Source organism: Akebia trifoliata, chromosome 11 (assembly GCF_017979445.1).
Source record: "Akebia trifoliata isolate Shusen 1 chromosome 11, ASM1797944v1, whole genome shotgun sequence".
NCBI lineage: Eukaryota > Viridiplantae > Streptophyta > Magnoliopsida > Ranunculales > Lardizabalaceae > Akebia > Akebia trifoliata.
Window position 1 is genome coordinate 12,641,393 of NC_141385.1, and position 68,743 is coordinate 12,710,135.

A 68,743-nucleotide genomic window follows, 5' to 3' on the forward strand; every position below is an offset into this window, starting at 1 on the left:
AAAATTTCCTCTTCTTTCTTACCAAATCCATGGGGATTGCTCAACGAAGAATCTTCATTTAACCTCTTGAATTTTGATAATTCTAATCAACCCCTTATTTTATGAAAATCGATTGTACATGCGGATCAAAATAGGGAGGTTTTCTAAATTATAGAAGTAGTGGGTTATCCCACGTTTGCTGTCAAAATTGAAAGAATGTGGGTTGTCCCACAATTCTTGAAAAATATAAAGTTCCTCAACACAACTCATTTCTCCTCTCTCTTCCTAGGATGGTTTGGATTCACCAACAAACTCATCTCTCTTAGCTGAGAAAAGATTTTGAATTAGTCAAAAGAGAGTGTTTTGGTTTTTTTTTCCTTCGAAGATTGCTGAATTACGAGCCAACTAGATTTACCATGCATAAAATAATGCACAGGCAGTTAGCAGATCATAATTGTGCCATTTGGGACTTTCTTTTACAGTTACAATGTTTCTTGATGACCAAATCAGTGGATGGCCTCTAATTTCCTTCCCTAAGATTGACATCAAAACTGAAGTTGAACTTCTACTATATATAACCATTTCATTATATTGGAGTTGATTTCCCTTATTTTTTGAATCTCCTCGTAACTTACTTATACCCTGCCTACCTTCATCTATTAGTTTTGTGATTTTCCCCATCCCACTAAATGGGTTTTCTACCAAATTCTCTTCTCCTCAATGGAATCTTGCAAACTATTTTTTCAATCTTGTCAATGATTTATTCAGGGACCTCAAATCTCTGTTTAGATAATATCTAGAAAGAAAGGGACTCCAAAAATAATTTGTTGCTTGTCATAACAAGCCATTAACTTTTTGGATGTAAAGCGCTCAATGGATGATCCAAAATAAGGAACGAGATTCATTCCAAAATTATCATATTTCATTCATATGTATCAGATGTTGTTTATGAATGAAATATGATAACTTCTATAACTAAAGTTATTAACAAAACGAAACATTCATAAAATAACAAAATTGCCTTAAATAGGGAGTAAACAAAGGAAACGAGCCTAAAAGTAAAAAGTCCATTACAAAATGTTTCAATTCAAGAATGGTCTTCTTAGATGATTTCGACTTTGTCACCTATCTAGGTCTATGGCCCTAGGCCTTATGCGATCGACTCAACTTGGCACAACTCTAGGTTTAGACTTCTGTTGCGTTTAACAGGTACACTCCCTAAAAAATCTAACATTAGTATCAGAGCTGACAACGCCACCCATTGTTAATTTATTATTTAGTTTTCCTTGGTATGAATATTAAGGTAGACCATTCAATGTTTTTAAATCCAATCCTTTTATGTAATACATAGTTACATCTGTTTTGAGAATATATTTTTTCTTATGATGGATTACATTTTAAATAGCTAATTTTTTATTGGCATATCAATGGATGGGCCTAATAATTAAGTCTATAATTAGGTGGCTTTATAAATGAATTAAGCAACAAATCATTTGTCTTTTAAGACACAACGTGACACAAACTTTGGGCTAAATTTTTCTATCATGACATGTCACTGTTATGCAACAATGTGTGGGGGTCCTTTAATGTATAAAAGGATATTATATTTTTTCGTTTAATATAAAGTAACAACTCACTATCCCATGTAAAAAGATAAGTGTTGACCAAAGGTTATTCTTTGCTTTATCTTTATGTTAATGGCTTTTTTTAATAAATCTTAACATCAGTGCTGACAACACCACCCATTGTTAATTTATTATTTAGTTTTCCTTTTTGGTATGGATATTGAGGTAGATCATTCAATGTTTTTAAATCCAAGCCTATTATGTAATACATAGTTACGTATGTTTTGTGAATATATTTTTTTCTTATGATGAATTACATTTTAAATAGCCAATTTTTTTATTGGCATATCAATGAATGAGCCTAGTAATTAAGTCTATAATTTGGTGGCTCTGCTATATTTATAAATGTTTCATATTTTATGTTATTTGTCGATGATTAATTGATTGATTAAAGTTGTTGGACTGACATGATATCGACAATCAATTTTTGTGACCAAATAAAAATATTTATTTACTTATTATCTCGATTTATGATAAATTAATTTAATTATTTATTAATTTATTACTAATAAGAGTAGTAACCTTTTGAGATGATTGTTAACTTTGACAATTGTCAATGTTTAGTTTTTCGATTTGATGTCATAACATTGATTTTGATTGGCTAATCTTATATATAGAGTAAATTTTTGTGTGTATGGCATAATTGATATATATATAACAAAAATATATAATTTTTTTTAATTTGTGCATATTTGTACATTTAATAGTCAATTGCAATGTGAAAGCGCCTTCGATCCGTGGGGTGAGCGGATCCGCTTTTGATTTTTGGGGTTTGGGAGTCGCCACCTAGTTATTACGGTTTAGGAACTGAACATTGACTCTAAAAGGCAAATAACATTAATCTACGAAAGAAAATACGGGTCTGGGGATCACGTTATGGGGTTGGAAGGTGTTAGGCACCAACCCCGCCCAACAAACGCCGGTCTCTACTTTTTTCCCAGTAAAACTACATTGCTAAAAAGGCCTAAATAATAAATAAAAATAAAAATATTTACCTATACGAACACAACGATTTTGATTCCCTTAGATCTGGCGGAGAGATCCCTTGATTAATATTTCTTACTTTGTCATATCACTGGATTCGCTTCAGATCTCCGAGAAAAAGTATATCTTTCTTAAATATGAATTTTTCTAATTTGTTATCGATTTCTAGGTGTTTTTGAAGAGTTTATAGGTATTTTTTTGAGTTAAAGTTGGGGTATGGATGTTAGGTAAGGAGTTAGGGTTTCAAAATTAGGGTTTTGGGAAGGTTGGGAAGGCTTCTTGACCTACTTTTTCTAGAATTTTTTTTATACGAAAATAGGTTGTAGAGACCCCTATTTATAGATTTTTTAAGGTGCTCTTTAGATAGAGTTAATATTTAATTAGAATTATTTTAGATAGAGTTAGTGTTTAATCAAAATTATTTTAAATAGAATTAGTGTTTAATCAGAATTACATTAAATAGAATTAGAGTTTGATTAGAATTCTATTAGATAGTTTTAGAATTTAATTAGAATTCTATTAGGTTTAGGGTTTGACTTTGATCTTATTAGATTGACTAGAATTTAGGGTTTTGACTTAAGTCTTACTTAATTAACTTGATTTTAGGGTTTTGACTTAAGTCTCACTTGATTAACTTTAATTTTAATTAGGATTTCACTTTACATTAATTAATGTTTTAATTATTAATTTCAGAATTTTTAATTATTAAAATTGTAAAATTACTGTTTTGCCCTCGGATATGACTTTTTGCGTTTCAAGTCGTTTTTCAATGTTCCAGGATGTTTTGAAATCGATTTTTTGTAATAAATTCAATTGGAATATTTGTTTGTGTCATTTATAAAAAATTTTGTACGAAATGGTCGTGAACTTTATGAGGGGTATTTTCATAATTTTGTCGAATTTTATGAAAATTGCCAAAATGATTTATTTAGTTTCAATTTGTTGTTTTATGTGTTTGAAAGGATTTTCCTAAGCATAATGTAAGCTCTAGGGATGTTTTGAGATTAGGGGTATTTTGATAATTTTGTCATTTTTTAGTAATTTTTATCGTGAAGCTTCTTTTTATCTGAAAAATGATGATTTCTATGTTTTTGGGATACATTTTCTTGGCCTAGCGTGGTTTCTGCAGTTTTGTTAGTTTGAGATACCTCATTCAGATTTCTGAATATATATCTAGTAACAAAATAGAGCACTGGAATAACCATCCATCATTGGGAACCGTTGCAATCGGGTTGACGAATTGATTAATCAGGCAAGTGTGAAAACGGGGTATCTACAGATACCCCTATTTGGCAGAGGGTTGAAGCAAACTATATAGCAAATCTATTTTAGTAGATAGTGTGATATTCGAATGCCAAAGCTAGTGACAATTCATTTTGCAACCTAATTTAGCAATTCGTTGGGACGTTCGGATCCTTGAGCGTAAAACTCTCCTCGAACTAAAAAATTGCCAGGTCCTCGAGCTCTCACTGGCAGTGTCAGATCCTTGAATTTTAGAAAATTCTCCTTGACTAATGAAACAAAGGTGCAAGTGTGCACTTAAAATCTAAGATAAATTTTAAAGAGTTTAAGTGAGAATTGAGTAAAATCTGAGCATAATCTAAACATAAATTGAGCATAAACTAGGCATAAACTGATCATAATTTTGAGAAAACAGTATCTAAGCATAATTCCGAGAAAGCCCTCGGCGGCATCTGAGCATTGTTCTGAGAAAGCCTTCGGCAGCATCTATGCATAATTCCGAGAAAGCCCTCGGTGACACCTGAGCATAATTCCGAGAAAGCCCTCGACGGTATCTGAGCATAATTCTGAGAAATCCTCGACGGTATCTGAGCATAATTTCGAGAAAACCTTCGACGGCATCTGAGCATAATTCCGAGAAAGCCCTCGGCGACATCTGAGCATAATTTCGAGAAAGCCCTCGACAGCATCTGAGCATAATTCTAAGAAAACACTCGGCGGCATCTGATCACAATTTCGAGAAACCCTCGACGGTATCTGAGCATAATTTCGAGAAAGTACTCGACGGCATCTAGCATAATTTCGAGAAAGTCCTTGGCGGTATCTGAGCATAATTTCGATAAAATCCTCGGCGGCATCTGAGCATAATTATGAGAAAACCCTCGGTGGCATCTGGCTGAGTAAAACTAGGAAGGAAGAAATGAATCTAGGAAAGAATGATTGAAAATGAATATGAAAAAGAGTGATTGAATCTGGGAATGAATAACTCTGAAAATGAATCTAGAAAAGAATGATTGAATCTGAGAATGAATAGATCTGAGAAAGAATGTTTGAAAATGAATTTGGAAAAGAATGATTGAATCTGGGAGTGTATAAGTTGAATAATCTCTTCTAAATTTAAGATTCATAATTGCTATTTTTCTAGTTACCTTCAAGTGATTAATCAATTTATCTTCCAATCCACGAACAACGATTTGTTACGTGAATTGAGTTAAAAATGAGAATTATTTAGCATTAGGATGACTTGCAAAGGTAAATTTGATCTCTTTAAATCCCTTTTACATTATTTTCAATCTCTATTCTTACTCTCATTTCAATTTTATTTCATTTCTTAGTTATAATTTTCTAATCTATTTTAAAAATCTATTTTGCAAAATTCTGTTTTGGTTTCAATTCGAATGAACATTTGAATCACGATTGTCCCTATAGAAGGAATCCTACTTACCCAAGTTTTATTATAATATTTGTTCAATCTACATAGCATCGATCAAGAAGCCTTATTATGGTTCTAAATCTCTCCTAGTGTCTCTATTTAAGTCCTAGGTCCCATTTCAGGTTTTTGTTTCCCCACTGTCAACAAGGTCTTTATTCCACAATTTTTTTCCTCCCCATCATCTTCCTATTTTTAACTCAACCATCCTGAGCATTTATTTCATCACACCCTACCCACCATTACAACCTAATCCTACTATCCAAGCCAAAACAAACTGTGATCAAATCACACTTGAGAAATAGAAAAGATTAGGAAACTTTGATTGTTTGGATGCAAGAAAAATCCTTGGATGCTCGAAAAGATATTGGAACGTCTGAGTTTGCTTAAGAGTACAAGAAAAGAAACACTTGGGAAGTTTTGAAATGGTAAAGGACTCAATCAGGCTTTTCCCCCCTTTTAAAGGCTTTTAAACATCCTCGGGATACACACTGAATAGTAAAGTGAATGCCCATTCACTTAACATAGCAAACGTTCAATCGCTTCCAAAGTAATACCAATTCCCCCCAATTTTAGTTATGTTGCCTAAATCTTCCCTTGCTTAGGGGACACTCTGCTCTGAATACTAGATTTGATGGTTGTGATGCTCACCCTTAAGCTCTTCTTTGGCGGGTAAGCATCAATGGGACTTTGTGTGTTGTAGGGTACTTTGGTCCCACTCCATTTAGTGTTTGAAATAGACACAAACTTGGCCAAACTTTGGAACAAAAGCAATAAAAGAAGGAAGAATATAGGACTAATTACCAAGAAGAAGGAAAAAAGCAAGAAAACATAACAATGTTGGCTTTCTACTGATAGCGAATGGGAATGGTTTTGGCCAACAACTTTTTTTAAGGGATAATTTGGTATTTTCCTAAGGATTCTTTTGTAACAGAATCTCCTTGTAATTTGGTAAATAAGGAGGCCCTGAGCAATATTGAGACTTTTTTGCCTCTTTGAGATTTTTTAATTTTCTTTGGTTTATTTCTCTTTGAGAGGGAAAATGTAGAAACTCTGTCAAAATCTATAAAAGTTCAAGAAGCTTTATTGGATCTTTCTTACTGATTTTCTAACATTCTTACTATGAGCTTTCTTAATTTATTTAATTTTACAGTCTTGAATTAGACTATAAAATAATGGAACTCAAGCCATGAGACCCCTTTTTCTATTTCTATTCCTTTTATTTTCATGAAAAACTCCATGGGAGTGAGACCACCTTGCCACTTGAGCGGGTAGATTTTGATCTACCACCCTTGTGGTAGGAATAAGGGAAAAACAACTAAAGTAATTTCTCATTATTTTGATTCTTTCTTTTCTTTTCTCTCTGAAATTTTATGTATGGTGGTGATGATGGTGTTGTTTTTGGGTTAGTTGGATGAGATGAAATGATACCCCACAATTGAGAGTTGTGACTCAAATAAAATCTAGCTCAAGAACAAGCCCCATTATCACCACTATTTTTGGACAATCCAAAGAGAATTTTGCAAAGAAGGAAAGAAGGTCGGGATCAAGGGAGGGAGAACAAGGAGCTATATCAATAGTTGTTCCATGCACATATGATCTATCACAAGTTACATTGTAGTCCCGACAATCAAGGCTTCCACCGCACTTGGATCATCACAAGGCAAGATTGGTAAATATTCTTCAATATCATTTGTAGAACAATCACCATGCATTTCAAAAAAATCTCTTGGTTTTGTTTGCATGCCAATTTGAATCCATGGAGTTTTTAATGTAGAAAACTTGCATGGATTGAGATGCTAGCACAAACTATTAGCTCTAGTATTGGACAACCGCATCAAATTCACGAGTGAACCCTAAGTACTCATTTTTTATTCTTTTTGTGTCATCAACCCATTAACACTAAAACTATACAACATGCTTCCACCCATAATAGTTCAACTCTATTATATCATTCAATATTCCATAATAACTTAGGTCTCCTTCTAGTGGATTTCTATCATTAACATTTGCTAAGCTAGCTCTCACAACTACCACAATAACTCAATTGTTTTGAGTTTTTATTTTCTATTCACGGGTCTTAGTATGAAATCTACATTCATTGATATTATAACCATTATATTTTCTAGCAATACGATCAAGACCCCTTGTCAACTTTCTAACTTCTTCAAAAAATAAATGGTTTTCCCATATTGGGACTTGTTGAAGGTCCATTCATTAAACTGTTTATAGTGCAACTTATAGAGTTCATAATGCCTAATCCATTGATTTTGTGGCATAAGTTTTCTTCTGTGTTTTGTGCATATATTTGAGATCGATAAATATGATTAATGTCATTTTGAAAATTATTAAGTTTATGAAATGAACTTATAAAATAGGTCTTATTATTTACTCAATGTATGGGACAAGTGCCTCAGAGTTGAACAACATATATCAATGTGATTGTTTCCATTCCATATGATCAAGGGTTAAAGGATTGGATTTTTTCCCCAACAGTCGACCTACCTTAGAGTCCCCAAAGTCATCATTTCATATCGAATGATCGACTCTCATCTCCACGCCATCAAAGTACCTCGAGCAAAATATTAGGCATTCTTCTACAATGTACCCTTCTGCTATGGATCTCTCTGGTCGACTTCGATTACACACGTGTGACTTAAGTGTAAGGACGTACCCATGGTTTAGATATATGATTGAAAAATATCATGCATTCAATGCAATCAAAATAAAAAGGAAAGGATACAAACACTAACACATACCTCTCAATGGGATACATCCAACAGTATTGTACTAGTCCAATGATCTTTGTCTCTATAGCTAAATAAACGAGTAAATGTTCCCTAACATCAAAGAATGTTAGAGGAAAAATTGCTTCTAGATGACAAAGTGTTAGTGCAATTCAAGTCTGCATCCGTTCAAAATCACCCACTCGTGCAACCTTGGAACATATCTCCCTAAAGAAAGTATAAAACTCAATCAAGATAGCACTCACAAGCTTAGACACTATTCCCTGAATAGCTATGGGGAGTAGTTGTTGCATCAAAATATGACAATCGTTTCTCTTGAGTCCTGAAATTTTACACTTTTTGAAATGTACCGTGAAATATTTACTGTATAACCTTTTAGAACTTTCACCATTTTCAAAATATTGTAGAAATTATTTTTCTCTGCCAAACTCATTGTAAAACATGCAGGAGGCGAATATGTCTTGCTTCCTAAACTTGTTGGATGATGCTTGCTTCTAATGACATTGTCATATACATTCTTCTTAATGTACATGGCATCAAAACTATGACGCAACATGTTGTGCTTCTAGTAAGGCAAATCAAAGAAAATAATCTTCTCCCTCCAATTGTAAAAATCCCCTGCATCAATATCTCGACTTCTCTTGCAATTTGATTTAACATTGGATTTTTGCTTGCTGAACATAATGTTAATGCCCTCTAACTGTTCCAAAATCTAAACACCGGATAATGGGATTAATATAGCTAAAAATTCTTGCTTTCTGTCGAAAGATCTCTTATATGGTTTAAGCCTATGATTTGGATTGAGGAATCGACAATGGCCCATATAGCAAAACTTTTTATCGTATTTCAATCGTCAAGAACAAGTATCATTAGTACAATAAGGACAAGTGAGATGCCATTTGGAGTTCCATCTGGACAACATAGCATAACCTAGGAAGTCACTAATTGTCCATAACAAAGTTGTTTTGATTTGAAAGTTTGAATTCTTATGTGCAGCATAGGTCTTTACACCGAACTCCCACAATTATTTCAACTCATCTATCAATGGTTGCAAATAGACATCAATGTTATTACCTGGTCTAGAAGGGCCAAGAATCAACAAATACATAAGGAGATAAGGTTATTTCATGCACATCCATAGTGGCAAGTTGTATATTGTTAGTAGGATAGGCCATGTGTTATGAGAAATACTTATCATCATGTATGGATTATACCCATCGATTGTCAACCCAAATCTAACATTACGATTGTCTAAAGAAAAAGATTGGTTTTTAGTATCAAAATCTTTCAAAACATGAGTCAGCAGGATGCCTCAAAAATCCGTCCTTGGTATGACTCTCATGATACCATATCATTAATGAGGCCATTTTAGATTACATGAACAACCTTTGAAGTCTCGAAACCAATGGAAAATGACACAACACCTTTTCATCAATCTTCTTATCTTTTGTATTTGACAAGATTTCTTCTTCATTCGAATTATGTCGTGTTTTCTTCCATTTAGAAACACCACAAGTCTTACAAACTTGATCATCGACGACCTCCTTCCAGTACAACATATAATCATTGGAGCACACATCAATCTTGATGTAGTCTTGTGTCTAGTCCTTAATGATTTTTTTAGTTTCATAAAAGGACTTTGGTAGTGTTTCACCTTCGAGAAGTGCTTCTTTCAAAAGAGTAAGCAACATGTCAAAAGATTTATTTTTTCATCCAGACAAATACTTTATGTGATAAAGTCGAATTATAAAAGCAAACTTGGTGAACTTGGTGCATCCAAGATATAACTCTTGATTTGTATCTTCAAGTAACTTGAAAAAGCTATCAACATCAACATTACGATCCTGTGTAGGTCTAACGATCGCATCTGGCGCCTCACTAACTATATTGGACATACTAAATGCATCGTGTAACATTTCATGCATGCCAGCACAACTCAAAGGATCCTCACGTGCAATATTAGGAGTAGATAAAGAATAAGCTTCCCCATGAAATTTCCAAACGGTGTACAATTGTATAATTCCATTTATAACAAGATACTCATAGACCACATCTTGTTTCAAAAGGGCACTATTGACACATTTCCTACATGCATATGGAATGCAATCGGTTGATGTATTGGCAAATGTGGAGTTGAGAAATCTTCAACACCTTATAGGTATTCGAAACTCAGCCTCTATTATTCAAGAAAAGAAAGAAAATTAGATATAATCAATGGGGAAGGCGATTGGAGCATAACAATTTATTGTAGATCATAAACGGCTAAGTTTACCTTTACTTAGACATTCAACTCTTGTCCATTGTTTCAATCCACAACTACAGTTAAAAAATTGTTGTGAAGAAAACAACGGATCAGAGAGCTTGGACATATTGTTTAACTTGTAGAAATCTTTCTAGTTAAAATTCCTATAGATGCTCATTGTCATTGCATGTTCTTGGGGTGCTTTAAGAAATATTTTAGAGAACTTAACAAAATTTCTAAAACGTAGACAGACATAAATCTTCTAGTACTTGTTGTCACATGAGATCACTTGCGCTACGAAATCCATTAAGGAATCAATGTTGTAGATGATTAAGGAAAAAAGAAAAGGTTAATTTTGAGTTTATACTTTTCTTTATTTATATTTATATTTATGTACACATTAGTTTAATTTTGATGGCATACTGATCCAAATCCATTAGATAAAACTAAGTATGAGGAAGCTTGAGGTACCAAGTTACAAAAGAAGAATAGATAAAACTAATTAATATTGATTACTAGTTTATGATGATAAAAATATATATGGTTAGTCAAGATTATTAAAAAATAATAAAGATAATAGTTTTTTAGAAAGACAGCATATAGAAATCAATATGTCTATAATAGTTTTTTAGAAAGACAACATATAGAAATCAACATGTCTATTATGGTGAATGGTCTTAGTGGTGGAAATTACCCATGAAAGTTAAAGGGGATATATTATCCCTACCATGTGTAAGAGTTGTAAACTAAGGGGATTAGCCCCTTTTGTAAATTCTGCTCATCAATACAAAGTTTACCACTTAGCAAAAAAAAATAAAAAATTTGTTGTTGAATTTTCAACTAAACATTAAAATAATTTTCAGGAAAATACATTTTTAAAAACCATTTGGTTTTCGGTGAGTGTCCAAAATTACTATAGTAAGGAAAATACCTTTCCTTACGGCAACTCCAGCCCTTTCTATGAGTGTCCAAAATTATTGCTCTGGGATGAATCCACTCGGCTCACAACGGTTCCTAGGATTTAAAAGAGAAAACAAAAACTCCTTCATCTATTCTGTTTCAAATGAAACTATTTGCAAAGAAAAAGAAAAAATGAAAATTTGAAAAACTCATTTCCAAAAAGAAGTGGTTTCCAATCTTTATGCTACAATGAGACTATTTATGAAGGAAGCCAAAAAACCAAAACAAAAAGTACAAAATTAACAAAATAGGGTTCTTCTTACTTCTTCAAATTTCTGTAATGCTTAAATCGATGTATTTGTCAAGTATCATGAAATAGAAGAAGAAAGATTAAAAAAAAAAAAGAAACAGATAGTTGAAGGTTGAAGAGTGAGGGTGTAAAAAACCAGATGGTTGATCACTAAAGCCATTTTGTACTTCCTTTATTGAAGATTGAAGAGTGATGGTGTGAAAATCAAAGGGGTTTTCTGACATAGATTAAGGGGGTCATGTTAAAAAACAGATTACTCAATGGGTTTTCTTCAAATGCAACTCCTAAGGGTGAATCGATCCAATCAGATCCAGAGAGGGAAAAATAAGGTTTTATTTTCTTTTTCTTTTGGTTTTTTGGGTTGTTAATGGTATTTTAAGGGTTTGGGTTAAAGTGGATCTGAAGAGAGAGAGAGAGAAAAAAAGGGGCTTGCATTTGGGTCTTGTAGTGGTGGTGGTGGTGTTTGAATCAATCTCAATGCGATTAGAAGTTTCAGGATGAGCTGATTTTTGGGAAGGATGTTCTCCGTATCATAAAGATCATCCCATCAAAAATCAACTTGTCTCAAAAAAATTTAACTCACATAAGACAAAACTATTCGTCTAGGGTTGAGTTGTCATTATTAATTCATGGGGTGCTTTTAGAAGGTACCTATTGTTAAAGATAAAGAACTACTATTGGCACCCAATTTTTACTTATTACACCACAATTTCATAAATTATATATCACACCCCAATTAATGATTAAAACATCCTTACAAAGCTTTGGGTGAATTGATAATCTCAACATTACAAAAAATTATAACACATCAAATAATTTCAATAGTTGTTTATAATTATGATTAGGCTTATATAAAATCCTCAACCCAAAAATGGAAAGCTAGTGAAAATAATGAGAGAGCTTTATTGGCAACCCGACTTTTACTTATTCCTAAATCATTTGCTTATTAATTATCTTTATTTTTAATTGGAATGTAATAAGTAAAAGTTCAGGTGCCAATAGCAGCACTCTAAAGATATGCATTCATTTTCTTAAACTACCTTTTATTTATGGATAAAAGGATACAACTCGTACAAATGGTTCGATCATTGGCCAAAGTAATTTTATTAGAAAATTTGATCAAGCCTTGTCAGACCAACGGTTCTGCCCATTTTAATTTTTGGCCCCAACCATCTAATAAATCTAGGGGGATTTGAAGATGTTTCTTTCTCTCTAATAAAATTAAATTAACCACTATATCCGTAAGGGCCAAAGGATTTGGAAAGTTGGGAGATAAGATGCCATCCAGTTCTTCAATATCAGAACATTAGCTCTAGATCATCTGAACTGAAATATTCACCTTTGAACTTGGGATTTGGATCGATAATGCCACTCACTGAAAATATCTCCCAACAACAGCCTACGTAGACCTTGAAAAAATTGTAGAAATATACGCAAATAGGCACCGTACATTTACATGAAATTAGAATATAACTCACTGGTTCTTCTTCTTTACAACAGATCGAGCATCTAGAAACCATAGAAAATTTCCTCTTCTTTCTTACCAAATCCATGGGGATTGCTCAACGAAGAATCTTCATTTAACCTCTTGAATTTTGATAATTCTAATCAACCCCTTATTTTATGAAAATCGATTGTACATGCGGATCAAAATAGGGAGGTTTTCTAAATTATAGAAGTAGTGGGTTATCCCACGTTTGCTGGCAAAATTGAAAAAATGTGGGTTGTCCCACAATTCTTGAAAAATATAAAGTTTCTCAACACAACTCATTTCTCCTCTCTCATCCTAGGATGGTTGGATTCACCAACAAACTCATCTCTTTTAGCTGAGAAAAGATTTTGAATTAGTCAAAAGAGAAAGTGTTTCGGTTTTTTTTCCTTCGAAGATTGCTGAATTACGAGCCAACTAGATTTCCCATGCATAAAATAATGCATAGGTAGTGAGCAAATCATAATAGTGCCATTTGGGACTTTCTTTTAATTTCCTTCCCTAAGATTGACATTAAAACTGGAGTTGAACTTCCAAAATATATATATCTATATATATATGGGTCACGTTCAAGGGCCAACTTTTTGCAAACTTTTTGGCAAAACATTTTTCAAAACATGAGTTAGAAGTTTTGGAATGGGCTGATTTTTGGTGAGGATGATCTCTACGGTGAGGAGATCATCCTCACCAAAAATCAGCCCATTCCAAACTTCTAACCCATGTTTACAAGTTGAAAAATCGTGGACCGTCCATTTTTGTAAACTATTTTTGAAAAGTTTTGGGTTAAAAGTTTTGGAATGGGCTGATTTTTGGTGATGATGATCTCCTCACTGTAGTGATCATCCTCACCAAAAATCAACCCATTCCAAAATTTCTAACTCATGTTTTGAAAAATGTTTTGCCAAAAAGTTGGCCATTGAACGCCACCCTATATATATATGGGTCAGGTTCAAAGGACAACCATTTCTACACACATATAGACAACGTGTTTTGTCTTATATGGGCAAAAATGTTTGGAATGGACTGATTTTTTGTGAGGATGATCTCTGTGATGAGGGGATCATCCTGGCAAAAAAACATCCCATTCCAAAACTTGTAACCCCATCAAAATTGATTTACAAAAATAGGACGGTCTATATTTTTCAACAAAAATTGGACGGTCTAGAAGTTTCATAATGAGCTGATTTTTGGCAAGGATGATCTCCTCATCACAGAGATCATCCTCACAAAAAATCAGTCCATTCCAAACATTTTTGCCCATATAAGACAAAACACGTTGTCTATATGTGTGTAGAAATGGTTGTCCTTTGAACCTGACCCTATATATATATATATATATATAGGGAAATGTTCAGCAACAAACATTTTGACAAACATTTTGGCAAAACATTTTTCAAAATATGGGTTAGAGGTTTTGGAATGGACTGATTTTTGGTGAGGATGATCTCTACTATGAGGAGATCATCATCACCAAAAATCAGCCCATTCCAAAACTTCTAACCCATCAAAAATTGTTTACAAAAAATGGACGGTCCACGATTTTTCAACTTGTAAACGTGGGGCTAGAAGTTTTGGAATGAGCTGATTTTTGATGAGGATGATCTCCTCACCGTAGAGATCATCCTCACCAAAAATCAGCCCATTCCAAAACCTCTAACCCATGTTTTGAAAAATGTTTTGCCAAAATGTTTGTCAAAATGTTTGTTGCTGAAAGGGACCCATATATATATATATATATATATATATATATATATATATAGATAGATATATGGGGGGCGTTCAAGGGCCAACTTTTTAGCAAACTTTTTGGCAAAACATTTTTCAAAACATAGGTTAGAGGTTTTGGAATGGGCTGATTTTTGGTGAGGATGATCTCTACGGTGAGGAGATCATCATCACCAAAAATCAGCCCATTTCAAAACTTCTAACCCCATCAAAAACAGTTTATAAAAATGGACGGTCCACGATTTTTCAACTTGTAAACATGGGTTAGAAGTTTTGGAATGGGCTGATTTTTGGTGAAGATGATCTCCTTACCGTAGAAATCATCCTCACAAAAAATCAGCCCATTCCAAAACCTCTAACCTATGTTTTGAAAAATGTTTTGCCAAAAAGTTTGCTAAAAAGTTGGCCCTTGAACGCCACCCTATATATATATATATATATATATATATATATATATATTATATATATATATATATATATATATATATATGGGAGGCGTTCAGCGCCAACTCTTTTAACAGTCGTTTTAACAAATAAAACTCCATAGTTGGATATAGAGGAATTGTACGGTCGAGATTGAATTAAATAGCATCTGCGTCCAAGTATGAATTTATGAGTTTTTTACAGCGTCATCCCTCACTTTTTTAGTAATTAGTGCCACCTCCCTGCCACAATTAAAACCCTATTGCTGTTTAGAACAGAGAACAGAGAGATCTCGTTCTCTCTAACAGTTGAAACCCACCCTTCTTGCTCGCTCGAGCCCTCTCGTTGAAACCCTCGAGCCTGAAAACAATTGGAAGAACTAAACTCTTTCTTAATCCCTTCAAATAGGATATCAGTTATAATGTTTAAAAAAAAATATATTCAAGTTTTATTGGGGATTACTTCCAATTTTGTTTTCTTCCCATTTCCAATCAACCATTCCATCCCTTTCTGAGCAGAACATAAAATCAATTACCAAATTATATTCTTTTCATCTAAAATCATTCTAAGGTTACAATCAGAAAGAATAAAAAAAAGAAGAAAAAAACAATTATATGTATTTAAGCAGAATCACTTACAATCTCAAATCAAAGAAACCCAAATGGCCAAATTCGATTAACTAATATAGCTTTCTTATTGACTCCTTTACCTTGAATCAAGCTGAAGTGTTCTATCAAGGGTTATTAACCAATAATTTGCTCTGCAGTTTTTGTGTGCGGCTCAGAAAAAATAAAAGATAGCCAACGAAACTTAGCAGTAACTCAGCTGAAATTGCTGCAACTCGGCCGAGCCGGTGCTAAACTCATATGAAGTTTTTACTGACTTATCCATGGCGCCTTAGCCACCACATTTTAACAGCACCCTTGAGATGACTCGGTCAAGCCGCCACCAGTTCAGGTAAGACGGTAAACCTTGTTATGGATTTCTACTTCTTTTTACAATTGCAAGTTAAAATCAATCATAAACTTCGAAAGATTTGAAAAGCAAGCTAAATAAGATTGAATTAGAGATATATATATATATATATATATATATAGTGAGGTTCGAGGGAGGGTTTCAGCTGTTAGAGAGAACGAGAACTCTCTGTTCTCTGTTCTAAATAGTAATCGGGTTTTAATTGTGGCAGGGAGGTGGCACTAATTACTGGAAAAGTGAGGGATAGCGCTGTAAAAAGCCCATAAATTCATACTTAAACGCAGATACTATTTAATTCAATCTCGACCGTCCAATTCCTCTATATCCAACGATGGAGTTTTATTTGTTAAAACGACTGTTAAAAGAGATGGCGTTGAACGCCTCCCTATATATATATATATGTATATGGGTCCCGTTCGTCACCCTACGCTTTACCAAACGTGTTTTGTCCTACATGGATTAGAAGTTTTGGAATAGGCTGATTTTTGGTAAAGATGATCTCCTCATCATGGAGATCATCTTCACCAAAAATCAGCCTATTCCAAAACTTCTAATCCATGTAGGACAAAACACGTTTGGTAAAGCGTAGGGTGACGAACGGGACCCATATATATATATGGGTCCCGTTCAGCAATAAACATTTTGGCAACAAATGGGTTAGAGGTTTTGGAATGGGCTGATTTTTGGTGAGGAGGATCTCTACGGTGAGGAGATCATCCTCACCAAAAATCAGCCCATTCCAAAACTTCTAACCCATGTTTACAAGTTGAAAAATCGTGGACCGTCCATTTTTTGTAAACTATTTTTGATGGGGTTAGAAGTTTTGGAATGGGCTGATTTTTGGTGATGATAATCTCCTCACTGTAGTGATCATCCTCACCAAAAATCAACCCATTCCAAAATTTCTAACTCATGTTTTGAAAAATGTTTTGCCAAAAAGTTGGCCATTGAACGCCACCCTATATATATATAGGGTCACGTTCAAGGGCCATATGAGAAAACATATAAGAAAACTTTCGACGGTAAATAAAATTTTAAAATATGGGTTAGAAATTTTGGATTGAGCTGATTTTTTGTGAGGATGATCTCTATGATGGGAAGATCATCCAAAAAAAAAAAATCAGCCCAATCTAAAACTTCTAACTCCATTAAAAGTGATTTAGAATGTGGACCATCGATTTTTTACCAATTTTTATCACTAATTTGTAAATCACTTTTGATGGATTTAGAAGTTTTTGATTGAGCTGATTTTTTGTGAGGATGATCTTCTCATCATAGTGACCATCCTTGCAAAAAATCAGCTCAATCCAAAACCTCTAACCCTTATTTTGAAAAACAAAAGTTTTCTTATATGTTTTCTCATATGGCCCTTGAACCTGACCCATATATATATATATATAGGGAAATGTTCAGCAACAAACATTTTTCAAAATATGGGTTGCAGGTTTTGGAATGGGCTGATTTTTGGTGAGAATGATCTCTACGGTGAGGAGATCATCATCACCAAAAATCAGCCCATTCCAAAACTTCTAACCAATCAAAAATGGTTTATAAAAAATGGACGGTCCACCATTTTTCAACCTGTAAACATGGGGCTAGAAGTTTTGGAATGAGCTGATTTTTGGTGAGGATGATCTCCTCACCGTAGAGATCATCCTCACCAAAAATCAGCTCATTCCAAAACCTCTAACTCATGTTTTGAAAAATGTTTTGCCAAAATGTTTGTCAAAATGTTTGTTGCTGAAAGGGACCCATATATATATATATATATATATATATATATATGGTTCCCGTTCGCCACCCTTAGTTTTACCACACACTTTAACAAACGCGTTTTGTCTTACATGGGTTAGAAATTTCGGAATGAGCTGATTTTTGGTGAGGATGATCTCTATGGTGAGGAGATCATCCTCACCAAAAATCAGCTCATTCCAAAACTTCTAACCCCATCAAAATTGATTTACAAAAAATGGACGGTCCACGATTTTTCAACGTGTAAACATGGGGCTAAACATTTCGGAATGGGCTGATTTTTGGGGAGGATGATCTTCTAATCATAGAGATCATCCTCACCAAAAATCAGCTCATTCCAAAACTTCTAACCCATGTAGGACAAAAAACGTTTGTTAAAGTGTGTGGTAAAACTTAGGGTGCTGAACATTTCCCTATATATATATATATATATATATATATATATATATATATATATATATATGGGAAATGTTCAGCAACAAACATTTTGACAAACATTTTGGCAAAACATTTTTCAAAATATGGGTTGCAGGTTTTGGAATGGGCTGATTTTTGGTGAGGATGATCTCTACGGTGAGGAGATCATCATCACCAAAAATCAGCTCATTCCAAAACTTCTAACCCATCAAAAATGGTTTACAAAAAATGGACGGTCCACGATTTTTCAACCTGTAAAAATGGGGCTAGAAGTTTTGGAATGGGCTGATTTTTGGTGAGGATGATCTCCTCACCGTAGAGATCATCCTCACCAAAAATCAGCTCATTCCAAAACCTCTAACCCATGTTTTGAAAAATGTTTTGCCAAAATGTTTGTCAAAATGTTTGTTGCTGAAAGGGACCCTATATATATATATATATATGTATATGGGTCCCATTCGTCACCCTACGCTTTACCAAACGTGTTTTGTCCTACATGGATTAGAAGTTTTGGAATAGGCTGATTTTTGGTGAAGATGATATCCTCATCATGGAGATCATCTTCACCAAAATCAGCCTATTCCAAAACTTATAATCCATGTAGGACAAAACACGTTTGGTAAAGCGTAGGGTGACGAATGGGACCCATATATATATATATGGGTCCCGTTCAGCAACAAACATTTTGGCAAAACATTTTTCAAAACATGGGTTAGAGGTTTTGGAATGGGCTGATTTTTGGTGAGGATGATCTCTACGGTGAGGAGATCATCCTCACCAAAAATCAGCGCATTCTAAAACTTCTAGCCCCATGTTTACAAGTTGAAAAATCGTGAACCGTCTATTTTTTGTAAACCATTTTTGATGGGGTTAAAAGTTTTGGAATGGACTGATGTTTTGTGATGATGATCTCCTCATTGTAGAGATCATCCTCACCAAAAATCAGCCCATTCCAAAATCTCTAACTCATGTTTTGAAAAATGTTTTGCCAAAATGTTTGTTACTGAACATTTCCCTATATATATATATATATATATATGCCCAACTATTACCCAACAATTTGCCCAACATGTTTTGTCCTACATGGGTTAGAAGTTTTGGAATAGGCTGATTTTTGTTGAGAATGATCTCAATGATGAGGAGATCATCCTCACCAAAAATCAGCCCATTCCAAAACTTCTAACCCCATCATAAATGATTTATAAAAAATAGATGGTCCACGATTTTTCAACTTGTAAACATAGGGTTAGAAGTTTTTGAATGAGCTGATTTTTGGTGAGGATGATCTTCTAACCATAGAGATCATCCTCACCAAAAATCAGCCCATTCCAAAACTTCTAACCCCATCATAAATGATTTATAAAAAATAGATGGTCCACGATTTTTCAACTTGTAAACATAGGGTTAGAAGTTTTTGAATAGGCTGATTTTTGGTGAGGATGATCTTCTAACCATAGAGATCATCCTCACCAAAAATCAGCCCATTCCAAAACTTCTAACTCATGTAGCACAAAACATGTTGGGCAAATGGTTGGATGCTGAACATTTCCATATATAGAGGGTAGCGTTCAATGGCAAACACATTTTTCAAAACATGGGTTAGAAGTTTTAGAATGGACTGATTTTTAGTGAGGATGATCTCTACGGTGAGGAGATCATCATCACCAAAAATCAGCCCATTCCAAAACTTCTAACCCCATTAAAAATGGTTTACAAAAAATGGATGGTCCACGATTTTTCAACGTGTAAACTGGGGCTAGAAGTTTTGGAATGAGCTGATTTTTGGTGAGGATGATCTCCTCATCGTAGAGATCATCCTCACCAAAAATCAGCCCATTCCAAGACCTCTAACCCATGTTTTGAAAAAGTGTTTGCCAAAATGTTTGCCATTGAACAGGACCCATATATATGGGTCACGTTCTTACGACCCCTATTACGACTCACATTGCGACACACCGTTTTGTCTTATATGGGCAAAAATGTTTGGAATGGGCTGATTTTTTGTGAGGATGATCTCTATGGTGAGGAGATCATCCTTGCCAAAAATCAACTCATTATGAAACTTCTAGACCATCCAATTTTTGTTGAAAAGTTATAGACCGTCCAATTTTTGTAAATCAATTTTGATGGGGTTAGAAGTTTTGGAATGGGATGATTTTTTACCAGGATGATCCCCTCATCACAGAGATCATCCTCACAAAAAATCAGCTCATTCCAAATATTTTTGCCCATATAAGACAAAACGGTGTGTCGCAAGGTGAGTCGTAATAGGGGTCGTAATAACGCTGTTCTATATATATATATAGGGTCAGGTTCAAGGGCCATATGAGAAAACATATAAGAAAACTTTCGACGGTAAATAAAATTTTAAAATATGGGTTAGAAATTTTGGATTGAGCTGATTTTTTGTGAGGATGATCTCTATGATGGGAAGATCATCCAAAAAAAAAAAAAAATCAGCCCAATCTGAAACTTCTAACCCCATTAAAAGTGATTTAGAATGTGGACCGTCGATTTTTTACCAATTTTTATCACTAATTTGTAAATCACTTTTGATGGATTTAGAAGTTTCTGATTGAGCTGATTTTTTGTGAGGATGATCTTCTCATCATAGTGACCATCCTTGCAAAAAATCAGCTCAATCCAAAACCTCTAACCCTTATTTTGAAAAACGAAAGTTTTCTCATATGTTTTCTCATATGGCCCTTGATCCTGACCCACATATATATATATATATAGAGGGTAGCATTTAATGGAACCTGACCCACATATACATATATATATATAGAGGGTAGCATTCAATGGCCAATAGTTTGGCAAACATTTTGGCAAACACATTTTTCAAAACATGGGTTAGAGGTCTTGGAATGTGCTGATTTTTTGTGAGGATGATCTCTATGGTGAGGAGATCATCATCACCAAAAATCAGCCCATTCCAAAACTTCTAACCCCATCAAAAATGGTTTACAAAAAATGGACGGTTCACAATTTTTCAACTTGTAAACTGGGGCTAGAAGTTTTGGAATGAGCTGATTTTTGGTGAGGATGATCTCCTCACCAAAAATCAGCCCATTCCAAGACCTCTAACACTATGTGAAAAAAGCTCATATTTGACGGTCTTAGCCTCAAAATTTGACGGACCCTCCTGTCAAATATACCCGTCAAATATTCTCTTGTAGATTTTTTTTTTTGACGGCCCTGGACTATCACATTATTGGAGAATGGAATTAAAAAAAATAAAAAAAAAATCTATAGAGTATGACCGTCAAATTTGGAGGTTTAACAAACAAGAACACGATCCTCTAATTCACCAATCACAATGAACGAAATAATATATAAAAAAAAAAATCAGAAAAAGAAAAAACAAAAGAAAAATCATAAAACAAGCTCCAAACTAAACTAAATAACCCAAAATTAATATACATGTAAACCTCTTTATTAAGATCGAAAATTCTGTCGAAGCTACAAATAACTGACAATAAAGCAGTATATGATATATATACATCTATTTATGTCACACTCCTGATTTAATTTAGAACACAAAACACAAACAATTGAAGAAGCAATAATAGATTCTAAGAGATACCTAAGAGAAAGCCTAAGAAGTAACTTTATAGACAAACTGTAAGAGAACCAACTCTCCTCAATACTATTATATGTGGCCCTGCAATCTTGTTGTTGATCAAACTGTGAGTGGTAGTTGTTTGCCATTCCCATCATAAGGTTCGGTGGATGCCTCGGATTTCCTCTTCGAAACAACGATCCATGTCGTAACTTCCAACACTAATGCAATCCCACCCAATACACACAATACCACAATATAAGCTGTTTTCTACATTTTAGCTGGATCCAACATGTCTAGATTTTTAAACACGTTGACGATACCAAAAACAAAGATGGAGTATCCAACAATATGGTGGTAAAAATTCCAGTAAATCCTGTACTTGTGCTCCTTCTTTGCCCTTAGGAACAATGCGAAAATCTACACAACACAAAGAATGATAAACTCGTTATGATTGATTAAGAAAATGTGCTTAAAATAAGAAACAATGAACAAATTAGGAACAATTATAATTACCTGCAATGTTGCGAAACAAAAGAGAGTGATCCCAATATTCCGATGAGATTTGTAATACCAAACCCTTCGAATTGGCCCCGAGCTGAAGACCAGTAGCCCATCCGGCAACTCCAATAACATAGGAAGAACTCTGACAAAAGATATGAAGATAAAACCAAGCTGGATCTGCTGACTTGAATGTCCAGAAATACCTAGCAAATATGGCCCCAATTGGAAACAAAATTCCCCAACTCACTACATTCAGAATTCCATGAATCTGCCAAAAAAAAAAAAACAATACAAATTAGTTTTTTTTTTTTTTTTTAAGATCATATAACAAGGGAACCAATAAGTAACAAAAACCACAAATAAATAAAATTAAGCATAAAAAAACAACTTACATTCCTCTTTTTGAGATTTGAATTTCCTCCTCTACTTTGGGTACTATTGCTCTGCCCACTCATTAAATCAAGTGTTCCTTTCGAACACCTGCCACACTTGATTCACCGTTGCCCCCGCCATGTTCTTCGGCAACACCACCGTAGCATACAGCCTCATCACACCATCTACATACTCCGCTTCATAATTTACATCTTACATCCGCTTTTGTGGAAACGAACGACTGCATATCTTCTTCCATTTCTTTTAATTGTTGTTCATGCTGCATTATGGAGCTGCAACAGTCTTATGCAAGACCTCAAGTTGTTGAGTCAATTGAGACTGGAATTTCTGAACAAGAGTTCTGTTTCCATCTTCTATTTTATCCTTGCGTTCTACACACCAATCACATTGCAAAAGTTTATAAGCAATCTTCATGCCTTGTCTTTTAGTAAGATATACCCAACATTGTGTACTTCAAAACATGGACACAAACCAATTTTGGCAAATAATCCAGACACATCAGATGTTGCATTCTCTAGCTCTGATCGAAGCTCAAATGCCCGCTCCATGAGTGCTTTCTCTGAAAAATAAACAATAAATGTCACTGAGGGAGGAAAGGCAGAGTGAGGACCAATGCAAGATGGCAACTGTCCAACACCCCTAGCAAGATGGAAGCTATTTGAATTAAGAGTACTGGTTCAAACTATGTAAAGTAGATACAGATGTGATGAGTGTGAAAAACCAAGGAATGGTCAACATGTACTTAAAGCTAAACTAAGTTGTTAACTAAATGTTCCAATCGATTACAACCTTTTCACGCACCCTTCATCCAATCCAAATAATGAGTGACAGATAAAAATATCAATGCCAAAACATCTCAAAATATTTTTTTCCAAAATTCAAGCCTAACATGGAAGTTCTCGAAGGAAACAAAAAAGAAACACCATTTCATAAAACAATCAAGAAAGGGTGTTGAAGGAAAGTGATGGAACTTTACTCACCTGATCTGAGGAGATTAAAGATTAAGAATTCCTTTTCTTTAATCGTTGAGTTGGCCTGTCTATATCTATCCTCTAGATCGAACAACGCATGTTTAGTGTTCTCGAGTTTTTTCTATGGACACATACAGGCAACAGCAAAGACTTTAATTTCTTGCATTGAGGCAAAGCTTAAAAGAAAGTCAGGAGAATGACTATACAACAAGTCACCTGAGTCTTTTGAAGTTTTTCACTTAATTCTGCGGTCAACAGTTGCTAAGAGTTGTAAAGTTCTTGAAGTCCCATTACTTGCTGCTCACGATATACAATTAGCTGGTTAAATCTATACATATAGTAACCAAAAAGACAAATAAAAAAATCAAATACAGAGGTTGTGGATTGTACCTTGTCCTTGGACTCTGAATCAAGTTCCATGCGTTCTATTTTCTCAGACATAGCCTGGAGAACAAAGTTGAAATGTCCCTCTCATTAGGAACTTCGAGAGAGAATACATTAAAGATGAATTACATGGTAAGAATCAAACCTTCTTTTCAGCTTCTTCTTGTAGATAACGATCTCGTGGTATATAGATGCCATTCTTCTCTCTTGCAGCATACACCTCTGATTAGAAAACGTAAAGCATAATTGTATAAATGAGATCCTAGTTTTGATAAAACCTTACCTAAGCATTCAATTGCTTAAGAATAATTGTTAATTAAAGCACTTACATAATACTCTTTATAATTTGAGAGATAAACAAGAGAAAGGATCAAATGAAACTACAATCAATCACCCGAACAAGGAAGCACTCACCTTGCTTAAGGCGATCAATCTCAGTGTACAAATCCTTGATCATCGTAGATTTCATCATCTTCTGATTAACCTGGAAATAATGCGAATAGGTCAGAACAGTAGAGGTGGATCCAAGGAAAGACAGTTCAAGAGCAAAAAAGAAAGAATGGTACCACTACCAACCAATGCCAATCAAATAAACTGACCTCAGGCTTGTTCTTGATATTTTTAGCGCGGTATGCATAATCTAAGGTGCTGAGTGTCTCTTCCAAACAGTAAATAGAAGGGGATATAGTGGCAATTATGCACGTCTTTGTTTTCCCTCCCAAAGGATCCCTCAATAATCTTGTTAATTTGCTATCCCTGATGTCCAAGCAAAGTTCTTCTGTGACTCCTCATATTTTACTTTCGATAACATATCCGAGATGCCAATAGAAAAATGTGGAGGTGAAATCACAATCATACCTACATGGAACATGACCCGAATGCTCAACAAGTGCATTAATGACCCGGCCAAGTGTAAGTAAGCTTTTCAATCCCAAATCATGAAAAGAAGATAAAACAAAGTAAAAGGGTATAAGCAGGGGCAGAGCTAGTAAGGAGCTGGTGGAAAATTGTATAAGGAAAACTGTATTTATGGAAAAGAAGAACCATGCTTGAATAGAACAAACACATATATATTAATCTTTCCATTATTGTAATTTACAAGGTAGAGAGAAGGACAATTCAAGTAATAACAATCAAAGAAGCATTACAAATGGTGAGAAGCAAGTTGGTTTATTTAGCACAGTTTCATTTGAAGCAAATGATGCCAAATGGACTTGTTAAACCTGTGTCACTTTTTGTTGTTCAGATTCCGAGACACGAGTTTCATAGAATTTAGCAATGAAGGCCGATGCTTTCTTGTCTATATCTGGTTCAGCTACCCATCTCCCTCTATCTTCGTCACTAGGACGTACTTTTCGCACACTAATTGCTTCATCCAAACCCACATCACCCCTGTTTTGTGGCCTCCTAGACTTGAAGACCTTGAGAATAGAATTAAAGGTAGAAGATTTCCTCTGCCAATTGTTTCCTCCCATTGTTCTTCTTTGTTAAGATCAAAGGGTATGTGTTGTGTTTCTCTCTTCTTTGAATTCAAATGACAACAAGACTCACTTCAATGTATAGTAGGAGGAACCATTTGAGCTGAACACATAGAAGGGAATCTAGAAATATCTAGATTTTTTTATCAATGGTCAAGATTGATCCAAGTAAATATTGCTAGAGATGATACCATGGTAGTAAAACTTGGGAAAAAGCACAAGTGTTATGGTCCTCTGCTTTAGAAATTGAACCCAAAAGCCTTTGTTTGTTCAGTATCCAATTGTCTAGTCTTTTGTTTCACTTTTCTTCTCCCTTAGAAAAATTTCATCTCTTCACTTTTTCAAAATACTACCTACCAATTCAAGTCGTCAATTCTTGCAATTTATGCAAAATCTTTTTAGTGATTTTCACCTTCTTTTCTCTTTTGTTTCTGTTCTTATTCAATTTCTACACAGCTGTCTATAAAGTTCAGATTCTCAACCTAAGATGCCATCAAGAAAGGTAGATATTATAATTGGGAGGAACACTAGCTCTCAAGGTCTCAAGACCCAAAAGCTTTTCGGATTGGATGTATGATTCCTGTGGAGAGCTTTTTTGGGCTTCCACTCCTCAAGATCTAAACTATTTCCCTATGATGGTTTGATCTTGATCTAACGGTTTACTTTCTTCGAGAGCAATGAAGAGGAAAACCAGGTGTCGAATTTGTAGAAGCAGAAACTATGTCTACCAGTACACGTGCACCTGTTTGGTAGTTAATGGAGTACCAGCTCACTTGTGAAAACTAGACTCCATATAGTAGGGACAGTTGGCTGATTGATATATTCAATGAAACCTCTGGTCATAGGTTCAAGTCCAGTTTACCTACCTAAAAGAAAGAGTAGAAGGGACAGTTTTATACGATGCCTCAAATCTTTTATGCAAAACGTACCTATGACACTAAGCCACATTTGAACAAGAACTAGACTCCATAGTGCAAATGACACTGGAGTTGACATTTATAGAGAGAAAACACCTTTCCATAGAGGACCACATAACCAGAGAACTATAAGCTCAAACATCAGCCATGTTTCATCTTCTTCGTTGTATGCATGTGTATCTGTGCAGCCTACTCACTAAAATGTCATAGCCAATTTGCAGATTTGATATCCATAGGAACAACTTCCCTATACTTGGCAAGCATGAAACATAACAGAATTATAAGAAAGATAATTATGACTTTCTATTTTGTTTCAAAGCTAATATAGAATACCTCTTTCAGTGCAAGTATAATTTTAGTCAAGAAAATGTCAAATTTCCTTTGTTTTGATTGATCCTATAAACACAAACAAAAGTTCTTGCTTTTAGATGTAGGTGATTTTAGATGTAGGTGATTTTCTAATGAAATATTCAATGCATCCAAAACCAAGTTTATTCATTATAGATAACCATTACATTTCGAGGATTGCCAAATTCCAAGTAACCAAACAACAACAAAAAGAAACGAAGTGACTTACCTCGGACCAATCAAAAACATGGGTGATTAAGAAGTATAAGCAGTCAAGTCTATGATGTTTGGCAGAAAAATGACAGGAAAGAAGCACTTCAATCATCAGCTGAAGTAAGCCATCAAGCTTAGTTGAAAGAAACTCTTCATGGTCCTGGCCATATGAATTCAACAAAGAGATTGGTGGGAAGAACATTCCAAAGTGCAAAACATAGAAATTTAAAGCTTGGGTATTAGAAACTTCACATATATTTAATAATGCTTAGTTGTAGAAGTGAAAACTACAAGGGGCATCCCCAAGTATACTCACCTCCACCCTCTATCCCACACACACATATCCCTTTTCTCCATCTAATAGAGATTCACTAGGGAGATATTCTAATTTAATAAGCTAAAAAATAACCAGGCAGATGGTTATTACATGAAACCCAGTCCATCGATAGCCATCCATATCTTTATTGTTGTTGCAAAAAGGTGTATATGCAAGAGGTCTTCCCTTAATATCCATGTCATAGAGTTCTCCCATGTATGATCTAACAATCTGATCAGCATCAACAAATATAAACTGCAACGAGACAAAAAGTATTAGAAAATCGCATCTTAGATAATGCAAACTGATAGAGGAAAAGAGCAAATATCACATAATCAGTTTATGCATAACTAACTTTGGGCTGTTATTATATTTGGGGCTATTCATGAATTCCTTCAAATATACTAACTTTATTTAGTTTTTTTTTTTTTTTTAATTTAGTCTTTTCCTATACTTACCACTCACCAATCTAAAATTCTTTATCCTCATCTATTCTATGATCATTCTATGAACACATTTCTTAACTTCCCAATACTCAACTCCGTGCTGCACAGCTAGTCATACAGGTGTCTCGTATTATTATTCCTATAGTTTGGTCAGTACACTGAGATCACATAAGACTCTAGAAGTGCTTCTCACCTTGATTTACGTAGCACTAATTCTCATCAGTATCTCTATTTCCAAGTACAATAACCGAAATAGAAAAGTGGTCCCTTTAGGGTATTTTTTGTCATCAATTTTAACTAATGCCTAATCCCCAAGAGAGTTCTTACCAAAGTTGTGTTGCGTATATATTGTCTTAGACCTTGTTATCTTAGAACCGTTAGTTTATATGCTATCCCTCCACGATTCTTGTTTTAAATTTAACCCCCTCCAGTTTCATTGACCAACAATGCATCATCTACAAAGAAAACATAAGGGACCTCCCCATAAATATAAGTAGTTAATTGACTCATAACTAGTGCAAAATGGTATGAAATTGGGACTGAACTCTAATGCAAACCTACTGTAACCAAAAAGACCCCTGTCTTGTCACCAACTATTCCAACATCACTTACAAATTATATCATGTATGTCCTTAATAACGCTATATACACATCACCAACTATTTCAACATTAGTTACTATGTCATGAATATAAAATGAGACTGCATTCTGATGGACTGAGAATTGATAATTATGTTGCCTATGTATGGCAAATATATGCAGGTACATCGTGGGTGTAGAACACCACTTTGAAGTGTTAGGAAAACCAATTTGGCATCGAAAAGTGGAAATCAAACAAGGCCTAAAATTACATAATAGCCAATTCAAATTTTCAAAAAATAATTTAACTTAAGATTCAGATATGCCTAAATTAAACAGATTTCATTTGAACACCGATATATAAAAACCATAACAACAAAAAGTGAAATCGATCGAACAGAAATGCGAATAAGATTGGAAACTCACCGGCTGGCGACATAAATCACAGCCATTGTAGCGAACATAGAGAGCATGAGAAACTTGGGATCGGATAACCAAACTATTTAATCGGTTATTCAATCCCCGACTCAGCATATCGTTTGTCTTTTGTAGTCGATCTTCAGATGCCCCTCATTCACGCCTTGATTGATCAAAAATATTTCGATTTTCAGAACTAGATCTACTGATATCTAGGGTTGGAAAGAAGTTCTAGAAACAAATCTGATAACTAGTGTTCGAAAGAAGTTCTCGATCGAGATCGATCGATCAAATAGAGTGGGAGATGAGATCGATTGAGGGAGACAGATCGAAAGAAAGATCGATCGAGAGAGAGAGATGGAGAGGCCGATCGATCAAGAGAGCGACTGTGAGAAAGAGATGGGGAGGTTGATCGGGAGAGAGAGAGAGAGATAAAGAGCGATGTCGATCGAGAGAGAGAGAGAGAGATCGATGATTGTGAGAGAGACGCAGAGAGAAAGAGACAGTGAGAGAGAGACACAGATAATGAGAGAGAGATGAGATCGGGTGATTGAGATTTGGAAACGTGGTCCGTAGGCCGCGGAATTTGGGTATCAAAATTTGACGGGCCAGGCCCAACAAATTTTTTAGTTAAAATAGGAGATTTTCACGTAGTGTAACCCATGTTTTGAAAAAGTGTTGGCCAAAATGTTTGCCATTGAACGGGACCCATATATATATATGGGAAATGTTCAGCAACAAACATTTTGACAAATATTTTGGCAAAACATTTTTCAAAATATGGGTTAGAGGTTTTGGAATGGGCTGATTTTTGGTGAGGATGATCTCTACGGTGAGAAGATCATCATCACCAAAAATCAGCCCATTCCAAAACTTCTAACCCATCAAAAATGGTTTACAAAAAATGGACGGTCCACGAGTTTTCAACTTGTAAACATGGGGCTAGAAGTTTTGGAATAGGCTGATTTTTGGTGAGGATGATCTCCTCACCGTAGAGATCATCCTCACCAAAAATAAGCCCATTCCAAAACCTCTAACCCATGTTTTGAAAAATGTTTTGCCAAAATGTTTGCTAAAATGTTTGTTGCTGAAAGGGACCCTATATATATATATATATATAGGGAAATGTTCAGCACCCTAAGCTTTACCACACACTTTAACAAACGTTTTTTGTCCTACATAGGTTAGAAGTTTTGGAATGGGCTGATTTTTGGTGAAGATGATCTCTATGATTAGAAGATCATCCTCCCCAAAAATCAGCCCATTCCGAAATGTTTAGCCCCATGTTTACAAGTTGAAAAATCGTGGACCGTCCATTTTTTGTAAATCATTTTTGAGGGGGTTAGAAGTTTTGGAATGAGCTGATTTTTGGTGAGGATGATCTCCTCACCATAGAGATCATCCTCACCAAAAATCAGCCCATTCCAAAACTTCTAACCCATGTAAGACAAAAAACGTTTGTTAAAGTGTGTGGTAAAGCTTAGGGTGCTGAACGGGACCCATATATATATATGGGTCCCGTTCAGCACCCTAAGCTTTACCACACACTTTAACAAACGTTTTTTGTCTTACATGGGTTAGAAGTTTTGGAATGGGCTGATTTTTGGTGAGGATGATCTCTATGGTGAGGAGATCATCCTCCCCAAAAATCAGCCCATTCCGAAATGTTTAGCCTCATGTTTACAAGTTGAAAAATCGTGGACCGTCCATTTTTGTAAATCATTTTTGATGGGGTTAGAAGTTTTGGAATGAGCTGATTTTTGGTGAGGATGATCTCCTCACCATAGAGATCATCCTCACCAAAAATCAGCCCATTCCGAAACTTCTAGCCCATATAGGACAAAACGCGTTTGTTAAAGTGTGTGGTAAAACTTAAGGTGCTGAACGGGACCCTATATATATATAGAACAGCGTTCCTAAGACTCATATTGGGACTCACATTGCGACACACCGTTTTGTCTTATATGGGCAAAAATATTTGGAATGGGCTGATTTTTTGTGAGGATGATCTCTATGGTGAGGAGATCATCCTTGCCAAAAATCAGCTCATTATGAAACTTCTAGACCGTCTAATTTTTGTTGAAAAATTATAGACCGTCCAATTTTTGTAAATCAATTTTGATGGGGTTAGAAGTTTTGGAACGGGATGATTTTTTGCCAGGATGATCCCCTCATCACAGGGATCATCCTCACAAAAAATCAGCTCATTCCAAACATTTTTGCCCATGTAAGACAAAACGGTGTGTCGCAATGTGAGTCTCAATATGAGTCTTAGGAACGTGACCCATATATATATAACCATTTCACTCTGTTGGAGTTGATTCCCCTTATTTTTTGAATCTCCTCTTAACTTACTTATACCCAGAGCCTACCTTTATCTATTAGTTTTGTGATTTTCCCCATCCCACTAAATGGGTTTTCTACCAAATTCTCCTTCTCCTCAATGGAATCTTGCAGACTATTTTTCAATATTGTCCATGATTTATTCAGGCACCTCAAATCTCTGTTTAGATAATATCTAGAAAGAAAGTTACCAATCAAAAAAATATATCTAGAAAGAAAGGGACTCCAAAAATAATTTGTTGGTTGTATTAACAAGCCATTAACTTTCTGGATGTAAAGCACTCAATGGATGATCTAAAATAAGGAACGCGATTCATCCAAAATTATCATATTTCATTCATATGTATTAGATATTGTTTATGAATGAAATATGATAACTTCTATAACTAAAGTTATTAATAAAATAAAACATTCCTAAAATAACAAAATTTCCTTGAAAAAGGGGTAAACAAAGGAAACGAGCCTAAAAGTAAAATCTCCATTACAAAACATGGATCTCGACGATCTCAACATTTCAATTCAAGGATGGGTCTCCTTAGATGATTCTAACTCCGTCACTTGTCCAAGTCTGTGGGCCTAAGACTTACACTTTGACTTTTGACAATTCAAACGTTCCATGAATTCTTTTGCAACTTTTCCCACTCACATCTCTTTTTAGTTTCAATAATAAACAAGTTATCACCACAAAACACCTTTCATCTTGATGGAAAATACCAATACACCGTTGTGGAACCAAGAAGAAGACCCCTTTTAGTAATCTTCCTCTTAAGCATCAATGGAAGCCTAAAAAAAATACCCTAACCCTTTCTCTTTTTCTCCCCTTTTTTTTCTTTTATTTTGTCCTTTGTCTTGAGAACCTAAAAGAGTGACTTCTGTCCTAAAGAAGCTAATCCACTTTTTCCTTCTGGTAACATGGGTGGACTAAGAGAATGAACCTAACTATGGGACAAAGAAGATAATATACTCATGGGCTTGGACTAACCAACACATGCAATACAACAAATCTGATACTCAAATTACGTACATATTGAGATCACTACGACCTCTTCAAGGAGCCTCTGTTTCACCTAAAGCATGTAAGGAATCAATCCATTCTAAAATATTCTTTCTTACAAAGCAAAAAAACATAATTCAAGCTCTTTAAAAAGATCTTTCTTCCCAAAATGAACTTATATAGTGTCGTTTATATAGACTTTCTATCCAACCCCCAACCACTTATATTTATTTAACACCTAATTGCTTTAATCTAATACAACCCTCAAATACTCTATACTTAATTATAAACTTTTTTTTACTATCCATTGACACCAACTAATGCACTTAATTATAAACTAACTCTTAAGAAAGCTAATTGTTTTATTTAATACAACCCTCAACTACTCTATACTTAATTATAAACTTTTTTTATTCTCCCATTGACACCAATTAATGCACTTAATTATAAACTAACTCTTAAGAAAAGTCAAATAATAAAGACAACTTAATTTTCACAAAATGCACAATTTTCAAAGTTTTGAAAATACCCCAAAGAGCTACTGGCGATATCCCCCTTTTATGGTTTTCTTTTTATTTATTTTTTATTTTGAGTGCGATTTTGTTGACGGGCATATTGTTGACACATAGTGACCATGCAATCTTGTTGGAGGATTGCTAGGAAATTTTTTGCAATAGCCTCTTCATCTTAATTTTTTTTACAATCTCTATACTTTTTATTAATTAAATACAAATCCAAACACCGTCATTTTCAATTGAAATAGCAAAACGCTTGTCTTACTAATGTAGTAAGATTTTAATCCTTACTAAGAGTCATTTTATTCATATGGATAACCACATCACCAGTCCAACACTACCACAACCCTCTTAAGTTTCACCAAAAACTCATATCAAAAAAATAAAATTTAAGAAACAATTGATTCCTCAAGATTTACCCCTAACAATCGATTTTCATTTTTATTGATGCACATGAACGATCAAAATCACACAAAAAATCATAAAAGAAAAGAAAAAATGGAAGAAAAGACAAGAAGTAAGATTTGTTCATAGAGTTTGTCCCAAATCTGGATTATCTCCAGACTTTATAGAGTCATTCCACTACTTTTGAAGCAAATACAACATTTACAAAATCTAGCCTCCTTTTATATTTTTTTTCCTTTTTCCTCATCTCCAAAGCCCCCCTTTCTTCTACCTAATTGCTCTCCTTATATAGATAAAATGTCAAACCCTAAAAAGAAAGTAAAAGCATTTACAATTCTCTACAAAATCTAATATTATCTAGAAATAAATATTCTTTAGTCAATTAGAAGATTTCTATTTCTAAATATGATTACAATCTTAATAAAATAAAATCTAATCCAAGATATACCAATCAATGCCTCGAGCGCATTAAATCTATCATGTGACCAATATTAGTGTTATTTACATCATGTGTCTAATACCAGTTTTACCCTCTAAAATTTGTAAGTTACATGCTTAAATTACATGTATGCACAAGTAACCAAACTACTAAAATCTAAACACAGCAAGAAATTTTTTTTATAACAATCTATGAATATGAAGCGAGGTCACTATAAATTGGCGAACCGTAAATCCAAATTTGCACCAACTAAAAACTAGTATGACGACAAACTTGGCAAGAAACACACATAATTGGAAGCATTATATAGAAAATGTACAATTTGAAATTTTTTTATAAAACCCTAAAAATAGAAAATGACCTATGTATCCTCATCTTCATTTATATAAAAAAAAAAAAAAACCCTCTAATTTATTTATTTTTCCAAAGCCAATCATCTTCAACCTCAATATTCAATCTACTTCAACTTTCAAGTTAAAATGAGATGATGGATCAAAGCTAAGGATGAATATATAGAAAAAAAAAATTATATATATATAACAAATTATTAAAATGGAGTAAGAAAATTCAAAATAAAAAATCCCAAAAGGTGCACTATTCGATCAAGTAATTTATCATTTTGGGAAATAAATTTTTTTACTAAAAAGGTAAAAAAAAAAAAAATCAACTGTAATTTTTCAATTTTTTTCGTACCAAAAATGTCCATTTATCTTTCTGAGACCTTTTTACCCTTTACATTTTATCAAAACTCAACTCTTTTATATAATGTTAGCTAATAAAGCTAGGAAGGTATATATGTAATTGGAATATAAATTAAAAGAAGGGTAATTAAGTGATTTTAATATGAACTTGAAAAGGGTATTTTGGGTATGAAAATTGTAAAAAATACTATTCATTTTTTTTCTTAACATTTTGGTAAAAAAAAAAAAAAATTGCTTATGAAAACAATAAATTACTTTACTATTTTCGGAACTAATTTGAATAGTGCATCATTTTGGGAATTTTTCAATTTTCTGTGCATGTTTTGGTAAATTAGCCAAAAATTGATCAGTTAAAGAAATTGAGGATAATTGAATTTGAAAAGAAATCAAGGGTATTTTCCACCTTAACCTTACTTCTCCAAAAAGTTAATTACTGTTTGGAACGTTTGATTCTATTTATTTATTTATTTATCGTTCTCGATCTTACGAGAAAGGCACATGATTCGAGATAGAAAGAAAAAAAAAATGAGTGAAATAAATCTACGCTCGTTGAAGGTGAAGTTTGAAAATAGAACAATTCCTTCTATTGTGTATCCCCGATTGATAAATGCATATTGAACATTAAAAGTTGAAGATGACTGACTTTAATGATGAAAAATCAAGGATAAAGATGAAAGATTTTGAGATAAAAGAAAGAGTGTTTTTGATGAAGATGAGGATATATGTCATTTTCTATTAATTGGGGCATCTGAAATATTTCCTAATTCCCCGAGCAAAAGGTTTAAAATGCCCCTTAATGCATGATTTCAAACAATTCGGACTTGATTCTACTAATCTTCTTTAGTTTATTCAAATTAGGACTGTCAACAGATGCTTATCAGTTCGGATACAGAAATATCTGAATCCGAATCTAAAATTTTTATCTGATATCTGAATTTGAATTCGAATCCGACGGATGATCTAAAACTCTATTCGAATTCTAATCTGATTATCCTATCAGATATCGGATAATATCCGATTAGAATTCAAATAATTTGTATATAAAAAAATAAAAACATAATTTTTCCTTATCCATCTGATTTTTCTTATTAAAAAAAAAAACTATTATGTATTATGTTATTTACATAATAAATCAATCAAATAAAATAATATATATTATATTATTTATATAAAAAATAATTTAAATAAAATAATATATATTATATATTATTTCGAATCGGATATTATCAGATTTGAAAGGTTAATATCCGTATCTATATCTGATAAGGATTTGAATATATAAAAATATCCGAATTCGAACCCAATATCCGAAATTTTTGAATAATATCCAATTTTTCAAATTCAAATTTTCGACTATCTATTGACACCCCTAGTTCAAATACTGATTATAATCATCTTCTTTAGCTTGTTCTGGTTGGACTATTATTACAAGGGTTAGGTTATAGGCACCCCAGTTATTATTAAGGGTGCCTCACACCTTAGCCAAAGTTTTTGTCTTATATGGATTAAAAGTTTTATAATGTTTTGGTAAGGATGATATCTATGGTCAAGAGATCGTCCTCACCAAAAATCAACTCATTCCAAAACTTCTAACCCCATCAAAAACGGTTTTAAAAAAAAGGATGATTTACGATTCTTCAACTTGTTTAGATGGGGTTAGAAGTTTCGGGATGGGATGATTTTTTGTGAGAATGATATCCTCACCATAGAGATCATTCTACCAAAAACCAGCTCGTTCCGAAACTTTTAACCCATATAAGACTGAAAAAAAAAAATTAGGGCACCTTTACAACTGACCCTATTATAATTAGAGAAGTCTGAGTAAAGTGGACTTTGAAGCTAGGGATGTCAATCCAACCAACTGACCCAGCTCAACTCGCAACTATATTTTGTAGAATTTAACTCTCAAATATGATAATGATAGGGTTTTTTTTTTTTGATCGGCAAGTTGGGGTTAAAGGCCCCCTCCTTTTTATTAATCATTTCTTCCTTACATAGTTACAAGTGAGATCATCAAAGACCATTATCCCAAGTTCTTGAGAAATGAAAGAATCATCCTCTAATACCAAAAAAAATGCGTTTCCATAGGAATCAAGATGTGCTAGAAAATTGGCAGCCCTATTTGTTTCTCTCAAAGAGAACTCAAACACACGTGAATTGAATTGCTCTACAAGTACTTGGATCTCCTTTACTTGGTTTGCATACTTCCAAGAACAAGTAATCTCATTTTTTATACTCTTTATTGCATAAAGAGAATTTTAGATCATAAAATCTGCTGCAACTCCTTCCTCTTGTCCAATTTTAAAGCTTCTAAAATTGCTTGGAGTTCGATAGCTATGTAAGTCCCTTTTCATATATTGGCCTTTGCACATGCCACCTTCTAGATGACTATGTAACAAATGCATAGAAATCAATGTACCAAAAATAAGAAACCTACTACATATGTTCATTTTAATTTTTATTGATTTCGACACTAATACTAAAATTGATTATCTTAAGAGTGCAACTTGATCCGATTCAAACTGAGAAACAAACCAAACCGATCTTAATTTTGTTTGATTCTATTGGCATTTTGATTTGATTCTGATTTTTATTTAGTGGAACTGACTTATGTTGGTTTGATTCCAATTTAACATCAACCCGAACTAGAGTTGTCCCCCATATTATCTTAAGATGGAGTTCAAGAAGTAATTTATTTATATCAAGCATTCTTCTTATGATTGGATCCCAGATCAACTAATAATTATTACCTTAGTAATCTAAGACTTCACTAACAAGCTAATAAGACACGAGCCTCTCCTCATTGTATTCTTTATTTTAATTGAATCTATTGCCGGTAAATATGTATAATTGTGTATCCCGAGGAAAGTTTATGATTCTATGCACAGTCACGTGTGGAGAATTTGTCATAGGGAGAGTCAATTTATCATTATTCTTTAAAAATATATATATAGGGAAAATGACTTTTAAAATCAAATTTATGAAAACATGAAGCAACAGGTCCACACGTATAAAATATGCACAATTTGAGGGCCCATTTTGTCAAACATTAACTTCCGTCTAATTATTAAATAAAAAACCGAGATTACCCCCTTTTTTCAATTAAAAATGGGATGAAAACTGAATGGATTCATCATAGCCATTTAATTAGTAAACTATCACTTGATTTTGGGTGTGCGTGGCATGTGGGGACATGAGGCAGAATTTGTAGGGCGTTTGGTACTGTTGTTCCTCCACAAAAAAGATGTCCTCCTTAAATCCAAGTCATTGATTGCCATCAAAACACATCTCGGAGCCGTTCAAGCCAGGATGACACCTTCTTAATTAGTATACTATCACTAAATGGCTCTAATGGTGTACTAATTAGATTCAGATTTCAGGATTTTGAATAGGAAAAGTCTGAACCGACTTCCATGGGATGAAAAGTGGAAAAAAAAAAAACAAGGCTGAGGAGGCGAGAAGCTAGTAGATCACTAGAAGAGACAGAGACAGAGAGAGATAATAAAAAAAAAAGTAAGGGTGTTTTTGGTATTTTTGAACAGTAGTTATACGAGAAGTTAAAAAAGTCCTTTTTTTTTTTTTAAGGTCCATATTTTAATAAATGGAGACCTGTTTGTCCGTTTCTAAAAGAAATTGATTTTAAGGGTCATTTTCCTATAAAAAAAAAATACCAGGTTTTTGGTAAAAGAAGTTCTCCTATTGACGAGCTTCCCAATTTAAAATTAAAATTCAACCAATGTTGAAAACTAACTTTTTGTTGATTTTTTTTTTTTTTTTGAAAAGAAATTCATATAATTTTTTCCTATACAACTTGTAGCGTCGGATCATATTTTTGGATACCACAAGGTGAGCTTAACGACCCTAAGTAAGATTTGAAATCTTACCAAGTTGGTACATTACTCGTGGATTAATTGATTTAGTGTAAAATTTTGAAAAAAATCGGGTTTTACCTATTTGGGTTCAGTTGCGGGTCTTCAATTAGGACTGATCATTTTCAACATGTGATTATGTTATACGTTAATCAACGTAATTATCTAATTTTTTGTGGGAAATTTGTTAGATACACAATAATTAGAGACTTGAACGATATATTTCTCAACCGTGATCAATTTGTTGAACCTGTCACCTACATAAATACATAGGTTAAGGCTAGAAAATTAGTTTTTCTTTTGGAGGACTTGTGTTAACTGTTAAAAGCCTAACTTTCCATGTTAGATTTTTCACATTTAGTTATGTCAAATTGTTTATGATCACGCTTTGCATCAAGGCTTCGATTTCTTTTTTATAAGTTTATAATTATTTTTAAATTAAAATAATTATAATTTTATTTTTTCATAGGTAGGACACTCATTAGATATGTGAATATTTGAATCTACAAAACATTTATGACATTCGAAATTTGCAGATAGTATAAATATTTTATTATATTATTAGATATGTTGTTATCTTATTCAAATCATATATAAACTAGATTTTGCTTGGGGTTTAGTGGGGTGAAAGAGAATAAAAAAATAAAAAATTTGGAAAGGTATAATTAGAAAAGGGAAAAAGAAGAAAGTAATATAAAAATTTGTACATATTTTTAAGGAAGGGATAAAAGAGAAAAGACAACAAAATTGAAAATATTATTGAGAAGGGGAAGAAGTGACAAAGCAAAAGAAGAGGGATAATTTTCTCAAGAGACGTTATTTATGGTATAAATGTTAAGACATAGAATAGGACCTACCATTATATTTTATTATGTATATTATAATTTATAAATATATTATATATTTAACCCATATTCAAATAAGATATTAATGGGGAGATATATAAAAGTCCGACTAACCCCACTAAGTAAGGATGCCACCCTTACTAGATCATTGAGCTCACCTTTAAAAACATGATTAGATGCTTCAAAGTTGTAATGACAAAATTAGATGAACTTCATATATATCTATATATATATGGGGGCGGTTCAAGGGACATATGTAAAATCAATGATTTTTCAAAATATGGGTTAGAGGTTTTGGATTGAGCTGATTTTTTGCGAGGATGGTCACTATGATGAGAAGATCATCCTCACAAAAAATCAGCTCAATCAGAAACTTCTAAATCCATCAAAACTGATTTACAAATTATTGACAAAAATTGGTAAAAAATTGATGATCCACATTCTAAGTCACTTTTAATGGGATTAGAAGTTTTAGATTGGACTGATTTTTTTTTTTTTCGGATGATCTTCCTATCATAGAGATCATCTTCACAAAAAATCAGCTCAATCTGAAACTTCTAACCCATATTTTGAAAATTTATTAATGTTACATGTTACATATGTTTTCTCATATGTCCCTTACCCTATAAATATATATATATATATATATATATATATATATATATATATATATATATATATATATATATATATATATATATATGGGAAATGTTACCCTAAGTTTTACCACACACTTTAACAAACGTTTTTTGTCTTACATGGGTTAGAAGTTTTGGAATGGGCTGATTTTTTGTGAGGATGATCTCTATGATTAGAAGATCATCCTCCCCAAAAATCAGCCCATTCCGAAATGTTTAGCCCCATGTTTACAAGTTGAAAAATCGTGGACCGTCCATTTTTTGTAAATCATTTTTGATGGGGTTAGAAGTTTTGGAATGAGCTGATTTTTTGTGAGGATGATCTCCTTACCATAGAGATCATCCTCACCAAAAATCAGCCCATTCCGAAACTTCTAACCCATATAGGACAAAACGCATTTGTTAAAGTGTGTGGTAAAACTTAGGGTGCTGAACGGGACCCTATATATATATATATAGGGTCCCCTTCAGCAACAAACATTTTGGCAAAACATTTTTCAAAATATGGGTTAGAGGTTTTGGAATGAGCTGATTTTTGGTGAGGATGATCTCTACGGTGAGGAGATCATCCTCACCAAAAATCAGCCCATTCCAAAACTTCTAACCCATGTTTTGAAAAATGTTTTGCCAAAAAGTTGGCCATTGAACGCTACCCATATATATATATATATATATATATATATATATATATATATAGATAAATAATTTTATTTTGAAGTTTGGGAGTTAGATGAAAAATCAATAGCCGTCCAATTTCAAAATGTTGGATTGATCTCAAAAAGGAAATTGATTTTAATATCTTTGGATTTGAATTTTTCGATGAAATTTAGAGGGTTGTGGTTTTGGATTACGGAAGCCATCAATTTTAATTTTCATCGTTATTTTTAATTTTAAATTTAGGAGTACAGCAGCCATCAATTTTAAATACCTACGATCAAGCTAAAAAGGGTTTTTATTTATTTTTATTTTTAATCTAAGTTTTTTCATGAAATCTAAAAGGCCTTGTTGTTGGATTGCTGATTTGATAATCTATGTGAGCCCAACGATCATTAGTAAGATTTAAAATCTTACTAAGTTATCCATGGTAGCATGATTAATAAAGTAAGATTTGTTTTAGTAGCAAACTTAGTTCATTTGAATTTCCAAAATATGCATTTGTTATTTTTATAATTTATGAACTTGTGAATTTGTCAATTTTAATATTTACAAATTTTTGGATATCCGAGTGAATTCATTGATTACAAAAGTGACAAATTCACTCAAATACATGTTTTTGGAATTAAAATAAGCTTGGTATTGAAACTGGAATTTGGACAAAAGTTGTGCACATTTCGAGGAAAATTCTTTACTTTTAATTAAGGTTTGATTAGTAAAAGTTGGAGTTCCAATAACAGCTCTCCAGGGACGTAAAAAAGGAAAAAGAAAAAGATGATGACAGCTTTACTAGACATAATTCAAATAATGGTGATAAAAATCACAAAGATGATAAGCTAGCAGCTTTTGTTGATAGGCACATTGTTGACGCATAGTGACCGCTCAATCCAATTGGAAGATTGCTTGGAATTTTTTTGCAGTAATCTCTCCATCTTAATTTTTTTTACAATCTTTATATTTTTTATTAATTAAATACAAATACAAACACCGTCATTTTCAATTGAAATAACAAAATATTTGTCTTACTAATGTAGTAAGATTTTAATCCTTACTAAGGGTCGTTCTGCTCATATGGATAATCAAATCACTAGTCCAACACTATCACAGCCCTCTAAGTTTCATCAAATATTCAGATCTAAAAAAATGAAATTCAAGAAATAATTTTTTTTTTAGCATGACGTAAGTTTTTGAAAATTACCGAACTTTTAAATAACTCTCAAACTTAAAATTGAAATACAACAATGAAAAATAACTATTTTTTTGAGATTTGTAATTTCAAAGTTCATATACTTTTGTCCACTACAATATTTAAGCAACCGATCATGTTTTTAGATGTCATAAGGTAAGCCTAAGGTTACTTGGACATAATAAAGTATTTTAAAGAAGCACGTTTGCTACTAACTTCGTAAAATTTGATATCTTACTAAGGGTGGTTGAGCTCAAATTAATTACCAAATTGGCAATCCAATACCAAGGTTTTCAATTATGAAAAAAAATCAAAAAATAAATTAGTGTAAAAAAAATTATACTTGTTGAATGAAAATGATTTCCTTGAAAATTCCGATAAAAAAAATGAAAAAAATAATAATAATGAATGAATGAAAAATATTTTTCTAATTAACCTGCATAAATAAAAGGAGGTTTTTTGACTTTTTACTATGAGAAATATTTTAAGATAAGTGTTATTGGCACCCCAACTTTTGCTTATTACACCCCAATTAAAAATAAAGAAAACAATTGAATGATTGAGAATAAGTAAAAGTTGAGGTGCCAATTGAAACTCTCTCATTTTTTTTCTTTTCATTTGCTTAGACTCTTTTGCTTTGGGTTTAGGATTTTATATGAACATTTTTTTAATAGTAAAAAACTACTAAAATTATTTGAATGAGTGCTATAATATTTTATTATCTTGAAATTACAATTTGAGACAAACCTTAGTAATAAATAAAGAAAATAGGAGAATGATTGAGAATAAGCAAAAGTTGGGGTACCAATAAAAATTCTCATTTTTTTTTCTTAGATTCTTTTGTTTTAAGTTTAAGATTTTACATGAATCTTTTCTTTTAATTGTAAAAAACTATTGAAATTGTTTGAATGAGTGCTATAATATTTTATTCTGTTGAGATTGTAATTAGAGGCAAACCTTAATAATAAATAAAGAAAGTAGGTAAATGATTAAGAATAAGTAAAAGTTAAGGTGTCAATAGAAATTCTCATTTATTTTTTCTTGGATTCTTTTGTTTTAGGTTTAGGATTTTATATGAACCATTTTTAGCAGTAAAAAACTATTGAAATTGTCTGAATGAGTGCTATAACATTTTATTATGATAAAATTGTAATTTGAGGCATACCTTAATAATATTTGAAGAGTGTGCTTTGATCTTTAATTGGGGGGTGTGATAATTAATTTAAGTAATTGGGATGTAATAAGTAAAAGTTGGGGTGTCAATAACCCCTTTCTTAAAATATCGCTCATAGTAAAAAGTTGAAACACCTCCTTTTATTTTTGGAGGTTAATTAGAAAAATATTTTTCTCCATTGTATTTCAATTTTAAGTTTAGGAGTTATTTGAAAGTTCGGTAATTTTGAAAAATTTACATCAATCTCAAAAAAAATTATTTCTTGAATTTTATTTTTTTGATCTGAGGCATTCGATGAAATTTAGAGGGCTGTGGTAGTGTTGGACTGGTGATGTGGTTATCCATATGAGTAAAAAAGACTCTTAGTAAGGATTAAATTCTTATTATGTTAGTAATGCAAGTGTATTGCTATTTCAATTGAAAATCTGTTTGAATTTGAACTTAATTAATAAAGAGTATAAGGATTGTAAATAAAATTAAGATGAGAGACTGGAGCAAAAATATTCCAAGGAATCACTATGCGTCAACAATATGCCCCCACGATTTACTTCTTTTCTTTATTTCTAATTGTGGTGTAATAAGTAAAAGTTGGGGTAATAGCAGCTATCTTTTCTTAATGACCTCACCCTTCATTAAGAAATTGCAAAAGTCCCCATGATCCATCTATAAACACAAGGAAAGGTCATCAAGAAGACATTATTGCAATCACAAATACTTAGAAATGGCTCAGACTTTGAGTTTAGCCGCTGAACATGGTGATGTTGACGCTCTATATGCAGCACTTGGGAGAGATCCCTTTATTCTTGAAGAGATCAACAAAGTTCCATTTTCAACTACACCTTTACACATAGCCGCATCATATGGGAAAACAGATTTTGCAATCGAGATCATGGTCTTAGTGCCTTCATTCGCTAGAAAATTAGATCAAAACGGTTATAGCCCTTTGCACCTAGCTTTGATGAATGGACACGAAGAGGTAGCCAGAGAGCTCTTAAAGATGGACAAAGAACTCGCACGTGTAAAGGGTAGAGGACGGAAGACTCCTCTTCATTACGCATCTGAGCGAGGGTTCACTGCTGTCTTGGGTGAAATGTTTAAGTCTTGCCCAGATTCTATCGAAGACTTGACAATTCAAAGGGAGACAGCACTTCACCTTTCAGTGAAAAATGACCAATATGAAGTCTTTGTAGTGTTGGTGAGATGGATTAAAGCATCCAATAAGGAGGAGGTCTTATTCTACAAAGACAAGGAAGGCAATAATGTCTTGCACCTTGCAACCCTTAGACAACAACTCCAGGCAAAATCCTACCATTTCGTCTTTTATTTTCTGCTTTTATTTCAGAGAGTTTCTATATATTAACACACCAACTTTATTTACAAGGGTGAATCTCCATTTTTTACATTGAATATGAAGAAATTCCGAGTTCGTTACACTGTTCATTTTAATTCCCAAATCATGTTTTTCCACTGAATTCGTTGCTTTTATAATCAACAAATTCATAGATAAAATACCAGAGATTTTACCACATCAGATTGGGAAAAATCCCTATTTATAACATGTCAATCTATATGCAAAAGATCTATTTAGTTTCAAAATGGTTGATGTGTTGTAAGTAAAAGTTGGTGTGCCAATAGAATCTCTCTTATTATTTTATATTTTTGACATAGCTTCCCAAATCATGATGCATTGCTAAATAAACAATATCTGGTAGGTAGATTCGGGACCAACAAGATTAAACCATAACTAGAAAATTAGAATCGAATCTTAACTACACTATGTGAAAAAGGCCCATATTTGACGGTCTTAGCCCGTCAAATTTTGAGAAATTTGACGGACCCTCCCGTCAAATATGCCCGTCAAATATTCTCTTGTAGAATTTTTTTTTTGACGGCCCTGGACTATCAAATTATTGGAGAATGAACTTTTAAAAAAAAACAAAAAAAAAAAAATACATATGACCGTCAAATTTGGAGGTTTAACAAACAATAGCACGGTCCTCTAATTCATCAATCACAATAACGAAATAATATTAAAAAAAAAAAATCAGAAAAAGAAAAATCATAAAACAAGCTCCAAATTAAATTAAATAACCCAAAATTAATATACATGTAAACCTCTTTGTTAAGATCGAAAATTCTGTCGAAGCTACAAATAACTGATAATAATTAAACTAAATAAGACCAAATGATATTGAAATTACTGGATCAGCAACATCTTTGGTGGAGGTCGGTGTTGTTATCGTTGTAGATTGGGGAATGAACTCTTGTGCTTCACGTGCCGCTTTTTCCTTGTCCTTTTTTGCCCTTTCCAGCACATCCTTCTGCATGCATCATTTCATTAATCATTTTCTCTATATTGCATTCATCGATAAGTAAAAACCATTCAAAGGGGAAGAACTATAACTACATACTAAAAGAAAAAAAAAAAAAAAAAAAAACGAGAACGGGAAGCATGATAGGCAACCGGGTTAATTAGATTACTATTACATCGGTGGAGAGGGGGTACATAGAAAGTGAAGTTCTCGAACACAATGGTAGACTCAAAATTACCTAAAGTTGATACGTTTAATCTGATTTTAAATAAACACAGATTTTGTACTATTTTAATAGCCAACTTGCATACCTTCCCTTCGGGTTTGTTCCTTTACGGAACCAGAGGAGAATAGTATCTTCTGCAAGCACATCCTGGTCGTAGAGAGATCTCACAATTACAGGGAATAACTTCATTAGTTTGGCATCCTCGTAACATTGGATCTGAACTTTTGTACAGATCAATAAGATATGCAAAATAGTTGTTGAGATAAATAAAGAGATTTCCAATGAAGCCTAAAACTCACACAAGATCAATAAGATATGCAAAATCACTGACAATAACGATAATCTCAGACTATTTAGATAGAGCTACAATTCATTTTGCTTACCCTCCATGGACAGATCTCATGTCCATGACATTCCTCACTGTAGACCAGTCGATTCCCATCCCACTCAGATACGACTTGCCAACAACCCGTTTCCAATGTTTGTTAGTTCAGTCATTTCTACAATAGATTTCATGAGAAGAAACATTGTTAGATATTTATCCAAAGAAATCCCTCTTTTAAACATAAAGTGACTAGGTAAGGATGTATCTACCTTTCCAGATCATAGAATCCCCTTTGCCTTTCCTGTAAATTGGAGTAGCTAACCACACAAAGTTACCACCAGGTCGCAACACGCGGTTTAGCTCTAAGAGAAGTTTACCACCTGTATATTTTAAATCACAATGAGCTCCTATAACAAAATATGTTATTAAAACAAAGAATCAGATTGCAACTGTAAGATTGAAAATACCTTCAACGTGCCAAGGCACCCTACAGCGTGCATAGTGGACAACATCAAACACCCTACCAGGGAAGGGTAATCTCTTGGTCCCCATCACTGCTGATATACCCGGTATGCCCCTTTCAAGTGTGAACTGCACTTGGGCTTCATGTTCATCCTTGGGAGCAAATGACATTGTAAGCACATCTTTATCAAAAAGAAATCCTCCAAAACTGGCCACACCACATCCAACATCTAGTACTACACGAGACCGTTTCCCCCATGCTATATCAGACAAACCCTGCAGTGAAGACCAGATAAATTAATGTTCATAAATCTTATTAAGAAAACATTTAACTGATCTCAACCAATTAACAGTTCTTTGGGGAAATTCGTAGTTAGTCAGTAAAAAGATTATTCGAATAAGAAGATAAAATATATTGAAAGCGAAACAAAGTAAATATAAGGTAAAGAAGCATTTACTTTCTCAATGAACTCGATGTAAGAATCAAATGTGTTTTTGATAACCAAGGGGTGAAGTTTCAATGTGTTTTTTTAACAGAAAGAGATTTCTTTGGTCCATAGTTCCCTTTGCAATAGCTAGGGTCTTTGGAAGGAGAGACATCATGCTATGATGTGTCAACTTTGTCCTCTACAAGCCTTAGCTTTTAGTGGGTGTGTCCGACAGCCACAAAATGTTGCCACCTGTGTACCTTAGTAGCTTTCAGAAACCATAGTGAAAATCCCTGAAAATAGTTGGAATTCAAGCTCTACAGCATTCCAATTTTCAACCATTTTGAACCAAGAAACAGAAAGAAAACAAGACGAAAAATCTTTCAAATATTACCTGTGGACGATAGGTTCCAACAAGCAGATACTTGGATACATTCCAATTAGTTCTCAAGCTCAATTCCAGCTTCTCTGAAAGCCCATAAATAAATAGCCCTTTCTTTGCTTCGTCTCTAACCTGAATTTGCTCTACAAAGATTGAACTAGCCTTCAATAGATGTGACGAATTCGGTCCTAGCACCAAATGAGAATTACCATAGTACCCATATCGGAGAGTCAACGACGAAGCTGCAAGAATCGATAGTTGAAAAATTCTTGTTTCAGGTTTGAAAGATTATTCAAGCAGTACAGACCAGAAATTAGAGGAAGTGTTAAATTATATGCCACATATCCATAGTGTCAAGGGGACAAGTAAGCGAGCCCATGTGTCTTGGCACCCATGGGAATAGCTTGGCAATGGAGATGCCAAAGTTGCTCTGTTCATGGCATTACTATGGCTAAGTGATGAGTGGAGGAGGATAAGATTGGAGAGATGAAGTGTGGAGGGGCTAAAATCAGGAAGAAGAAGAGTAGTTGAGGGGATTTTAGTTTTGGAAACTGGGCAGGTAAGTAAATTGTGGGTTTTTGAATGGTAGGTTAGGTAGGTAGTTTTGGCTTTGTTTGCACCCGGAAAAAGTGATAAGTTGGCGCAAATCATCTCCTTTACATAATAGGTGGTCCTTATATTTTCAAAATAATGACACACCTTTTCGAGGATTTGATGACATACCCCTTGAACTCGATCTTGTCATTCAGACTACTGAAAAATGATTCCAATGCCCTCCTCGTCGCCATCATCATGTTTTTCACGAGGTTGAAGTGAACTGATATATATGGGAAAATACCCAAGGGCTTTAAGGTCATTTTTTTTAGTGCATAAGAGAAGAACAATGTCAAGAGGTGGCATCAAAATTTTCACAGAAGTATCTAAAATATTCACCAAAATGTGGAGGGGTAACTCTAAATCCACAATGGAATAAGCAGACAATGGTAGATCTGTTTGTTATGACTCATTAGGGAAATAAAAGAGGGAAACAAAAGAGATTTTACCTATTTTTGTTCATTGGCAGGTGGTGAAATGAGAATCTTGACCAAAGGCACCTAGCATCTGGCATGCAACTTCCAGCAATTTCCCTGTCAAAATAAATAAATAAATATATAATCAAATTGAAATAATAAAATAAAACAACTTTCACTCCACTAAATTAAAATAATTGCACAAATCATCTGTGAAGAATTGGAGAGCGCAGACAAATAATATAAAGAAATGATGAAAAAAACAAAACATATCATGCTATAGTTCACCTCCTATTGGGGCTACTACATATTCAAAACGCATTTATTTATTATATCATCTTTCTTAGCTTTTAAATCATCCATCTCAGCATCCCCAACTCTACTACATGCCTACATTCAATCTATGGTAATGTTTCTCGACTACCCAACATTCAACTCAATGAAGAATAGACAGTCGCTGTCGTCTTGTCATGACTATCTAATTGTTTTGTTATAATGATGATGAAGAAAAATATAACAAAAAATATGAAAAAGAAAAGAAAATTTGCCATGGAGTAGCCAAAAATGCTCATGAAGTAGCCAACTGGGCTAGAAATTGCTTAGCATTTAAAGGTTTTGAGGATAAGGGGTGGGTAATTTTTGTTCATATTTCACACTACAAGTACAGGGGAAGGTCCAAATTTTCGTCTTTTACCCTTTCTAGGATGTAAAATTTCCATTACCATCATCATCATTGTCAATGCCATCATCACCATAACCTAACTGAATCTTTCTTTTGTTATTTTGTTCTTTCTAAATGTTATATCCTCTTTTAAAGAATATGGCTGCTTCTATAAATCAAGTTTTGATTGGATATGGGTCTTGCAAGACATTTACCCTAAAACTTATTCTACCTCATAAACTGCAATATTTATGTCTGTGCTTCCATTTATCCATCAGCAACTAAACAAAGATAACATATGTGAAGATAACTAGATTAAATTTTTGAATCTGAATTACACTATGTAGACTTACTTCAGAAACTTCTGAGCTTTCATCAAACTTGCATTCAAAAGCCTGCAATATAACAATTTCTAAGTGAGGAATTTTATCAAACAGTATTTATTAAGATATTAGGAAATAAAGAAAATGACAAGGCTAACGACCTAATAGAGCATAAAGATTGCATTCAAAAGCCTGCAATATAACAATTCCTAAGTGAGGAATGTTATACCCGTTAGACTATACAAAAATTCTTAACAATTAATGAAGCTTTGCACACTTGATCTTCTTGTAATCAAAAGAATATATGATCAAAAATGAAATTTGAAACGATGAGATTTTGAGGAAACCATCCAATTACAAGCAAGAATCCAACACCTAAAAATGAGCTTAAACTAAGGTTTTTGTACTACTTATAACCCTAAACTGCCTAAAAATAATATAAAAATCCAAAAACAAAGAGTACGAATTATTGAAATTGGTTACCAATATTTTATAAGGTGAGATTGAAACTTGGAGAACAACAACGTGAGGGATTGAGGCACAGAATCGAGTAATTTTTTTTCAATTATAAGTCAAAGGTGTTTGAATCATTAAAATGTATTCAATTGAGGTCACTTCTACATGAAATTGAGTAAAAAAATATGGTATTGTTGTAGATCTAAACGAAGCACAGAAGGTATAGCAGATCAAAATGCTTTTTTTTTTTTCCTTTGAAAGAAGCAGATCGAAATGCATTTAAACCATAAAGTATGCTTGTGCCCTAGATTAGACGAATATAGAAATAATAGAACATAGAAATCAGAGACTCAGCGATTTCACTACAAATCGCCCTAGCAAAACACAATTGAAGAAAAATAGAGCATAAAGATTCAGCAAAGCATTTTCCCTATTTTTTCCAATCTGAATTCGAAGAACATGGCTTCAATTTCGAGCGACATTAGCTTTCTCTAGAAAAAATTCTTGCTTAATGGAATGACTTCTGATGAGACAGATCGCTCATATACTGTGTGAGCAGAGACAAATCTCAATCTCGAAAAACAAATGAAGATTTAAATAAAATGAACAGATTTGAACACTATTTTATAAAGTTAAGATAAAATTCTTCAAATTCAAACAAATTTAAATCAATTATGAACAGATCTATACCTCCAAACGATCTCTTACAATGAGGAATCGCACTCTGAATCCTATCTTGTTGCTCCAGCAACAAATCATCACGTCTACTCTAGGATTCCTTCTGCGAAAGTCGCGATCATTGCGTTAGGGTTTCCATTTCGAAGAAAAAGTAAAAAATATGCAACCATGAGACCAAGTTTTGATTCCGAAACTTGCGTAAAAAATGGAGAAGCAGAACGAGTTTTGATTCCGTAAAAAACTGAGATTAAAGAAGATGATGGACAGGTCGATCGATCGAGAGAACGACGGTGAGAAAGAGATGGAGAGGTCGATCGATGATGACTGAGAGAGAAAGAGACAGAGAAAGAGAGAATTAGAGAGAGACAGAGAAACAGAGAAATAGAGAGATCGAGAGACAGTGGGAGTGGGAGTGAGAGTGAGTGAGATTGGAAACGTCGTTCGCAGGCCGCGGATTTTGGGTTTTAAAATTTGACGGGCTAGGCCCAACAAATTTTTTTATACAAATCTGAAATTTTCACGTAGTGCTAGTTGAGTCGACATGTGACTCGAGGATTGACTTGCTAAGTAAACTGGCCAATTTATTTAAGATTTATTATTATTTTATTCAATTTTCAAAGTTGCTACAGCGAGCTTTTATTTTGAGTGCTGATTTTTTAACTCAACCAAACAGTGGGACTCAAAACTGACAGATGTGGCATTGGCAAAGAACCGTAGATTCTGTCCCCCGGGATACACAACCAACCTGCCATCTGTAATTGTATATCCCGAGGTACAGTTGTACATCCCGAGCAAAAGAATTTAAGGTTGTTTGCTCATGACAAGTCAGTCAGTTTTTGAGTCCGGCTGTCAGGTTGAGTTAAAAAATCATTAGTCTCTTATTTTTTATCTCAACCATGTGTAAATTGTCTTTTAACGCATAAGAGTATCAATTTTCTTATTTGTCTTCCTAAAACTTTGACTATTGGCCAATTTAATCGGAGGTCTTTCTTGTTCCTTCAAATTCTATTGGCGAGAGCCAAGAAGCCAATAGGACTACTGACTTTTTTGGCAAGATGAAGAGTCTCTAATATTAATATCATCATCCTCTCGAGGAAGAGATCGAAGCACAATATGCTAGCATTTTTCTAGAGGATCTCAATTATAACTATTTTCGGATGTAATTCTTCCATTTTGAAAGGATAGGGAGAGGTCCCTCCAACCCCAGCTTACCAATCAAAACAAAAATCAGAAACAAAAAAAAAAACTTCACAATTGACACGTAAGCCTCCAGGAATTTCTGAAATAATGGTTCTATTGGCAAACAGACAACAATGTTCAAACAAGGGCAATTTTATTGAAAAGAGGGGCAATAATTCTCAAACTTAATCGGTTCAAAAAATGCCAAATAATCGGTTCTTATTTTATTTCAAACTTTATGCATAATTCTCAAATCATTTGGAAAATTGCCATTTGCAGTCTCCAACTGGCTTATGTTCCCAATCATGCTAGTTCAAAAAACATAAAAATACTATTAATCCATTTCAATTGTACTCCAACAGATGATAAAGTTGCTTCTTAAGGGGTGGAAGGTAAGAGTTAATGACACCGGAAGCAACGATCAGACAGCATTAGATATATTGCTCCAGCTACCAACCGAACCCAACACTAGAGAAATTGAGGGTATACTTCGTCGTAGCGGAGCCAGAAGGGCACAAGATCATCCCTCTTCTATATCTATTATTATAAATCGATTTATGGTAATAATGTTGTCCTTCCAACTTCTTCCGGACATAGAGGTGCCAAACGAGGCTCGAGATGCAGTGCTGGTTGTTGCTGGTCTCATTATAACAACGATCTTCCAGAACGGAGTCAATCCACCTGGTGGTTTTTGGCAAGATGACTCAAACACCTCCCCCAAACATTATGCTGGAGACCCAATTCTATATACAGTCAACCCCGCCACATACTGGCTATTAACATACTGCAATATGATAGGGTTTGTCTTGACATTTCTTATAATTAATGACCTCACGAGAAGAATGCCCATGAGATACTTTCTTCAAGGAGCTCTAATCTCATTATACATCTGTTATATGTTTTCAACTGGCTCGGGTACAATGCTTATTGTAGGAACTTTAATAATTCTGAGTGTTGTACTGGCAACTGCTTGGTTTTTTAAGCGGAGGAGAGGAGGATGGATCAGATGAGTGTTCTGAATGTAACCTATGTCTTCATGTCTTTATCTTTTAATTTTAGTAATATCTTCCTTAATTTCCTCCATGTTTTAACATTAATCACAACATGAAAAAAACATATATTTGATAGTCCAAGGCCGTCGAATTTAGAGAGGTTCTATATATTAACACACCAACTTTATTTATAAGGGTGAATCTCCATTTTTTACATTGAATGTGAAGAAATTTCGAGTTCATTACACTGTTCATTTTAATTCCCAAATCATGTTTTTCCATTGAATTCGTAGCTTTTATAATCTACGAATTCATAGATAAAATACCAGACATTTTACCACATCAGATTGGGAAAAATCCCTATTTATAACATGCCAATCTATATGCAAAAGATCTATTTAGTTTCAAAATGGTTGACGTGTTGCAAGTAAAAGTTGGTGTGCCAATAGAATCTCTCTTATTATTTTATATTTTTGACATAGCTTTAATGATGCATAAATAAACAATATCTGGTAGGTAGATTCGGGACCAACAAGATTAAACCATAACTAGAAAATTAGAATCGAATCTTAACTAGTTGAGTCGACATGTGACTCGAGGATTGACTTGCTCAGTAAACTGGCCAATTTATTTAAGATTTATTATTATTTTATTCACTTTTCAAAGTCGCTACAGTGAGCTTTTATTCTGAGTGCTGATTTTTGAACTCAACCTGTCAACCTTACTGGGGGACTCAAAACTCACCAATGTGACATGGGCAAAGAGTAGTAGATTCTGTCCCTTGGGATACACAACCGACCTATCATCTGCAGTTGTGTATCCTGAGATATAATTGTGCATCTAGACAGAAAGAATCTATGATTCTTTGCACATGACAATTCAGTGAGTTTTTGAGTCCAGCTGTCAGGTTGAATTAAAAAATCATTAGTCTTTTTTACTTTTTATCTCATCCATGTGTAAATTGTCTTTTAATTTATAAGAGTATCGATTTTCTTATTTGTCTTACTAAAACTTCGACTATTGGCTAATTTAATGGGAGGTCTTTCTTGTTCCTTCAAATTCTATTGGCGAGAGCCGAGAAGTCAATAGGACAACTAATTTTTTGGCAAGATGAGGAGCCTCTAATATTAATTTCACCATCCTCTCGAGGAAGTGATCGAAGCACAATATGCTAGCATTTTTCTAGAGGATCTCAATTATAACTATTTTCAGATGTAAGTCTTCCATTTTGAAATGATAGGGAGGGGTCCCTCCAACCCCAGCTTACCAATCAAAACAAAAAACATAAACAAAAAAAAAACCTTCAGAAATGAAGCCCCCTCCCCGAAAAAATGGCTCTATTGGCAAACAGACAACAATGTTCAAACAAGGGCAATTTTATTGAAAAGAGGGGCTATAATTCTCAAACTTAATCGGTTCAAACAATGCCAATTAATCGGTTCTTATTTTATTTTAAACTTCACGTATAATTCTCGAATCATTTGGAAATTTGCCATTTGCAGTCTCCAACTGGTTTATGTTCCTAATCATGCTAGTTCAAAAAAACAAAAAAAAATACTATTAATCCATTTCAATTGTACTCCAACAGATGATAAAGTTGCTTCTTAAGGGGTGGAAGGTGAGAGTTAATGACACTGGAAGCAACCATCGGACAGCATTAGATATATTGCTCCAGCTTCCAACTGAACCCAACACTAGAGAAATTGAGGGTATCCTTCGTCGTAGCGGAGCCAGAAGGGCACAAGATCATCCCTCTTCTATATCTATTATTATAAATCGATTTATGGTAATAATGTCGTCCTTCCATTTTCTTCCAGACATAGAGACGCCAAACAAGGCTCGAGATGCAGTGCTGGTTGTTGCCGGTCTCATTATAACAACGATCTTCCAGAACGGAGTCAATCCACCTGGTGGTTTTTGGCAAGATGACTCGAACACCTCCCCCAAACATTATGCTGGAGACCCAATTCTATATACAACCAACCCCTTAATATTCGAGCTATTCACATACTGCAATATGGTAGGGTTTGTCTTGACATTTTTGATAATTAACGACCTCACAAGAAGAATGCCCATGAGATACTTTCTTCAAGGAGCTCTAATCTCATTATACATCTGTTATATGATTTCAACTGGCTTGGGTCCAATACTTTTTGCAGGAACTTTAATAATTCTGATGGTTACAGTGGCAAGTGCTTGGTTTTTTAAGAAAAGAGGAGGATGGATCAGATGAGTGTTTTGAATGTAACCTATTTCTTCATGTCTTTATCTTTTAATTTTAGTAATATCTTCTTAATTTCCTCCATGTTTTAACATTAATCACAACGTGCAAAAAAGCATATATTTGACGGTCCAAGGCCGTTGAATTTCATAAAACTTGATGGACCAAAACGTCGAATTTTTCATTATTAATTTTTTTTTCGATGGGACCAAACCGTCAAATTAATGGAGAATGGAAGAAATTTGATGGATCTAAGCCGCCGAATTGAGGAGCATAAAAATTTTCACTAGTCATGGCTGGTCAAAATTTGATTTCTAAAATTTGTGGGCTTTGACTTGTCAAATTTTTTAGTTGTCACATAGTGAATTTAGAATCTTGGAATCAGATATTTCTTTCATTGAGATATTTTTCTTCTTTTAGGATATATATATATATGGGCAGCGTTTGGAGGCCCTAAAGAAAGCTAAACATTTTTTCAATGTATGGGTTAGAAGTTTCAGAATGGGCTGATTTTTTGTGAGGATGGTCTCTATGATGAGGAGATCGTCCTCACCAAAAATCTCCGAAGCATCTAACCTAGTCAAAAGTGGTTTACAAAAAATGGGCGGTCCATGATTCTTTAACTTATAAACTAGGGTTACAAGTTTCATAATGAGTTGATTTTTGGTGAGAATGATATTTTCACCATAGAGATTATCCTCACAAAAAATCAGCCCATTCCTAAGCTTGTAACCCCTATTTTGAAATGTGTTTGGCACAATGTTTAGCACTCTTTAGGGCCTCTAATGACTTCTTGTGCTCTAGAAAAAAATCACACGAAGAAATCATCAGCAAAGTGGAGAATACTGCTGGGAAAAGGCATCTTGAACCCCACAAATCTTTCCATCCCGTTCAATTCCACCAATGTGATATATCCTTGTTTATAACTCTTCCGCTAGGATGAAAAGGACATCAAAAATATTGGAAGGGAAATTCATTGAATGAAATGAACCATGCAATAATGAGAATGCATTCTTTGACTAACTGAATCTATGTAGCCAATTTTACCCAGGATCCAATAGTCTTTGACATGTATATTTTTATAGAAATGCTTGTCTTCTTGTGATCTCCCCGGTGATCACCTCATGAGCTAGAGCAACTTTTTTACAAAGACCCGCCCTCAAGATGACATTGAGTTGGAAACCTATTGCGACGTGTTGGTTCCATTGAATTTGGGACAAGTCACCTCAAAATCCACTTCAGTCGAATCGACAGCTAATTTTAAAGTCCACTTAAAGAGTATTAAAACTATGAAAAATTTATATGTAGGACTACTCAAAAATCACAATAGGTAAAGATGTTTTATAATTTGGGTATGAAAGTAGCTTTCTAAATTTAAAAGAACACTTTCCTTACTAACTTAGTAAGAATTCAAATCTTACTAAGGATCGTTGGGCCCACATAGATTATCATATTGGCAACCCACCACAACATCCTTTTAGATTTCTCCACAAAACCCAAATTTTTTTTTTTAGAAAGAAAAGAAGTAAATTGTGGAGTAATTCTCAACGATTGACTTATTTTCTTTCTTTCTAATTGTGGTGTAATAAGTAAAAGTTGGGGTAATAGCAGCTCTCTTTTCTTAATGACCCCACCCTTCATTAAGAAATTGCAAAAGTCTCCATGATCCATCTATAAACACAAAGAAAGGTCATCAAGAAGACTTTAATGCAATCACAAATACTTGAAATGGCTGAGACTTTGAGTTTAACTGCTGAACATGGTGATGTTGACGCTCTATACACAGCACTTGGGAGAGATCCCTTTATTCTTGAAGAGATCAACAAAGTTCCATTTTCAACTACACCTTTACACATAGCAGCATCCTATGGGAAAACAGATTTTGCAATTGAGATCATGGTCTTAATGCCTTCATTCGCTTGAAACTTAGATAATCATTAGGGTGGTACAAAACTTTGTTTAGATTGGCTCTGGTATATACGATCATAAGGTTTCTGTAATCCATACATGAGGGTACAAGACAATGAAAGTCTAACCTGAAAGAAGAGGAGAACCATACAATCAAATATGAATGTAGAAGAGACTGCACAACTGTGTAGTTATTTTCTGATTTTATTATGTATGTTTGCTATTTAACTCATATGAGATCTCCAAGCACATTTAGATTTTTTTTTTCCTTGTAAACTTGGGTTTTTTGAAGACTTCAATTCTGAATAGATTTACTAGTATGAGTATAATACTGATTTTAGTTCATATTTCCTTGTCTTAGCAACATATCTGTAGATGCAGGAAATTGCTCTACACTTTTCTTCTCTCCTGGCTCGGGCGGACCTGCAAATCAGCCCACTCCGACGATCAAGTTAGACAAATTGATCAGTGTAATTTAGTTTTTTTTAGAGAAGAAGAAAAAGATCCAAAAACCTTTATCCATAATCCTCTTTTATAGGCATACCACTTGATCGTTTTCTATGCCACCCTTTGAAATGACTAAGGGCAGTTAGCTCACTCCCTGACATGTCAGCTGTAGGAGTCGTTGCAACTGCTCTGTCACTTCTGGCATGACTGGGGCTGGTCTGACATGACGTGGGTTGTTAGTACTGTCAATCAATGGCACACCTATCGGGACCGCCTATCCGACCTACAATGTCATTACCCGTGATATCTAATTGATCGGTGACACCGGTCCGAGCTACACATCCGCTCGCTACCGAGGAGTTTAACAACTGAACCTACATATCAAGTCACCCAATCTTCGAATATACTTCCGAGATCGAAATCATGCCACGTGTTCATATTCAAGAATTTCCCCCAACAATACCCCCTCTCGAGGGCTCGAGCAGATTGCTCGGGTGCTCGAGAATATTAATAAGTAATTGCAAATTGACACATGGCAGGCTCTCATTGGGTTTCAGCTGGGGTCAATGATTTCTTCAAGGCGAACCGTTACCTAGCCTTTTCGTTCTTCTAGGGCGGCGGTTGGTAGAGCTACTCTCGTGAGGTGCACAACGTCTGCAGAGTTGTGCGGCGCATTTATGTACAGAGTACACATGGCGTTCTGTGGACAGCTTGATTCATGTGCGAATTTCGAACGGTCATATCGGATCTCCCAGCAATTAATGCCTCATCATTATTGGCTTAAGAGGTCCCAGCCGTTGATTTCAATCGCGCATCTCGAGGCTTCTCTTGTTTATAAATACCCCATCCATTTCTCATTTTCACTTTCATTCTCACTTGCCTTGTCGTTACCCTGCCCTTCTGCCTTCTCATGCCTTCTTTGCCTTTGCCAGCATCTCCATTCGTGCCCCTGCTGCTCCTTCTCAGTTCCTTCGCGCCACCAGTCGTTCAGTCACCCAAGGTTTCTGGGTCCTCAGGAGGAGAGAATAAGGTAACCAAAACAAGGTCTCTCCCTCTCCTCCGCCTCTGCCCTCTTTCCTCTCTCTCCATTCATGGCCAGGGGGAAATCTTATTCCCCCGCCTGCCCTCCCCTTGAGCTGGTTAGGGACACATTTGGTGTCCCTGACAGCGTGGGCATGTCCTATGTGGATGATGCCACGCAACTCAGAGGTAGTCCCCCTGGTACCACAGTGGTGCACTGGGGGCAACTAAAAGCAGGCCTCAGAGTCCCTCTAAGTAGGTTGACTCGGGAGGTCCTAAATTTTTATAGGAGGGCTCCTGGCCAAATGAGCAAAAATTTCTTCCAACTCATCAATGCCTTTGAGCACATGAACAACAGTTTGGAGGAGGGCCTCCAACTCGGGCTCTGGGACATCAGGGCCCAGTTTGCATTAAAGAAGCGCCCGAACATGTCGGGCTTCTTTTACTTGTCAAAGAGGAGAGGGAAGCCGTCCTTAGTCGAGTTGCCGGACTCGGACAAGGAGTGGTTTTTGTTCCCGATCCAGATGGCCGGGCAATGGGAAAATGTTCCAGGGGACGAGCTTCCCCCTCTCGCCTTCTCATCCTTCAACCCTCAAGGTGAGCCTTACTAATTACTTCCCGTCTTGCTTCCTGACCTGCATTTCTTTGTCTCTATGGCTTTCTGATCAATTGGTTGAATGATATTGCAGATCCGAGCAAGGATAAGTTCCCGGGAGATTCGGTGGTGATCGCCCATCTTCTTGCGAACCCCGAACTCTACGATCAAGTCACCGCTCTTCTCCTTCCCACCATCCGCCGGTTCGACATGGCGCTCCAATCCAAGCGCCCCCCACCAATCCTCGGCTCAGACTTCGAGGAGGAAGTTGCAGAGGTTCCCCCCACCCTGCCCACTGGAGCTTCTGGGGTGGGGAGTACTGCTCTGGAAGAGGAAGAAGAGGAAGACCATCGGCCTTTTCTTAAGAGGATAAGGAGGGGGCCCCGTTCCCTGGCCCCGGTACTTCAGCTACCCCCACCTCCGACTCCCGAGGAGACTAGTCGTCCAGCCGAGCCATCCCAGACATCCTCGGCTGGATCGGCGCAGAGGGAAAATATGCCCCCTCCTTCTCCATGGGTGGTACAACCCATGGTCAGGGGGAGGCTAGTGTCTGATAGGAACTCAACCTTATCTGACCCAGCAGTAGCCAGGGTGATTTTCGATGCGTCCGCGCTCCCGCGTGACGTGGAGAAGGTTCGCCTGAGTTTTGCCGCTGATTCGGCAAAATTTTCATGCGACGCATTCCGAGCCTTAGCCGTGGTAAGCCACTTGTTTTTTCTTTTGATTTGCTATATCTTTTCCGTTCTTTCATCCTTCTAACGCTGTTTCCTTCTTCCTGATCAGGCTCAACACGCCATGGCCAAGCTTGTGGAATCTCGCGACGCTTTCCTGGATAACCTTAGGGCCGCGTGTTCTTCAATTTCAGGCTGAAAGGGATGCAACTGCGGCCAATTCCCAGAGGCTCCAATCGAGCTTGGATAGCGCACTATCCGAGCTGGAGCAGAGCAAAGATAAGCTGGCCCTGGCGGAGGGGAAGATCTCTTCCCTGGAAGAGCTGGTGAGAGCGAAGGAGGTGAAGCAAGAAAGAGCTCTACAAGACCAGCTCAACTCCCTCCAAGCCTAGTTGGACTCCTCAGAGGAAGCCTGGGAGAAGGCTTACAACAAGTTAAAAGCGAAGCTACGGAAAACCGAGGCTGCAGCAAAAAAGTCGGAGGTGATCCCAGAAGCTGCTCCCATTGCCACTCCCGAACCGAGTCTCGAAGTTCCAGCTGCACCAGTTGAAGACCAAGCCCCCGATGATGCCGCGATTGCCATTGAAACGGATGCATAATTTCTTTTTTTTTTCTTTTTTTTCCTTTTTGTGACACAATTTTGTAACTCCATGTGTAAATCTCCTTTTGATGTTAATGGAAATATATATTTTTTGTGTCAACTTTTGTGCCTTCCGTTTTTTTTTACTTTTTTTCTCTTTTTTTTTATGTTAAGGTCTATTGTTTAAGAACCCCGGAATAATTAACTCTACCTAACTCCAACTCCTCAGTTGGGCTTGGCTCCCATGAAGGGGCCAAGGCTTTAGCTCCGAACCAACTCCTCAATTGGGCTCGGCTCCTGTTGAGGGGCCGAGGCTTTGCCCTTAGACCAACTTCTCAGTTGGGCTTGGCTCCCATGAAGGGGCCAAGGCTTTAGCTCCGAACCAACTCCTCAGTTGGGCTTGGCTCCCATGAAGGGGCCAAGGCTTTAGCTTCGAACCAACTCCTCAGTTGGGCTCGGCTCCTGTTAAGGGGCCGAGGCTTTGCCCTTAGACCAACTCCTCAGTTAGGCTTGGCTCCCATGAAGGGGCCAAGGCTTTAGCTCTGAACCAACTCCTCAGTTGGGCTCTGCTCCTGTTGAGGGGCCGAGGCTTTGCCCTTAGACCAACTCCTCAGTTGGGCTTGGCTCCCATGAAAGGGCTAAGGCTTTAGCTCCGAACCAACTCCTTAATTGGGCTCGACTCCTGTTAAGGGGCAGAGGCTTTGCCCTTAGACCAACTCCTCAGTTGGGCTTGGCTCCCATGAAGGGGCCAAGGCTTTAGCTTCGAACCAACTCCTTAGTTGGGCTCAGCTCCTGTTGAGGGGCCGAGGCTTTACCCTTAGACCAACTCCTCAGTTGGGCTTGGCTCCCGTGAAGGGGCCAAGGTTTTAGCTCTGAACCAACTTCTCAGTTGGGCTCGGCTCCTGTTAAAGGGTCGAGGTTTTGCCCTTAGACCAACTCCTCAGTTGGGTTTGGCTCCCGTGAAGGGGCCAAGGCTTTACTCCGAACCAACTCCTCAGTTGGGCTCGGCTCCTGTTAAGGGGCCAAGGCTTTGCCCTTAGACCAACTCTTCAGTTGGGTTTGGCTCCCGTGAAGGGGCCAAGGCTTTGCTCTTGTAGTAGGCATAGATGCGAAACTAATTGTTTATTGATAGTATTTCTTTAAATTGAATACATTCCATGGTGACTGGATTTCATCCCCTGCTGGTGTTTCCAAGTAATATGCACCTGACTCCCCGACTTTTCTTACGATATACGGTCCTTCCCAGTTAGGGCCGAGCTTTCCACTGTTGACTTCCTTAGTATTTGAAAAAACCTTTCGTACCACCATGTCGCCGACCTGGAATTCCCTATGCCGCACCTTCCGATCATAAAACCTTTTCAATACTTGTTGGTATCGGGCCAATCTTTCCACGACCTTCTCCCGCGTTTCATCCAACCAGTCCAAATTTTGGGCTACCATTTCATCGTTAAGCTATGCTTCGACTACTTGCGTTCTAGTAGTAGGGACCTGTATCTCGGTTGGGATGATAGCTTCAGTCCCATATGCCAACTCGAATGGAGTGAAACCTGTTGCTCTTCTTGGTGTAGTCCGGTAGGCCCAGAGTACGCTATGTAGCTCGTCCACCCACCTCCCTTTATATTCCGTCAACTTCTTCTTTAAGTTCCCGAGGATCGTTTTGTTGGATGCTTCCGCCTGCCCGTTACCTTGGGGATACCTTGGTGATGACTGTAGTGATCGAATTTCGTACTCCCTGAAGTACGATTGTACGCGGTTGCCCTTGAACTGCGTTCCGTTATCGGAGATCAGTGCATAGGGGATTCCGAAGCACGTTATGATATGCTCCCAAGTGAACTTGATAACTTCCTCTTCCCTAATTCGTGTGAGGGGGACAGCTTCCACCCATTTAGTAAAATAATCTGTAGCTACTAGGATGAATAGCTTACCCCCTTTTCCCCGAGGTAGTGGTCCAACGATGTTCATTCCCCTATTGAAAATGGCCAGGGTGACTTCATAGGATGGAGTTCGCTGGCCGGCTGCAGATGCATAGGGGCATGTCTTTGGCATTGATTGCAAGTGCTTACGTACTCTTTAAAATCTTCATGCATCCTGGGCCAAAAGTAGCCCTGATTGATCACCTTATTGGCGAGCGACCGTCCTCCCGAATGATTGCCACAGATTCCTTCGTGGATTTCCGCCATTATACAGCTCCCCTCCAATGATAGCATATTTACGGACCTGTCGAAGTAATTTTCTGGCTTCCCTCTTGTCTGCTTGCAGAACCTTTGAGTGTAGATACTGCGTGAACTCTTCTATCCATCCCGAGGTTCTTCCAACCTGTGCGCATTCCCTTCCCTCGTGTTCGATGCTTGCTTGAGGCAGGTATTCCACCGGTAAAGACCGTCCTTCCGTTTCCCCTAGCATTGAGGCAATGTAATCCAACAAATCTGCATGCATGTTCTCATCCCTCGGTATTTGGCATATCTCCACTTGGTCGAACTTCCTAATCTCCTATTTTACTGAGATTAGATACTTCGCCATGCGTTCGTCCTTTGTTTCGAATTTCCTATTGCACTGGTTTGCTATAAGTTGGGAATCGGTAGATAGCTTTATCCGGGCGATTTTTAACTCGCTTGCCATTCTCAACCCGTGGATGACTGCCTCGTATTCAATTTCATTATTCGATGTCCCATACCCAAGCTTGATTATCTTTTCCAGTCTGTCGTTCCTCGGTGTTACAAGTACTATTCCCACCCTCGAGCTCGAGTAATTTGATGAACCATCGACGAAAATTTTCCAGCCTGCTTGTCCCACAACTTCACTTCTTCCGCCCCTTCGTCCTCGTTTTCCAACTCTTCTCAGTTCGGATCTTCAGCCGGGAAATCAACGAGGAAGTCTGCCAATACCTGTCCTTTTAATGCTATCCGTGACTCAAATTGTAAGTCATATTCGTCGAGGATTACAGCCCATCTCGCCATCCTCCTAGATTTTTCAGATCCGTGCATCATCTCTTTCAATGGGCTGTCTGTCACAACTCGAACACGGTGTGAAAGGAAGTAAGGCCTGAGCTTGTGCGCTGAGTAGACGAGCGACAATCCCACCTTCTCCATCCTGGTGTACCTCATCTCTGATAGGCCCAACGTTTTGCTGACATAGTAGATAGGGTATTCCCATCCCATATCAACTTTAAAGAGAACCGAGCTTACTGAAGATGAACTTGTTGCCAGGTAGATTCCCAACTCCTCCTCCTTCTTCCGGAGAGCTGAGGATCGATGGCTGCCCTAAATACTTCTTCAGGCCGCTGAACGCTGCCTCGCACTCTACACCCCAGGTGAAGTTCTTTTCTTTTTGCAACAATTTGAAGAGTGGACGACATCGATCAGATACCCTGGAGATAAACCTGTTTAGTGCAGCTATTCTCCCTGCTAATTTTTGCACCTGCTTTTGGTTAGCGAGGCTCGGCATTTCCACCAACACCTGAATCTGGTCTGGGTTGGCCTCAATGCCTCTCCTGGTGATGATGTGCCCGAGGAATTTCTCAGAGGAGACCGCGAAAACACACTTCTTCGAATTTAGCTTCATTCGAAAACTCCTTAGTCGATTGAAGGTTTGCTTGAGGTTCGTCAGATGGTCTCCTGCTTCCTTGCTTTTTACCAGTAAATCGTCGATATATACCTCTACGATCTTTCCGATTAATCTTTCGAACATCTTTGTCACGAGTCTCGAGTAAGTGGCCCCGGTATTTCTCAAGCCGAACGGCATGACCTTAAACCAGAACAGCCCTTGCTCGGTGATGAATGATGTTTGTTCCTGGTCCTCCACTGCTAGAGGGATTTGGTTATACCCCGAGTAATCGTCCATAAATGACATTCTCTCATGCCTGGCAGTAGCGTCGACCAACCTATTGATCCTTGGCAGCGGGAAGCTATCCTTTGGACATGCCTTGTTTAGGTTTGTAAAGTCGATGCACACTCTCACCCTCCCGTCCTTCTTCGGTACTGCCACTATATTCGCTATCCACTCTGGGTAATCTACTTCCCTGATAAACCCAGCCTTCAATAGCTTCTTGATCTCCTCATTTACCCCCTGCCTGAGGCGCGGAGAAAGCCTCCTCGACTTCTGCCTAACAGGTCGGAAGTTTTGTTCAATATTTAGTCTATGGCACGTCACCAGGGGGTCGATTCCAAGCATGTCTCCTAATGACCACACAAACACGTCCTTGTTCGCCCTCAGAAGTTGGAGCAATGCTGCCTTCTCCTCCTACAACATCATGGTGTCAATACTAACTAGCTGACCTCTGTCATCGCCGAGATCCACGGCTTCGACTTCCTCAACTGTTATCCACTGCTCCCGTTGTGGCTGCTTCTGTAATTGCTATGATGCTTCGCTCCCAGTTGGTGGCTCCTTTATCTTCTTCTGAGGAATGGCCACAGTGCCTCGTCAGTGTTTCAAGGTCAGGTGAAAACATCTCTGCGCCATCTCCTGGTCACCCCTGATCTCCATTATTATTTCCTTACTCGGGAAATGAATAACTTGATGATAGGTTGACAAGACTGCCTTCATCTCGTGTATCCACCTCCGCCCCAGGATCGCGCTATAGGCTGAGTCTGCATCTATTACCACGAATCTTGTCATTACCACTTTTGATCCTACTGTGACCAGGAGTGTGATTTCTCCCACCGAACTGCTCGGAGCACCATTGAACCCATAAACGAGGGTCGGTGTCGGTTTCAAACTCTCTGAAACCCCCATCCTCTTTGCCGCACTTAGGAAAAGAATATCCACTGCGCTTCCCGAATCCACCAGTATCCTACAGAGCTCGACGTTTCCCACTGGGAGTACGATCACTAGTGCGTCCTGATGGGGCCTTGCCGTTCCCCTCAGGTCATCCTCTGTGAACACAATTGCCCAGGAATCCGCTCCGTTGCTCGTCGTTCCTGCCACCCGTACTCCTGATGCCACACTGTTAACCCCAACCATATGTCAGATCGTTTTTACTCTTTCCTGAATCACCTGCCTAGATGGCACTTCGGCCCCCAACACCCCTGTGATGGTATGAACTATCCTACGTTCTTCCATCTCTTGACGCCCTCCTTTAGTCGGCCTTCTTTGTTCGGGCTTCCGTTCGGCTCTCTCGGCAATTTCCCCTTTTCTTCATCTTCCCGCCGAGACATAACCTTTGAGTTTCCCTATTTCGATCATATCTTGGATGATATAGCGCAGCCTGTAACAATCCTCAGTAGGGTGGTCATCAGCCTCATGGTACTCGCAGTATGGTTTTTCGGGTTTCCCCTTATACCCCCGTGGTGGTTGAATGAAATCGGGTTCCCCCCTTATGTGCCTCAATATCACAGATAATTTTTCATTGAGCGGGGTATACACCCGGCCTCTTTTCCACCATGATTGCTCGTTCGAATCTCTCCGCCTTTTCTTGCTTCCTTCCCCCCCGAGGTGAGCCGGTACCTTTGTAGCATCCATTCCCCCTTCGTTGTTGGCCACTGTCTGAGCGCTTCGTCTCCTGCCTTTAACGGATTCTTCCACGAGGATGTACTTTTCCACCTTTGCATACAAATCTTCCAAACGAGTTGGGTCAGACTTGATCAAAGACTCATGCAATCGTGTTCCCGGGATGACTGCAGCGATATACGCCGCACAGGCTGTTGCCTCATCCATGCCTTCTACATCCAGAGCCTTTGTTCGAAAACGAGTTACGAATGACCTGATACTCTCCCCGGGCTCCTGTTGGAGGTTAAATAGTGTGTTAACTCCGACCTTCTTCCTTCGTAGGTGCACGAACTGCCCAACAAATGTTTTCTCTAGCTCGGAAAAGTTCATAATGGACCCAGCTTGTAAATCCTGGAACCACATCATTGCCCCAAGCCTCAAAGTTAACGGAAATAGCTTGCAGAGTAATGGATCATCGTTCTGGTACAACACCATCTGACTTCTGTAATGCAGAATATGGTCCATAGGATCTCGTGTTCCGTCATAGGTTTCAAACTTCGGCATGTGAAACGATCTGGGTGGTTCTGAATTCATTATCATCGATGAGAATGGTGTCCCTTTGAGTTCTCGAATCGCGTTCCGCACCTTTTGCGCGGAATCCTTCCCTCGCGCGAATTTCTCATCCCTCCTCCTGAGCATTTCCTCCACTCCCTTCCTCGTCATTGTTTCCTTAACTTCAGAGCTTCCTTGCTGTATTTTGACTGCTGCTGAGTCTTCGTTCCAGTCTGCCTCTGTCCATGTTGTTTGGACAACAAAATTACTACTTCGCTCTACGCCTGGGTCTTCTTCGATTTTCGCATGCTCACCTAGCCTTTGCCTGAGTTCCTCATTTTCCCTCCTTACGTTCATTATCTCATCATTTTGTCTCTCCAACCCCCTGCGCATTTTCTCTCCCATCTCCGTGAGTAAGTTGTACATTGCAAGCATTGGGTCTTGCGCGTTTGGAGGTGAGTCTGCTGGTAGTGGATTTGATGGCTCTCCACGATTTTTGCCTCTAGCCCTTCCCATCTTGGTCGTTTTTCTCCTTGTAAAATCCTCACAGACGGTGCCAAGTTGTAGATGCAGGAAATTGCTCTACACTTTTCTTCTCTCCTAGCTCGGGCGGACCTGCAAATCAGCCCACTCTGACAATCAAGTTAGACAAATTGATCAGTGTAATTTAGTTTTTTTTAGAGAAGAAGAAAAAGATCCAAAAACCTTTATCCATAATCCTCTTTTATAGGCATACCACTTGATCGTTTTCTGTGCCACCCTTTGAAATGACTAAGGGCAGTTAGCTCACTCCTTGACATGTCAGCTGCAGGAGTCGTTGCAACTGCTCTGTCACTTCTAGGATGACTGGGGCTGGTCTGACATGACGTGGGTTGTTAGTACTGTCAATCAATGGCACACCTGTCGGGACCGCCTATCCGACCTACAATGTCATTACCCGTGATATCTAATCGATCGGTGACACCGGTCCGAGCTACACATCCGCTCGCTACCGAGGAGTTTAACAACTGAACCTACATATCAAGTCACCCGATCTTCGAATATACTTCCGAGATCGGAATCATGCCACGTGTTCATATTCAAGAATTTCCCCCCACAATATCATATTAACTTTGATCATGTAATAATCATATATAGTATAGTTTTCAAGCTTGATGTATAGAGGTCTCTCTACCCCTTCTTCCTTTTTAGTTAAATATAACCATCCGATAAGTCTTATGGTAAATACAAGTCTTATGGTAAATACATTGCACTCATATATTTTTAGCGATTTGGAAGTGGCTCAGTGCCAACCACTTCGTTGGAGTGGCATTACTTCGAAGAGAATGAAATGCATGTAGGATTTGTTACAGGTTTACAAAGAAACAAGAAATGGGATGCCAGGGCCTGATTACTCTACAAAATTTTCTCCATGGCTCGCCTTTGGAAATCTCTCTCTACGCTTGGTTTACGAGGAGGTATAGAGAAATCGCTTTCATACTTACATATAACTTAGTTGTGTTTCGTAGTGAGAGATAATCGTAATCCTGGCAAAAGGTTTCATTTAATTTTTTTAGGTAAAGAGATATAAGAAGGAGAGGCAAGCAAATGATTCTACATATTGGTATTTGTTTTACTATCTCTATGTTTTTTTTTTCAACTCTCTTGGTATGAATATATTGTTCTTTGTAGTTGAGTTAAAATTGTCTGTTTTTCTTTTTTGGGTGATTCACTTGTTCTTTTTATAATGATTTCAAGGTGTTGTTTGAATTGATATGGAGGGACTATTTCAAGTTTCTATCAATTAAATATGGAAATTCTATCTTCCATATAGGTAACAAACAAATACCAAATTTCTTACTTTTCACTGATTAATCATTAAAAATTAATATATAGTTTTAGAAAGAGTTTAGTAGATTGAACATCTCATTAAAGTTACTTTTCACTGATTAAGATAGCAAATAACAGAACATTTCTCGAGAATGTTTTTTATTGATCTATTGGTTTTTCATACTTTCTGTTATTGAGATGGAAATTACAGTAATCTGTGTTTAAACTTAAATGTAATTTTCATTTTTTTTTCTTTCCTTTATGATGAAACATTTTTCAGGTGACCCAAGAAAAGTGGAGTCTAATTGGAGCCAAGATCATTGCAGATTCGATTTAAATGCAAAAATTGATCATCTTTGAAAAAAAAATATATCAGATTAGATTTAAACAGGAAAAAACAAGTTTATCATCTTGAAAAAATTTCAGATTAGCAGTAGTCCTACTCTTACTGTTGTGGGAGTAGCTCTTAAGAGTTTTCCCTTTTTTCTTTAATTTAGTAGACCTAGCATAAGTAGTTTGTTTCTTAGTAGGTTTTTTCAAACTGGTGTCAATGAACACCAACTTTAATACTTATCAATTAAGTTTGCAGATTTTTCTTGCTTTACATCGGTTTTGAGTAATTGATGATAAGACATTGTTATAAATACATAAATATGATGCTTATTTCCCTCATCTAGCTATATCTGCAAATTTCAGACAATATTACCCATATCCTTTTGTCTCTAGTCATTAAACCCTTCCATCTATAGATATTCCTTTGCTCTGTATTTATATTTTTTATTCTAACATGTGTTTATAGGTTTGATGCCCTGTTAGTATGTCTTGTAAATTCAATCATTTACTTCCTCACATATAGATGTATCATACGCACATGCATTGAGGAGACTAGTTTATGAAGCATTTAAGTTTCAAGTAACTTTTAGGTGGGAAGATTGAGGGTGACCCATCAATTGCCATGCTCTTGTTATAGTTGAAGTAACTACTCATATTCAAGAATAGATCCCTTGGTATAAGTTATTTCATATATCGCAGTGTTAGTTCATGAGGCTAGAGAAAGAGTCAATCGAAAATTAGAATCTAGAGAGCTATTTTAGGCTACAAGGGATTTAGATTTTAGAATAAATAGGATCATGAATAAATACATGGAGATTGAGGGGGATCTGGCCCATAACTTAGAGTTGCCCATAACTGAGAGTTGTTTAAAGTGGATGTGCTTCCAGAGTGCTATGTGACCTATTCATCCCAATCAATTAAAAAGTAAGTTTTATAAGATGGTAGGAAGATCAATTATGCTCTATGGGGCTGAATGTTGAGAAATTAAAAAGCATGTTTATATAGTCAGGATAGGAGATATGAGAAGGCTAAGATGGAGGAGCAAAAAAGATGAACAAAGAATATTTAAAAAGAACACTTTTATTAATGTGTAGGAATGATCTCAATAGGTGATAAATTTAAAAAGAATAATTAGGCACTTTGCAAATTATAATTTATACTTGTAAAAAAAAAAGTGTTGGAATAATCTCAGTATGTGATAAACTAAGACAAAGTCAAT

At 35.9% G+C, this 68,743-nt stretch overlaps 5 protein-coding genes, 1 long non-coding RNA gene and 1 pseudogene across 19 annotated transcripts; 2 read left to right on the forward strand and 5 right to left on the reverse strand.

The window, feature by feature from the left end:
• Positions 1 to 15,163: 15,163 nt before the first annotated feature.
• LOC147390963 (uncharacterized) lies at positions 15,164 to 15,925 on the reverse strand. The gene is made up of 3 exons (XR_015183324.1): positions 15,734 to 15,925; positions 15,558 to 15,605; positions 15,164 to 15,455 (listed from the first exon to the last, which is right to left on the reverse strand). It is a non-coding gene; the product is annotated as an uncharacterized LOC147390963 (long non-coding RNA).
• Positions 15,926 to 21,611: 5,686 nt separating this feature from the next.
• Positions 21,612 to 23,246, reverse strand: LOC147390964 (cytochrome b561 and DOMON domain-containing protein At4g12980-like; annotated as a pseudogene). Its single transcript, XR_015182946.1, has 4 exons — positions 23,171 to 23,246; positions 22,698 to 22,874; positions 22,318 to 22,573; positions 21,612 to 22,221 (listed from the first exon to the last, which is right to left on the reverse strand). The product of XR_015182946.1 is annotated as a cytochrome b561 and DOMON domain-containing protein At4g12980-like (transcript).
• A 639-nt stretch (positions 23,247 to 23,885) lies between these two features.
• On the reverse strand, positions 23,886 to 29,297 carry LOC147390965 (kinesin-like protein KIN-5D). 3 transcript variants are annotated; one of them, XM_086458907.1, is made up of 9 exons: positions 28,777 to 29,297; positions 27,437 to 27,580; positions 27,026 to 27,169; positions 24,912 to 24,974; positions 24,653 to 24,809; positions 24,468 to 24,537; positions 24,199 to 24,275; positions 24,060 to 24,113; positions 23,886 to 23,966 (listed from the first exon to the last, which is right to left on the reverse strand). In XM_086458907.1, the coding sequence occupies exons 3-9, from the start codon at positions 27,043 to 27,045 to the stop codon at positions 23,931 to 23,933; spliced, it is 477 nt and encodes a 158-aa protein (XP_086315033.1). In that variant the 5' UTR covers positions 27,046 to 27,169; positions 27,437 to 27,580; positions 28,777 to 29,297; the 3' UTR covers positions 23,886 to 23,930. The 3 variants fall into 3 exon arrangements, with proteins under 3 accessions (XP_086315033.1, XP_086315032.1, XP_086315034.1); XM_086458906.1 differs by having other exon boundaries at positions 27,326 to 27,580; XM_086458908.1 differs by lacking the exons at positions 27,437 to 27,580; positions 28,777 to 29,297 and adding an exon at positions 26,782 to 26,844 and having other exon boundaries at positions 24,916 to 24,974; positions 27,026 to 27,253.
• Positions 29,298 to 43,091: 13,794 nt separating this feature from the next.
• On the forward strand, positions 43,092 to 52,056 carry LOC147390966 (ankyrin repeat-containing protein BDA1-like). Its single transcript, XM_086459273.1, has 2 exons — positions 43,092 to 43,827; positions 51,335 to 52,056. The coding sequence occupies exons 1-2, from the start codon at positions 43,252 to 43,254 to the stop codon at positions 51,980 to 51,982; spliced, it is 1,224 nt and encodes a 407-aa protein (XP_086315399.1). The 5' UTR covers positions 43,092 to 43,251; the 3' UTR covers positions 51,983 to 52,056.
• LOC147390967 (putative methyltransferase PMT25) lies at positions 44,593 to 50,308 on the reverse strand. Of its 11 annotated transcripts, none has more exons than XM_086459285.1 (9): positions 49,806 to 50,308; positions 48,690 to 48,731; positions 47,709 to 47,792; positions 47,389 to 47,482; positions 46,678 to 46,907; positions 45,861 to 46,535; positions 45,663 to 45,773; positions 45,154 to 45,568; positions 44,593 to 44,851 (listed from the first exon to the last, which is right to left on the reverse strand). In XM_086459285.1, exons 4-6 carry the CDS (start codon positions 47,408 to 47,410, stop codon positions 46,470 to 46,472), a joined length of 318 nt encoding a protein of 105 aa, XP_086315411.1. In that variant the 5' UTR covers positions 47,411 to 47,482; positions 47,709 to 47,792; positions 48,690 to 48,731; positions 49,806 to 50,308; the 3' UTR covers positions 44,593 to 44,851; positions 45,154 to 45,568; positions 45,663 to 45,773; positions 45,861 to 46,469. The 11 variants fall into 11 exon arrangements, with proteins under 11 accessions (XP_086315411.1, XP_086315408.1, XP_086315409.1 ...); XM_086459282.1 differs by having other exon boundaries at positions 45,861 to 46,576; positions 49,806 to 50,303; XM_086459283.1 differs by lacking the exon at positions 47,389 to 47,482 and having other exon boundaries at positions 49,806 to 50,112.
• Positions 52,057 to 53,552: 1,496 nt separating the features above from the next.
• LOC147390968 (uncharacterized) lies at positions 53,553 to 54,172 on the forward strand. Its single transcript, XM_086458960.1, has 2 exons — positions 53,553 to 53,989; positions 54,124 to 54,172. The coding sequence occupies exons 1-2, from the start codon at positions 53,553 to 53,555 to the stop codon at positions 54,170 to 54,172; spliced, it is 486 nt and encodes a 161-aa protein (XP_086315086.1).
• Positions 54,173 to 64,539: 10,367 nt separating this feature from the next.
• Positions 64,540 to 65,898, reverse strand: LOC147390969 (uncharacterized). Its single transcript, XM_086458961.1, has one exon. The coding sequence runs from the start codon at positions 65,896 to 65,898 to the stop codon at positions 64,540 to 64,542; it is 1,359 nt and encodes a 452-aa protein (XP_086315087.1).
• Positions 65,899 to 68,743: the final 2,845 nt, after the last annotated feature.

Bases quoted from the DNA above. Each gene is read 5' to 3' on its own strand.
- LOC147390969 (XM_086458961.1), bottom strand. From the start codon at position 65,898: ATGGGAAGGGCTAGAGGCAAAAATCGTGGAGAGCCATCAAATCCACTA.
- LOC147390968 (XM_086458960.1), top strand. From the start codon at position 53,553: ATGATAAAGTTGCTTCTTAAGGGGTGGAAGGTGAGAGTTAATGACACT. The intron at 53,990-54,123 runs GTTTGTCTTGAC...TACTTTTTGCAG, and splicing joins ACATACTGCAATATGGTAGG to GAACTTTAATAATTCTGATG.
- LOC147390966 (XM_086459273.1), top strand. From the start codon at position 43,252: ATGGCTCAGACTTTGAGTTTAGCCGCTGAACATGGTGATGTTGACGCT. The intron at 43,828-51,334 runs GCAAAATCCTAC...GTACTCCAACAG, and splicing joins CCCTTAGACAACAACTCCAG to ATGATAAAGTTGCTTCTTAA.
- LOC147390967 (XM_086459282.1), bottom strand. From the start codon at position 47,410: ATGACAAGATCGAGTTCAAGGG. The intron at 46,908-47,388 runs GTATGTCATCAA...CGATTCTTGCAG, and splicing joins GACAAGATCGAGTTCAAGGG to CTTCGTCGTTGACTCTCCGA. The intron at 46,577-46,677 runs GTAATATTTGAA...AACTATTTTCAG, and splicing joins TTGGAACCTATCGTCCACAG to GGATTTTCACTATGGTTTCT.
- LOC147390965 (XM_086458907.1), bottom strand. From the start codon at position 27,045: ATGTTTTTGATTGGTCCGAG. The intron at 24,810-24,911 runs GTATGATTGTGA...CTTGGACATCAG, and splicing joins TCGGGTCATGTTCCATGTAG to GGATAGCAAATTAACAAGAT. The intron at 24,276-24,467 runs GTGAGTGCTTCC...TTTTCTAATCAG, and splicing joins GATTGATCGCCTTAAGCAAG to AGGTGTATGCTGCAAGAGAG.